Source organism: Rhipicephalus sanguineus, chromosome 10, assembly GCF_013339695.2.
Source record: "Rhipicephalus sanguineus isolate Rsan-2018 chromosome 10, BIME_Rsan_1.4, whole genome shotgun sequence".
Lineage (NCBI taxonomy): Eukaryota > Metazoa > Arthropoda > Arachnida > Ixodida > Ixodidae > Rhipicephalus > Rhipicephalus sanguineus.
This window is the reverse complement of record NC_051185.1, coordinates 48,350,656-48,409,515: the sequence shown is the minus strand read 5'-3', so window position 1 is coordinate 48,409,515 and position 58,860 is coordinate 48,350,656. Positions and strand designations below refer to the sequence as shown.

The following is a 58,860-nucleotide window of genomic DNA, read 5'->3' as shown; positions in this document are numbered from 1 at the left end:
CGTTTCTCCTCCAGTTTCTCTCTGTCCGCACAGCTGTGCGCTCGTGTATAATGCAGCGTGCGCTCGCTCTCGTTTCATTCTCCTTCGCAATGGCGCTATTGACGCTCGCTAAGCTGTACGTATACGGGAACACCGGAAAACGAATCTCGAAGCTGCGAGGCTGCGAAACAGCGCGTTCGCTGCGCTTCTGTCATTCTCTCTCTGTGCAACGGTGTGCGAAACGGCAGAACAACGTCGGCGCTAGTTGCAGCGGCAGAGAGGAAGGCTCGGGGCAGAGGAAGGCTCGGGAAACCGAACGGAAGCCTACGGAGCAGAGCAGAGGAAGGCTCGGGAAAGCCGAACGTAAGCATCAGCGTCGGCAAGTGGTAATTCAGACGCCTCGACAACCACCGCCTAATAAATCACGCAAGAGAAACGGAAACTCGATGCGCACCCCCCGCGATACTTCGCATTCCACCATGGTTGCCGTGATAGAGATGATGTGCGATTTTTTCCGAATCAGTTTCAAGACCTGGCGTGGCTCTGAGGTAGAATACCTGACTGCCACGCAGAATGCTGAGGTATCATTCCGCTGGAATCCTAATTCTTTGCATTCGTCGGGTCACGCTGCCATGTCTGCGGCGCATACGAATACTGCGGCCCGTGATTCATGTCATGATCAGACATCAATTTTAGATAGATATGATAGATCGATAGATAGATAGATAGATAGATAGATAGATGATAGATAGATAGATAGATAGATAGATAGATAGATAGATAGTGATAGATAGATAGTAGATAGATAGATAGATCAGAAGATCTAGATAATAGGATTAGATACGATAGATAGATAGATAGATAGATAGATAGATAGATAGATAGATAGATAGAAGATAGATAGAGAGATATAGATGATAGATAGATAGATATAGATAGATATAGATAGAGATAGATAGATATAGATAGAGAGATAGATAGCTAGATAGATAGATAGATAGATAGATAGATAGAAACTCTCAAAGTGCCTTGGGATCGCTAAACAATGCTTCGCATTTCAAACGCACATCTTACGGTATAAAATCGTTCGTAAGCCTAAATAGTTCATTCAGTCCCAGTGCTGCATATATTAGCGAAGGCAACCGACCAATGAAAAGGGGACTTGCCAAAAAATTGTTTTCTGAATTCTACCCCAGATCAATACAGCGATCCGCGTGCGTAAAGAATAAAGGAACCTCAAACCCAACGAAATAGCCTCGAAGATGACGATGACGAGAGACTTGTCATTATTATCTCGAAAATATATGCCAGAAGGAAGCCGGGAGATATGCAGAAAATACCATAACTCTAGCTGCATCCTCTCTAGAGACGTGCCAGCGGATCCATTCGCGCATGCTGTCTCTACGCGGAAAGCACTCATTCCTTACGATATCGCGCACAGAATTCGTGCAGCCTTTCATCGATTTTTCCGCGGGCACAGGCGAGAAATATTTTACGGCTACGCATCCACGAAGGCGCGAGCGTTATAAGGTGTGAGACGGGGAATGTGTAAAGATTGCCGTGTGCAGCGTCTCCTAAGCGCGCAGAGTTTCGTTTTTCGAGAGCTGGTGAGCCTGACAGATGACATCGCTTCGTCAAGGAAAAGCTGCCTCAACTTTGCTGGCACCAGACACCCAATCATAACACTCCTCTCAGGACGGCTGTTTTCTTTTATAAGCATCTTTCTTTTTAGTTCTCTCTGGCTATCTTAATGTTTCGATCACTGCCTACAGCTTCAATAAGCTTTAGAAAGACAAAACGGCAGAAAGAAGGAATGTCGGGATAAACTTGGTTGCCAGGTTTCTTTATTTTTTTAATTTAGCGAAAAGAAGGACAATAGCCTTGTTCGAAGGTGAAGAATTTATTGAAGTCGCATATGTACATTCACGAGCAAAAGTTTGGGGACCAGTTGGTATGGTATGTATGCTGAACTTTATTGAGGTCCTGAAGATCAACCCTTAGATTGACTCAGGCAGCTCCCACTCCGAGACAGTACGGTTTAAACTTACCGCCGTATCGTAGGCAGGCACGTAGACAGGATTTTTTTCGGGTGGAGGGCGGGGGGGAGGGGGGGGGGGGGGCAAAGGCCTAATTGTTCTAAAGGAAGCCTTTCCTTGGCAAAAAGAAAAAGATTTGCCATGGAATATAGAAAGCTGGACGAATTTCGGAGGGGAGGGGGGGGCTGCCCCCCCCCCCCTTGCCTACGTGCCTGATTGTGGGCCTTCTCGACGGCCTGTGCCATAATATTTTTATAACTGTGCATCCCTTAGCGCGAAAGTATTTCTGAGTATTTTCTGGGTATTCGCTTCTCTGCATTCCCGGATTCCGAATCGTGCCCGGCGTGTATGCTCTCGGGCTGCGGCATGCGCCGCTCAGTTTCCCGCTAAAGATTCATGTCACGGTGGCCAGAGATTATCTGCGTCTTCGAAGTCGCACTTGCAGAGAATTTGAAGTGCTCAAAGAGAAGGCGCCCGGTTTACTTCTCTCTCCATTCAAATTATGATGGGTGATGGGCGGTGCTGAAGTGCTTAAGTGCTTAATGCAGTGCATTAAAGCAATCCTACGCTGTGGAGCTCTGCTAGGAGATATTTTTGCCTTGCTGGTGCCGTGGTCCCAAAACGTTTGCTCTCGAATGTACACTCGCAGCTATAATTCACCTATTTCCTGCACTAGACGTCACGAGTGGGATAGTAGAAGAGGAAAAACGCGTGATTTTGCGCGTCATAACCATGATATGATAATGAGCACGCTTATCGGGAGGACTCTGAATTAATTGAGCGGCTAGAATTTTTTAACGTGCACATAAATACAACTACAGGAGCGCGTTTTCACTTCGCCCCATCAAAATTCGACTGAAACCACGAGTCCAAGCTCACAAGCACAACACATAGCTATTGCTCTAAAACGCCGCTAGTCTGTAGCAGAGTCGCCTGTCTATATATGTCCAGGTTAATCTGAGAGATAATCGCTTCCCTGCTGTCCTTATGTTTATGAAAGACTTAGATATCCTTCATTACTTTTCTTTGTTGTTTTATTTCGTTAACATGATGCTGTATGATGTGTTGGTGCCTTTAAGTCACGCCTGGACATATATGCTCGGAAAAGTATTCCGGAATGCAGATATCGAAAGACACGTGCTGGAACCCTAAAATACAGATACTGAGAAACATTTGTCTTGGACGTAACGGGATATTCCGGAGATACTTTCGCAAAAAGACGAAACAGTATCCCGGAATACAGATACAGCAATACAGATATTGCAATACAGATACTGAAATAAGGATACTAGAATACAGATACTGGAATACTTTTTTTTAATTTCGGGGACGCTGACGCTTCCACGCGACATTTATTGAGTGCAGCATGATATTGTGACTAATGTTGCAGCGCATCAGAACTTCCATGCCAAGCTTATAACTCAAATTACTAAAGACAACCAGGGAAATAAGTGAATTACACGCAAGATGTGTTTTGAGGAGAAGGTTGCTGCGTTAATTGCACTGGGATCTCCTCAGATAGGCTTTCCTCTAGACAGTGTTGGTTCGGACTCAACACAAGACCCGCGAAAGAGAAAAGTCTCTCGACCGCTGAAGAGGCGCAAAATGTCAGCTAATGGACAAGAAACAAAATGCCAACAAACGTCGTCATTTCAAAAAAGCCGGCAGATCCCACGCATTGTGGGAATCGATGTATTGCGAAGCAGCCAGCAAAGAGCTGCATACATCGTCTTGTATGTCATTGAGGAAAATGCGTGTCACGGTTTCCTGTTAACTCCTATTATTTATGTTCGTCACGCAGTAACGTCGCGCACTACCAACTTCGGGGTCGATCAAGCTAGAGAAACGGCAGCCAGCGCACCATGAGCGTGGCACGTAAGTCATGCTGTACATGTCATGTGTGTCATGATTTTCATTTTAACTGGTGTTATTTATGTTCGTCACACGGTCACGTCGCAAGACACCAATTTTGGTGTATATCAAGCTAGCGAAACGGCCGCCAGCGCCCCATGAGCGCGGCACGTAAGTCATGCTGTACATGACATGCGTGTCATGATTTTCATGTTAACTGGTGTTATTTATGTTCGTCACACAGTCACGTCGCAAGGTACCAATTTTGGTGTATATCAAGCTAGCGAAACGGCCGCGAGCGCACCATGAGCGTGGCACGGGAGTCATGCTGTACGTGACATGCGTGTCATGATTTTCATGTTAACTCCTGGTATTTATATTCGTCACACATTCACGTCGGAAGAGACCAATTTTAGTGTATATCAAGCTAGCGAAACGGCCGCTAGCGCACCATGAGCGTGGCACGTAAGTCATGCTGTACATGACATGCGTGTCATGATTTTCATGTTAACTCGTGTTTTTATGTTCGTCACACAGTCACGTCGCGCAAAACCAATTTCGGGGTAGATCAAGCTAGCGAAACGGCCGCCAGCGCCCCATGAGCGCGGTACAGAAGTCATGGTGTACATGACATGCGTGTCATGATTTTCATGTTAACTCGTGTTTTTATGTTCGTTACACAGTCACGTCACAAGATACCAATTTTGGTGTATATAAATCTAGCGAAACGGCCGCCAGTGCCCCATGAGCGTGGCACGTAAGTCATGCTGTACATGACATGCGTGTCATGATTTTCATGTTAACTCGTGTTATTTATGTTCCACACGGTCACCTCGCAAGATACCAATTTTGGTGTATATCAAATTAGCGAAACGGCCGCCAGCGCTCCATGAGCTTGGCATGTAAATCATGCTGTACGTGACATGCGTGTCATGATTTTCATGTTGTGACTTGTCGTTATGTTCGTCATACAGTCATGTTACGCCATACCAATTTTGGTGCACATTCGATTAACCAAGTGACCAGGAGAGCACAAAGTCGTAGGCGGCTAGATAGATAGATAGATAGATAGATAGATAGAAGATAGAAGATAGATAGATAGATAGATGATAGATAGAATAGATAGATAGATAGATATGATAGATAGATAGATAGATAGATGATAGATATAGATAGATAGATAGATAGATAGATAGATAGATAGATAGTAGATAGATAGATTAGATATAGATAGATAGATATGATAGATAGATAGATAGATAGATAGATAGATAGATAGATCAGATAGATAGAATAGATAGATAGATAGATAGATAGCTAGATAGATAGATATAGATAGATAGATAGATAGATAGATAGATAGATACGCTCAAAGTCGCAGAAGTTTCGCTAAGAAATGCTTCGCATTAAAAGGCTTCCCATTTTTATATATCGGTCATTTAAAGGTCATGACGTCAGGATTCGAGAAACCTGTCGATACTGATCTCCAAGATGACGGAAAAGTGAACGCCGATTGTTAAATATAAAGTTTTCAGTTCACGGTTCTTTCATCATCGCATGGTGACCGCATTGGTGCCTCACAAATGCTTCATATTAGTCACGTCTGTGTAGCCCACAAGGACACTAATAAAAGTATGTATGTATATATATATATATATATATATATATATATATATATATATATATATATAATGTGTCTGTGTGCGTGGGCGTAGACAGCCATAATGGTCCACAAGCGAAAGGTCGGCTGGCCACGAGCTTGAGACCCCTGTTGCAAATAAAGTTATGGTTGCCTCTTTTTCATAAAGCAGGCTGTCTAGAAAGCTTCGAGGTCTCTCAAAGAGCAAAGGCCGAGAATCTGGAAATAATCTTTGACGAGCTCGCCCGCTTTCCTACTGAATAATGAGTTGATGCGCCCGCCCATGGGGTCGCCGAGGGTTACTCTCTTCACGGGAAGTGCTCGAACTAATTGCTTTCTGATAATGAGTTTTTCCAGAGAGCGTGCAGCTTCCGATGCCAGCTGGCCTAACGAGCTCTGGAAGCCTATTAACAAAGCACTTCGGTTGCACAAACATATGGTGCCATTAGGAAATGAGGGCACGCTGGATAGTGTCGAATTGCCAGCCAGGATTGCTATCGATGGTGTAACGAACAGGAACGCTAAATGGCAAAAATTTAACAGAGCAATAGGTTAAAGAGGGATATAGTTGATTTATATCTAAATCCGTGGTTCAAACAACGTGACTATGACAAGGAGAAAGAGAAACAAATACCAGAGAACAAACACTGAAAAATTTTAAAAATGTGGCGCGATCCCTTGTGCATTTCCCTAGGACGACTCGAAGGCGAAAGCCGACCGCTTTTACTTCTTAGCAGATTCTACAGCTTTCTGCACCTAACGGGGTTTTCCAGTGACTACGTCATTTGCCGACATTTAAGCAAGCGCCGATGCCGTGTGATGATGTCAAATGATGACGTCCCGGTGTGACGTCATAGCTCGGACAAGGTCACGTGGGTTTTTGGCGAGACCTAGCGAGACCGTAACGTCTCGCAAGGTTTCGCGCAAGTCGCGAGGACACGAGAACGCCAACATAGCCGCTTAAAGCTTTCACCTTTAGCGCTGGCGTTTTCGGGTACAAGACCACGATATCACTATGACGCACGCCGAAGTGGGACGGGCAAAGGATTAAATACCACCAACTGGGGTTCTCTAGTGTACGCTTATTACTAGGCACACGGGTGAACACACGTTACACACGGGCAGAGAAAATGACATTAACTTCTAAATGCCTTAAGGTATAATTGCATTTGCGCTTTTCCCCACGGGCAAATCAGAATGGAAATTGGAATAATTGAGCCAATTTGAACTTATGAAAGTTTTTTTTTTGTTTTTTTTTTGCGGGTGTATTGGTACAAAAAGGATAGCGGATGGTAGGGCGAACGGAAGTTCAAAGTGACTCTCTTTCCTGCCCTGGATACTACGCCTTGAGTTCGCGTCGTAACAAATTTTGCTCAAATGGCATCAGTCTTATTGCCATTCGTAACCTATTACATTCGCCAGAACTCATTAGAAAGAGAAATGCGGACTCGCGACGCCAATGTTTGCTCACTGCAGTATAGATAAATTCAGAATTCAAACGGCTTACACGTGACCGGCGCCATGTTGCTTGGATCCAACACGTGATGGCCGATGTTTGTGTACACTCTTAATCAGGTCCTGGTTAAATTCTGGCCATATCCAGGAAACCAGACGAAAAATGTCCGGTTTCCTGGCTATTTCTAGCATTTTAAGCAGAACCTGTTTAAGAGTGTAGTCGCTAACGGAGCCATACGATGCTTTGTTTTACATTTTACAGCCTTAAAAGCACATTGAACTTGTAAATTTGGGCTTTTATTTTATTCATACTCTAAAATTGCTCACTTCCGATGTCACAGTTGTGACACCACCAGGCCAGATTTTATCGAACTTATAATTTCGGCATATTGTGTACACATCAGTAAGTAATAACATAGCGCGAACTTTACGCGGGTAACAGAGAAAAACGGCCAGCACTCCCCTTTTGTCTGCCTTTTTAGCACGTGACGAGTTTGCGTTTGAAAAAGTACTATACCATCGCTATAGCGAAGAAATACGTGCTAATTGATCATTCAAGCATTCACGCATCATGTCGGTTCGAAAGACTAAATAAGGGACACACAGACGGTACAAGCGCTTGCCCCGCAAGTACGTCTCCCTTGCTTAAGTTTTCGCGCTTTTACGGAGCAGGATTGTACCAACTGTCTCAATAACGCATTTTCTTACCCGTATAGAATACGCATGTGTGGTTTTAGCGAATTTCGAAACAAGGGACTCGTAAGCAAAGAAAAAGAAAAATCACCGATGATTACATATGCCTAATGCGAATTCTAAGCGCAGCTTCGTGTTGGGGCAACTCCAACTTTGTTTGAAGTTTTGATTATGCGCAGTGGTAGCAATGTAACATTCGTTACATATTGCCACAGAAACTGCCAGCGCTCGAGTGCTGCGCACATCACTCTGTGCGTTGCAGGCGTCGCGAACCAAGCGAAACGCCGACAGCTTCGTTACGACAAACGAAGCCAGCCGCAGTGAACGTGCGCGCCCTGCATGCGCGCGAGCTCCGATCTAGGGGCCAGCGCGTGTGACGGAGGAAGAAAGCGAGGTTAGAGGCCAGTGGCTCGTGATATCGGCAGACACCGCGTCCGCTTTCTTTCGTCCGCGTTCGCTCTGTTTTGGTCATCGTTAGCTCTATCGGTTACACCGCTCAACACAGGAACGAGCGCCTAAGATCTGCGCTCTAAAAGGGGCACAACATAAGCCATGCAAGATGCGACAGAGAGCAGCCGCGCTGCAAGACAGAACGTGTCGCAAGCAAATAGCTTACGTGCCGACTACCTGACCGATAAGCACGCCTTGTCGATGTGGTTCACCGCACGCTCTCGACGAACACCGTTGAGAAAGGGTCAGTGCTCGGTAACGGGACCACGGCATCTCTTTATCGATCCGTTGAATAAAACTTGACAGGCTGTTCTTCTTCGCGAGCACCCAGGCAATAATCAGTATGGATCTATTTTCCTCTAGCGAGAGCCGCGACCTGAGGCAACACTCGCAGCATCTGTCAGCCGCGCACTCAGGGGCGCATTTAGAGGTAAAGACGGGCTGCTTTTAGACGACCGTGTATTGTAAGGTCGACGTGCACGCGTTGTTTGCTGGATTGTCGATCATGCTTACGAAAGCATTCGTTTGGTCGAGTGAAGCAAGTTGCTCAGTCACTCAGCGTTGGAGAGGCGTAGAACGCTTATTGAGTCCGGCATCTTACAGATTCCTGCGTATGGAACATATTTTATGAAACATGTCTATAAATCATGTTTATGAAATGTGTTCATGAAACATGCTTATGAAACATTTTGTTTTTCCCATTTACGAAACGTGGTCCCGCAGCTAAGAAGGGCGAAACACGCATGAAATGCACAGGATGGATGCTTTCGGTGCTAGTGCACTCAGGTAGAGACATTCCATGCGCATTTGTGTAATACGGACCTACGGTGTTATAACTGTGGCTGCAAAAGTATTATTACTTTTGTCAGGGTGACGCTTTCGACACCAGATGGCTCGCCACTAGACGGCGCGAACGGAAATTTCGCTACGCGCTAGCGTGGTGCGTATTATTTTGCGGCCGACTGTCCCTATCTCGTTCGTTATCGCACCCTGACAATCATGTCATCAGCGGAATTCATAGGCACCACGAAGCGTTATAGCAACCACGCAATCGTTGCTTGTCCCAAGTCTAAGGGCTCGTCTAACAGCATTAAGTAGGTGCCCTCGTTCCACGACTGTCTGAACCCAGGAAGTGTGCAGTGTGTGAGCATTCGTAGTGAACTCAGTGCAACGCTTTTTCTCACGTTGCGAGCATCCAAATTCGAGTGCGTGGGAAGAAAAAAGAACAGCGGTACAGGCTGTAAATGGTGTTGCGACAGTGTTTCCGTGAAGGTTCGCAAGTGAACCAAGTCTAGAGACAGCGCGCGAGATCTGCGTTCGCTATACGTCATAGTTATAGAACTAGTTTAGTGGCGAGGCCTGTGTTGAGGCGATAAGCGAGTGTTTCTCTACTGACTTCGATGTCACCGTCGCGGAGCGCACTGACATACACAGTCTGAATCACACTTGTCTAGAGCGGCCACTTGGCCGCTTCAGCCCCCGTTTTTTTTGTAAATTAATGCACAGACCGACGCCGTACTGATACCAAACGCAGTCACAGAGCATGCCCGTACCTTGTGCTATAACTGAAGCATGCACGGAAGCTTGTAGCTTACGTGAGGTAGCAGTTGCCAACGGCGCCAGCATCCAGAGCCACGCGTTCTAACGCTCTGGACAAGTGTGATTCAGACTTTACTAGCAGCACCCGTCACGAAGCTAATACGTCGCGCCTTCAAATCAATGTTAAGAAAGAAGAAACGCGAGGTACGCCCGTTGCCATTGACGGAGCACGCCCAAGTAGGCTGCCAAGAATAGCTCGACAGCTGAGACATGAATTTCTCACTTCGATCGAACCTCTTCAGGAAATATACTTTCAGGTTAAAAATCAACGATACAAGGATGACAAAGCTAACGAACTACGAACAAATAAGAATCGCTCTCGTTAATAAGATTTTTAAACCGCACTTACCGTCTGCAGCTAGGGAGGCGGCATCATTTACCACCGGGAATAGAACAAAAATGTCGATGGCAGCTTTATCGACCTTCCGGGACTTCGCACCAGTGTTTCTGGAACATTGGGGCATGTATACTACAGGCACTCAAAGAATAATTCGGAAAGCCGTGAAGGCGGCCGCTTGCCATGGCTCGCCGGCGAAGTGTACGGGCGGAAAAATGAAGGCAGTGTCTGCGCGTGCGCGTCAAACTTGTAGCAAGCAAGCCTCGCTCTCTAGTGCATTTAAAATGGAGTTACGTTGCGCCAAAAGGCTAGCGTTAGGTGTCGTCTTGCGCTGTTCTTTCCTGCTATCTGTATATTCGTGTATCATTGTCAATCAGGTCCTTCGATGTGCTCACGGCTGCATGAGACAAAAACGCCGAGCTTCGTCAGCGCCAGTCACAACTGCGCACTGTTAAAAAAAATAAAATAAAGATAAAAAGGGGGCAGCTATGTACTAGCGATGCGAGCATTCAGGGAACAGCGGAGCTTGTGGCCTTCTTATCTTCCTCAACCTCACTTCCTTTTCCTAACTATTGCTATACTACACAAGAATGTGTTACGCTTTAACCTCTACCTTCCTGCTTTCCCTTCTCCTCCTCAATTCTCTTTTCCAGCCCTTGCTATAATATACTATACAAGCTGTGCTATCCTTCGCCCTCTCTCCTCCTTCTTTCCCTCACCTTCCTTTCCGACCTCCTTGCTATGCTATACATGGCTATGCTATGCTTTACTCTCCCCCCTCCTCCTTTCGCTCCTCCTCAACCTCACATCACGCCTCCTTACCCTCACTTTCCCTCCCCTTTCCCTTCCGAGCAACGCCGGCCGAACCTCAAGCTTAGACAGCTCCGCTGTTAGTATATTGACCAATCAACGTAAATATACTGATCAAACACACGAACGCACGGCCAATCTCTTATGCTGCAACGAGCGCTGTTGCAACGTCCAAACGCTTATGTCGCAACGCTTATGTTTCAACGCTGAGGCTCCTAACTCCCAACTTTTGGAGCAAGGCGGCGTCAATCTAGATGACCTATGGAACGAGGATTGCTTGCCAGGAAGACCGCGCACGCGCAGACAATGACACTATTCTTGTACCACGATCCTGTACAACTTCATTCGCCTGCCGTGTTTCGTTCAAGGGCCCGCCGAACAAAACACTCAATATGAAGAGCATTTTGGTGCGTCCCACGTACATAGCTGTATCATTAAAGCATGAAACCATCGCTTTCTTTATTGTGCGCCTTAACTCCGAAAGGCGAAAAAATATTTTGCTTCAAACAATGGCAGCAACGTAGGCGTCAAACATGTCGGTTGAAACAGCACACGATATAGTTCGTTGTAGCCATGTGCACGATTCTCGGTGTCCGGCCCACAATGTTCACGTCACCTGTGCAATAGTCAGTTTTTACCGTGCAAGGACCGTCCGTGAAGCTGGAAAGAGTCGAAGCCCGTTGTGCAGGAGGACGTGCCAATGATGTGCTTCGTGTGTCCGTGAGTCCGGAAAAAATATAGAGATTTTGTCCGCAGACCTCGAAGCGCTAGCGGAATACCGGTTTACCGTAGATGTAACCATGAGATGACTACGATGATAATTATGATGATGACGGTCGTTAGCATCCTCTTTAAATAGATGTGCAAGGAGTTGTCGCCTAGTCTGTTCAATAAAATAATATATTGCTCCAGCTAGTAGTCTCACGTCCTCGCTGCATCATCTGCTTTAATGCATTTAAGCATCCCCTGTTATCATGTGATGCCTGCTCTTCTAACAATTCTTGATCGGTAAATCTCATCCCCGCGATTTAATCACCAATATTCTAAACTTCCCATGCTTACGTCGACCGCTGTCCAGATAAAAATTCAGTCTACTGCGAAACTAGGGACGTCTGAAAAATGCACCCCTTCGATATACCTGAATACGTCTTGGGTGAATATAACTGCATGCCGTTACAATGTGTTCTAATGATGATTATGATAGTGACGATTCGTGGATCTACCCTTTGAAATGGGTCGGCAGCTACCCAGTGCCCTGGCCGATGTAGTGTGCGTGCATAAACGCAACAATGGAGTCAGGCAACACCACTACTGTCGGCTAATTAGTGCATTAAATTGGACTGCGGCCATTCGCAAACTACTCTCGGTGACTGCGAAGCCAGGGCAGTTACGCCACCTGAGTGTACAGCACGACGGAGATGGCTGGTGCGTTTCCTCTCCGCTGGAGCCACGATCGCCGGCTTCCCTCGTGCGCTTTCACTCGCACTTAGAAAATACGACGCGCTGGGACGATGTTATCGCCCTTGGACTATACACAGAACAGCACGGCGACGGCAAAATTGCACCTTGAGTGTCTATATAATTTCTCTCGCAATAAAAAGACGAATCCGAAACTTGTGGTTAGATGAAGCGTTACAAGGTGTCACAACCATCGTACGGCAACCAGGTATTCCGCTAACGCCATTGCGCAGTATACACCCGGATAACGGACACGTTAAATCTCTCTAATAGGTGTGCGAGAGCATTGCGTGTCAGGCTATGTCGTTGTCCTTCCGGTCATACACAGCTGTCACGCGCAAACCACATAGAAGAACCAGTAGAATACGTTCAGAAATACGAAGCTGGCGGGAAAGACGACGCGTGACACCTTGTCGATGAGCAGCGCCCGAAGTCGACCCTGTTCTCTTCGGCTTGGCTCGGACGGATTATCCAGATCCTGTAACAAATTCAAATTGCATTAAAGTGCACTTCATCGAGGAATAAAAATAAAAGCGTCACAGTTTCGCCGCAAGGGCGAAGCAATGAATGCGATAGCGACAAATCCGAATGTCATAGGAAGTAAGGCTAGCAGTTGACTCCTTTAGGGTCTGATCTCACGTCACTGAGTGCAGAACACTAGCGTAAGGTAATACGGCGGCTACAGGGAGAAAAGTGGTTTCCGTGCTGTCTGCCGCCTCAACGCGAAGTAGGCGGTGAGCGCACACCACGTACAAGGGTACGAGCCATCTACTGATCTGAGTTGAGATATCACGCACTGAACGCACCCTTTTGAGCAAACATCGCGGTTGCTACAGGAGCGACGCAGCCTCCTCCCCGGCACCCCTTCATTCTCCATCGAGTTTCATCTCTGATTAAAGCCACGCCTTCATGGAGCCTCCTGAAGCTTTCGCTCGCACGTAGAATATAGTACGCGCTGGGCGATGTTATCAATTCGGACTTTATACGTAAATAGCGGTGACGGTAGAAATCGGCCACGAGAGTCCATATAATTCGTGCCGTAATAAAATATATTAGAGTTTCGCACGTTTTATAAACACGTAGTATTTTGAAGAAAAGTCTGAGGCTTTATGTACACAGACCACGAGAATATCAGATCATTTTAGTTTGTCCGTCGACATCTCACCGTTTGCAGGTTTCTGGTAACCGGAAAAGTATACGTGCTCGCGGTAACGCTGGTAGCGACGCCTGATGATGCAGAGCCTAAGCACAGACACACAAAGCTAATACTTCAGTGACTTACACTCTTTACTTAACTACTGATATAAAGTATCGATAGTGAGGTAATCACTGACTCCGAATAATATCATTATTTCCTTTCGATGAGGCAAATAAAGAATAAGACAACAAAAACAACATACAACATAGTAAATGCTGCAAAAACGAGGCCTAAGTGCTCCTGAGGTCTGACATACGTTTCCTTCGTGGCATAAAAACAAATTTAGTGGTTATACTAAATTGAATACTAGTGAGGTGTTTTCCCTATGTGTGGTAGACCATGTACAGTCATAGACAAAAATATGAGTAAGGTAGGGCTAACTCAAACATATTCTTCTGTCATTTTTTTTTTTCGCCGAGACGCATTGCATCGGTATTATTACGCTTCACGAAAGGAATATTTTATAATCGCACAATTAGGTACTGACCCGAGATTGCGCTCTCGACTAATGGCTTGCGAAAGCTTGCTTTAAAGCGCGCCCTTTGGGCAATCTTGCGGGTGATACTACACACACTGAAACACCTCCGAGCTCTGCGTGTCGTTAGCGTTAAATGGTGTATATAAATATACTTTCTGATGAATTTCTCATTTCTTGTTAGCGTTTAATTTGTCAGTGGCTGTACGCCACTTGCCCGCACTCACCACGCGACTTCGAACTACGTCGAAGTGCTTGTAGCCGTCTTCGAGGATGACGTTGACGACGGCGTACTCCATGAGCGAGGCGAACACGAACACCGTGCAGGAGGACATGAAGATGTCGATGGCCTTGATGTACGAGACGGGAGGCAGGTCAGCCTGGCTCTTGGCGTGCTGAGTGCACAGGGTGAGCAGGCTGGTCACGCCCAACGTCACCCTGGCCGGAACAGCTTCCGGCTTGATCCAGAACGAGATCCAGGACATGATGACAATCAGGCAGGTCGGGATGTACGTGTGGAACATGTAGTAGCCCAGTCGACGCTTCAGCTTGAACGTGAGCTGGAGACAGGTGAAGTTGCCTGAAAACACAAACGAACGTGTTTTCGTAAATGTTCGTCCGTATGTTCACTTGTCTACTGGAAAAAAAATCACACCATCTCCCGCTAAAGGGGACCATGAGGCGATGCGAAGCCGCGCTTCGGCATGTTGAGCCCGCGTTTCATAGGGGGAGTGGAGAGGGGTAGTTGAGAGGGGGAGGTAAGAGGGGGGAGAGGGAGTGCAGAGGGGGAAGGGGAGATGAAGAAAGGAGTGGGGAAGTGGAGAGGGGGAGCGGGGGAGTGGAGAGAGGGAGAGGAGGAGAGGGTTGGCGCATGCGCAGTAAGGGTGGTCACGCCGCAGACCACCGGTTTGAACTCCGCCATAAGATGCTTCGCATCTAAAACAGAAGCGACAAGAAAAGGAAACAATCAGCTGGGAAAACTGATGGAGGCGACCCTAATGGGGCAGTGCTACTCGCACTTCGGCATTCACGTGCCCTGGTGTGTTCCCTGCGTTAACGTAGAGTTTCATGCGCTGCCGAAGCGGATCTCAGAGACCATGTAGTAACAAGCGCGGGGCTGAGATCTGCTCCGCCAGGTGCCGCAACCATCCCAGCTGCTTCCAATTTTTCAATGCACTCAATCAGTTAATTGTCATTAATTATCCTGACAGTTAATTCGTTCTTATCTTAAAACAAGTTATGCACTGATATCGCTTCTAGCCAACATAACTCCTAACTTGAATACGAGCCATAGATTTCTATTTTTTGGCAAGACCTTCTATGAATATTAAGAAAACCGGAAGTAAGTTACAGACCGGAAGTGCTTGGAAATGAAACAAGAGTGCCACGTGGTGCTCGTGCAACTGAACGGTAAATGAAGATGGAGCGACTTTGAGGAAGAACGCCTTGTGAAGCTCACGTGTGCCCTCTCCAAATTCTTATCTTTTTCGCTTGACTGCTAGTAGCCCCTTCCTAATCTTACTACGCTTTTCTGCATAACGCCAAAGTACAGAGGCGAAAGTGACTTTAGAAGCGTTTTGCACGCGATGATGAAGGCCAGAAAATTTTAGAATCGCTGTTCTTTGTTGCTGTTATTTTATCTTCGCGGTGGTGTTGGGGCTCTTTCGGAAGATTTACGGGCGTGCCCGCAAATTGGGAGGTTTGCTCAAAATTCGGGAGTCTCCTGTGCAAATTGGAGAGCTAGTGTGCGCGTACGTTGCGATACCAGCCCTTCGCCACGACCTTCCGCTTCGTCTCTTGGGGCCGTCGTCCACCTTTCATGGTACTTCGTGATGGACCCGCCGCACAAGTTTCGGTTTTGTTTCATAGAACCTGAGCACAGGCACGACGTACAGGCACGTGTCGACAAATTAAGACGCTGCTGCCGCGGGCAATGGGCGCGCACGCGTTGGAAGAAAAAAAAAAAGGAAAGAAACCGTCACGCAGTAATCCGCGAAGGCGCATAAAGCCTCCAAGTTTCGCGCGCCCAATCTCGGGGGCAACGAGCACCGTTGATAGTCGCGAAGCTGGCGCCCACGCGTGACTGCCGCGACAGTGCGGGCGCCTGTTCGTACCTGTGCGCTAGGCACGTGTATCAAATGTCGCGGAGTGAATCGGTTCGCAACAACCGTACTCCAATACATTGTGTAATGGGCCACGGGTGGATCTCGATCGTTCCATTCGAATACCAGGTCATCTGTCGTATGCGTCCTGCGGGTCACACTGAGGTGGAGGAAAGAAAAAAACCATGAACCATTCCACTTTTGAAGGTGCTTGACCAGCGAAGCTGTGCAGCACACTTATTTATTTCTTTCATATTTTATATATATTTATACATTTATTTATACTTTCTGAATTTCGAGCACGCTCCTTTAAAGAAATTCCACCTCGATTTGCGTGGGCCTGAAGTGAAGCACACATGCAGGTTGTTTATGTATATTCATTTATTTGTTTATTTACGTAATATTAGGTACTCTTTGCCTCAATCTCATCACAGTAACCCATGTATAAGAGGAGAGACAGGAGGAAGGAAAGGCAGGAAGTTAGCCAGACCCACGTCCGGTTTGCTACCCTACACTAGGGGAAGGGGTGAAAAGAGAGACAGACGAAAGGAGATAGAGAAGAACAGAATCCCTCACATCACGCACATCAAGTCTACAGACGGTCGCACAGACCTGTGGATTTTAAGCATTTCAGTAACGCTTTAGTTGTCTTCTGCGCCTTCCAGACACATGTTCATGATGGGAAAAATGAAATAAACTTACGGCTTTCCATCTGCAGGGAACAGGTCTGCGTGTCGTGCGGGTAGGAGGCAAAGTTCATTGCGCAGGACAGCGTCAAGGTTAGTCTGCGGTGCACGAGAATCGTTTCAAGATTACAAACACAAACTTTGCGTCCCACGATATGGATCATGGCGGACGCTCAACAGCTGGAACAGACGAAAGGCAAGACACAGAAGGCGGAACACACTGGCTCTCACATCTGTCACGAGTCGCCTCCTGATGTTGTCTTTCGTCTGAGGTGTGAAATACGAGCTAGTTGCTCGCATTTCACAACACATTTAAAGAGAACACAAGACAACACCTTTTTAAAGGCAACACCTTTAAATAGAACACAGAGAATTTATTGGGTACTGATAACAACAGTTCACGTGACTATAAACGTATGAAGTAACAAGCATTGTACAAAGGACACGTTTACATACACGAAGACACTGCTGCCATCTGTCAGATTGCCCTGTATGTCACAATAGCAGGCTACCAGTAACTCGTGGAAAAAAAAAAGTCACGGTTTTGCCGCAACGGCGAAGCAATGAATGCGATAGCAACAAATCGGAATGTAACGCGAAGAACGGAAAGCAGCTCAAAATTTCCAGCGCGTCGCTCAAGCGCAAAGGACTCACAAAAATTGGGGGACACTTAAGCTTCGCCTTTAAGAGTTAAACGCGGTAGCGATATCCTGCCCCTAGTGCGCACTTCGAACACTACGAGTGTTTAAGAGAATGCGCGCACTAAAGTGTGTGCCTTATGTAATGGGTAGCATGCTTTAAACCAGGAGCAATTATGCGCGAGAAACTTTTTCAAAGTTGCGATGCACCCACTACGTGGTCTGAAGGGAATACGCGCAGTAATGTAACGCCTTTTGTAACGGGTGGCTGTCTTTAAACCACCAAGTCGTTATGATATTGACATGGTGTGACGCCCGATGACAATGTACGCTTGTACCACGCAATATTACTGCGATATTACATCTCGTACTGTGACACCTGTATACAGCACGCGTATTTTTGGGAAGCATGAAAGTTGCTTTCAGTGCAACTCCAGCAGGTCGTGTGGCAGTCCCAGTATGAACGGACAAGCCGCAACAACCTTTTCTTAAGACTGAAAAGAGGAGGATTGGCTTTACCGCACCTATTCTTGAGGCAAGTTGTTTCAAGGTTTCTTTTTCTACGTGACCAGTGCGACCCCTTTTTACGGACATTCCTTCAAATCAGGCTTTCATCAGCTTTGCCAAACTTTATTGTTACTTCACATGATGAGCTCCGTCATGGTGTCAGTAGCTTTCTGCGTGAAGTTGTTTTGGCTTTTCGATTTCTGAGTGCCAGATTTAGTTTGGATTATCTGTCTAATGTCACTCGAAAGCGTTTAACGAGAGATTTGATTGAAAGTGTTTTTCCTCTTCCTTTGTATCGATCTATGTATAGTGGAGGCCAAGGAGAAGACGTTTTGAAGAGAGTTAAAAAAATGATCGTACCAGCCGGAGTTAAAACGTTCTTTTTTAAGTTACACACTGATACGCTCCCGGTTAAAACGTGGCTAGAGCAAAGAGGTGACGTTTTACCTTTGGGGATCCAATTGCTTACTTTGTCAAAAACCAGAGTGGATAGAGCACGTCTTTATCGATTGCTGGGACGCCTTTTTATTTTGGGATGTTCTCCAAAGAACACTTAAGAAAGAATTCCCACTTACACCACGCGGGATTCGGTTCTTAGCAATAGAACCGGAACTTTTAAAATACGATATGTTCTTTCTCCTTGGCTTGTATGGCGAAGCCGCATGGCAGTTAGGCATTGTGATTTAGATGCCCGGCCAGTTCGTATTTATTTTATTGAACAAATGTGCAAGTTGCGAGAAGTATTTGCAAAACTCTGCTACGATGATGAACTACTGAATGTTATGGACGACCTGTGTCATCTGAAACCATTTTAAGAGTGTGTGGCACGTGGCATACTATGCTTAAACTATAACACTAAGCTTGAAGCTTAGTGCGGATGTATTTGTTTTTGTTTGAATGTTACATTCTGCAATACAGACAAAAAAAAAAGAGGCGTGGCTGTGTGGTAGAATACTTGCTTGCCACGCAGACGGCCTGGGTTCGATTCTCACTCGGACCCAACATTTTTATTATTTTATTTGCTGCTTTTTCGATTTTTCGGTCACGGACAAGATGATGATTTTTCGCTCACAACCAACGGCGCCGACGCCGACGGCGGAATTTCTGCGATACGAGCTCTTTAACGCTATCGCGTTAAAAAGAACACACACAGGACGAGCGCGAACTATCAAGTGTCACAGCTCGACGCTTAAAGCGCGCTCCTCAAAAAAAAAAAAAAAAAAGACGCACGAAACCAACGCAGAAGCATACATAGGAAGAGCGTAAACTAATAACTGTCAAAGTTGTTACTTCTTTATGTTTGAGCAGCGCGCTTCTTTCGCAAACGCGGCCGCTGCAGCGAGCGATGTGACCTTCGTGTGCTCTGTATCATCAACGCAAACTTTGCGGTGAAAGCACAAGATATATAAACCAACACCCTCACGACATAAGCGCGCGCCCAGGCGACCACGCCGTGTAGGGCAAAGTGTCCTGGCGACTCAGGAGGCTCGAGGGCATCGCAACGAGCGGGACGGCGACCTTTCAAGCGCGCCCCTCGCGTTTTTCGCGCTATCTAGCTGGTGAGCAAAAAAGCACGCGGAAGTAAATGGTGCATATATATAGCTCATCATTAGCATGCTGAAAGACATACGCCTCGTGGCCTATCCGTCTAACGCCGCGCGCTGCGGAGCGAGAGGTCGCCCGTTCGATTCCGCGCTTCGGAAAAGCTTTTCTGAATAATTTTTCTTTGTGGCTTTCTTATATATATGTACATACAAATACGGGTCCTGACGGCGACGGCAATGGTGACAGCAACGGCGACGGCAAAAACCAGCCGAGAGTGTCCTTATAATTGCTATCGCAATAAAAGAAACGTACACAGTTACGCTCACGTCGCCTGGCGGCTGCGGTTAATAGATAGTTTGAGATTTGGGGCCCCAAGGACCTTGGGGACCCAAGACGCTTGCGAGCCGCCAGGGCGCATGCGCAACACTCGAGCCACTCTTGAGCTCTTGCGCTCGCGTTGACCCAAGACGCAAAAATTGAAAACTAGCGTGGGTCCCCAAGGTGTCTTGAGTCACTAGCGAGAAGACACAGACGCAGCGCAGGCCACGGCACAGTTATGGCCGCGTCTCGCATGATTTTAATTTCGGCACGTGTGGCGCTCCGTGCGTGTGACCGAACACACAGCCTGCGTTGGCCCAATTCTCAAATTCTGCTGATCATCCGAACTAACGCAGCTTGGGGACCCAGCGTATTGAGTCCCCATTTCTCAAACTCTCTAATATATACTCGAACATGCGGCGGGCACCTGTGGCGCTGCCTCAAGTTGACTTATATGCAGCTTGAAAAAAAACTCTCTTTTCTTACATGAGCCAGCAAGGTGCCTTTAAAAAGGTATAAACACAAAGAAACACAGCTGGAGTAGTGGGTGGCGCAAACAAGAAAAAACACAGCTCTACGCGTATCAGAACAAACCAGCGCACAAACAAGCCATACCCGTACGATCTTTTCTTTTCATTTTGATTTTTATTCTTTTTGTACTCCACCTCAAAGGTGCTGCCTGATTCACATTCCAGTATTGTCGAACAAAAGCTTTTATATAGTTATAAATTTTGAAAAGGTAGATTGAACAAATAAAGAAAGAATTGCTGGGGTTTTACTTGGCAAAACCGCAACATGATTATGATGCACGCCACAGTGGGGCCCCGAATTAATTTAGACCACATGATGTTGTTTATTGTGCGCCTAAATCTAAGCACACAGCTATTCTTTGTATTTCCCCCCTATCGAAATGCTGACTCCGTGGCTGGGAATCAAACCCGTGCCGTCGAGCATAGCAGCACGACAGCCTACCTGCTAAGCCAAAACGGCGAGTCGAACAAATGGAGGCTGTCTACTGTAGGTTAGCCAATGTTTTCACCGGGAAAGGTACCGTTGTACGAAGCCTTATGAAAGATGCATCTATACACGCAGACAACTTTTCTTGGCGATGAAGGGAAAGCTACGGGGGCGGAGCGTCTGCACATGTACTGCTACGTGAAGTAGTCCGGTTTGGCGCGCGTCTCGTAACGCCGTGGAAAGTGATGGCTAGCGTTGCATTTCGACGCAAACGCTGCTTAGCGTCTAAGGTGCGGGTAAAAGGTGCGACTTTTTCAAGCACGCAAAAACGCAAAGCGACAACGTATAAAGTAAAAGAAATACAAATATCTCGCTTGTGTGAGCTGCGTTCCGTCTCAAAAAGGTACATGTAGGAAATGAAGGAGTGTTTTGTATATCTCACGCAGAAAATAAGGACGCAATTGTGGGACTCCATTCATTTGCGGTAGGAATACGTGCATTCTGGCTCTGTAGCCTTCGCTTCATTGCGAAGAAAAGTTGTCCGCGAGTATAGTTGTCTAAACTTGCCGATTTTCTTTTAGCCACCGCTATATTGTACATCAGCGCTCTGTCTCGACTGCTATCCTTGTCTTTCGTGCAATGCTAATCACGTGAGCCCACGAGCTGCAAGTAGTACACTTCCTTTTGGCGGCATTCGCAGGAGCAAAGAAAAATAAAAACAAACCGCAGATATCCCGTGGCTAGGCCCTGTAGTCGAGGGTAGGGGAGACCGCGAGAGAATCTGCAACGTGGCACATAGTGTCTCCTTCGGTAACAACGCAGTTTCTTTTCCGCGTCGCATTGGCCTATGAAACCTCCTTCAAAACTACGCCACAGTGGAAAACGCCAGAGCAGCTTGGAACTTTGCTTGTCGGAAGCACCGTCAGGAGAAAGCGGATATGGATGAAGCTGCCGCAGAGGCACGACGAGAGAAGTATGCGGCCATAATGCGGCGCAGACGTTCTGCGAATGCAGTATAGGTGGATAGAGAAGCCGCGGCGCTGACATTATACCACCAGAATGTTCAAGCGGAAGTTCATGTGTAGGTCAACCAAATGTCCAACAAGGCTTTAACCTTCAGATTCTTAGAAAGTTCCGAGCATTACCTCTATTTTTAAACACGAAATGCTTTGATCTCCCGTTTGCGGCGGCCTTCAAGGAACCTTGAGCCAAATTCAAGCGCCGCTATGTGGGCCCTCACACCTGACCATACGGACACTTAAAAACGAGACATACCGGAAGTCGATCGAGAACATATGGGCACTCAGAGACGATCATCCGGGCATCGTTGCGAGAACGAAACGAGACATCGGGGCAATCAGCCCAAAAATGAAAAAAAGCGCGGTCTTTGGCAGTCAACTCTTCGTACAGGACTACATTACATACGCTAGCTCCGGCAAAAAAAACAACAACAAAATATATTGCTTCAGACTTCTTAGTGTTTCTTCACACTATCGCTGAAGCTGTACTTATTGTGCACTGAAATTTTTAATAATGAGGTTGTTCATCAGTCTGGAGGTTTTGCAGTTCTCAATCCGAAGTCTCTGAACTTAGCTCTTTCTTGATAAGTCTTACCAGTGTACCATCAGTATTATTAATACGTAAGACCTGGGAAGCTCCGTGGATCAACTGAGAAGCCGACGCCGGGTACGACGTAGACGGGGTCCAGAAACATGCGCAGCGACACTGCGAGAAAAAATATTTTTGACTCACTTGACCATGTAGAGGATGGTCTTGTCCCTATAGAGCCATATGTAATGGTTAGGCACGGTCATTGTCTGGAAGGTGACCTGCTTGGCGTTCTTGAAGAAGCAGTCGGGCCGCCACACCCGCTCCAGCCAATCGGTCTCCAGCACCCGGTACTCGGCCGTCATGTTGTCTGGCAACCGTAGCCGATGGTCCTTCCACGACTGCGAGAAGAAAATGTCCGCCGCGTACGTCTGCGACAGGAACGCGGGTTAGATACAGCCATGGCCATAAATATAATAATGAAGAATGTACGCAGTTGCGCTCAACGTGATAGCTGTGGGATGTACGGAGCAGTGATTCGTCTGCCTTTCGGCAACGCCGGCGTTCACAGGCAAGCAAGCGCTGGCGTTCCGAACGTGCAGCCTCCTCGGCGTTCATGCTGAGAAACGAAACCTTCATTTGCGAGACAGTGACACCCTCTTCCCTCCTCGCTTCCTTCTCCTCTTCTCCCTCACTACCTTTTCCCACGCATTGCTTTACTATACTACACATCGCTCGACTATGCTTTACCCTTCCCCCTCGTCATTTCCCTCCCCCCAGCTATACTATACTTTACCCGGCTATACGATTATTCACCCTCCCCCTTCCACCTTTACCTCCTCCTCACCCTCACATCCACCTCTACTCCGCACCATCACTTCCCTTTCCACCCCTTGCTATACTGTACTAATATACAAAGCTTTGTCATGATTTACCTCCCCTCTCCTCTTTTTCTTCTCCTCACCCTCATTTTGCTTTTACGGCCCCTTGCTATACATACATGGCTATGCTATACACGGTTTTGCATGCGTGACGCCAATCGATGATATGACATCGGAGATGACTGTATGTTACATGAGAAGACAGCCCGGGCCCTCAAAGTGCTTTGAAGATCACAGCCATAGCATACTGTAGAGGAATGCTATGTTGGTGATCGTTAACAGGCGAAGCTGAAACGTGCGGCCCCGTTGTTTGTCATGAGCTGGAGTCTATAGAAGTGCCTCCTCTTATAGCTTTTAATCTTTCTATATCCACGTTTCAGATATGCCTGCTTCAAACTTTGCCTTTGGTGACGTTTGCTTAACGGATACTACGAACACGTAGATGATTTAATGGGTGACGAATCATGCTGCGGCGGGTGTCATCCTCAGCTGTATACATGTTGAAAATACGTGAAGATAATGTGCTGGAAGAAAGAAAACAAGAAAGATGGCAGGGAGGTTAACCAGAAGCGTGCCCTATGCTGGGGGAATGGGAAAGGGGAGTGCAAAGATGAGAGAGAAAGAGAGAGAGAGAGAGAGAGAGAGAGAGGGGAGGAAAGGAAAAAAGAAAACGATCAGCATAAATGCGCTGACTCGTGCAAGCGCGGAGACCATTCAAGGTTGCGAATGCTAGCATTGCTTCTTCATTATATTTTCTGCGCACTCACGGACCACCACAATTTCCCACCTTGTAGCTATTCACAACCTCGTTGTAAAATAGCTGAATTATCTGGGAGTGCACGTCTTCCGTCATCTTGGAGTGTTACAGAGCGCCTGAAGATTAACAAGGCCTTACCTTGAGGCAAATCTGCATAGATCACTCTAAATAATATCCAACCCACCTTCTCTTCGCGAGATTTAATTTGATACCTTCAAATTTCTTAATTTCGTCTCACCAACTTGTCCATTGCTGTCCTCGGCTGCTCTTCCCGTCTCCTGGTACTGCCAACTTAAATATCCTAAATGCAGAACATATAAAGCATGTACACTGCGCATTTCTGCATTTTTAAAAATGAACTTTCCATAAATGTGGTGGTGGCGGTGCTTGAGCAGTCTTGCGTCGGCTAAAACAGTGCGGCATACTATAAAACGAAGCTGTCTGAATGAAGAATATAGTTATGGGAAGGGAGTCCCGAAACGATGCATGAATTCAAGTCACATATGCGATGACGCAGTCGGCGCACGCGCAGACATCTTAGAGTGTCCCCGCAGCATGAAAATACGCATTACGTATCGTATAGACGAGTAATCGATACTTCGCGCTGTCTCGAGGTACGCAGCAGGACATTCCAAAGGAGCGCTGAATGCCCATATTCCGCTCAAGCCTGGAAGGAGCTCACTGTTACGACCGGCAAAATGTTGACGTCAACGAGATCCGGCCACGGTTATCAAAGAAAGCTTCAATACGAAAGGAACTCCTACAAGAGCCGTGAGCGCTAATTTTGTCAATTTGTAATCTTCAGTCTCTGAACTTCTTAGGTCTCTACTTTTTCGTTGCCTTTTAATCACTATTGGTTTCGCTTTCAGTTCTCGTTTCGCAACAGTCGGCTGTTTGCTCACCGATCTTCCTGAATAAGCTCCCAATCCTACCTTTCTTCTACAGTCAGATACAACTTAAGAAGCTCACAGAGGCTCTGCACACACGACCTAAGCACGACAGCCGATCGCCTCCGCGACTAAAGAAATAGTCGCGCTCATGCACTCTTCAATGTTCTCTGAAGGTGGAGTCACCGGCCATCCGGCTCATGACGTCAGCCTGGAGTGCGCGCTCATTGGTGCAGGCTTGTGTGCATCCGCCTTTGAGGAGGAATTGCCGCTGACTTCTAACGTTGTAGCCGACTTACACTACAGCATAAATTTCTGCGATGAAAACAGTGCGAAAACGGGACGGAGGGTAAGAAGCAGACAACACAGGCGCTGACGAAGTGTGTGTAAATTTACTGCAACATAAAATATATGCTATAAATAAGAACTAAAAAAGAAACGTAAGACTGTCACATCACACGGTGAGGAAGCAGCAACCATAATGTCCGCCACGTGTCTTCGTAACAGCATTAACCTGACAAGCGCGCAATCTCCTTTTCAAGAAGTGGCATTGACTGCTCGATGGCCCATGTGTTCTCTTTCTTCTTCATCATGAAGGCTTCATAAATTTCATGCTCGATGCCATTTGGATATCGTGTGAGGACCTCACAGCCATTGAAGAGCGGAGCGGAGCCACACGACGAACAATATGCTGCGAAGGTGCGGCTAGTCGATGACGTGATATTGCTGGCATGCTCTCTAAGTCCTCACGCAATATCCAAATCGGATCGAGCGTGAAGCATACGAAGCCTTCATAATGAAGAAAAAAAGGAACGCGTGCGTCAGCGAGACGTCAATGGCGCTTCTTGAAAAGGAGATTGCGTGTTTTTCGGGTTATTGGGGCTATCAAGATACGTGGTGGACATTATGGTTGTTGCTTCGTCACCGTATCATGTGACAGTCTTACGTTTCGCTTTAGTTCTTATTTATACTATATATTTTCCGTCGCACTAAGTTTGCACGCGGTTGTTCGTCAGTGCTTGCGTTGTCTGCTTCTTACCAGCTCCGTCCAGTTTTCGCGCTGTTTTCAACGCAGTAACATGTACCAACTGGCCCTTGAACATACCCTTCAGCATAAATTTCTCCGGCTGTCTCGCGTTTGAAAGCTAGAGTTGCCGTGACTTTCGCCATCACCAATTAGATTGTACAGCTTTTATCATACTACAGTATGAGAAAAGCCATGTAATCTCCAGTTATTATTACTATAGTAATAATACCTGAAGCTTTACGTGCCGAAACCGCGATTATGAGGTAAGCGCTAGTGGAGGGCTGCGAAGAAAATTTCGACCATCTGGTGTTCTTTAACGTGCACTGCACGTTAATCCCGGCCGCGGCGCTCGCATCAGAATGCGAGCGCCGCGGCCGCGATCAAACCCGCGACCTTCTGGTCAGCAGCTGAGCAGCGTAACCACTGTACTACCGAGACCGACAACTATTCCCCTCGTACTACGCGACTGTCAGCAGCGAGACAAAATGAAGATCGAACTGATTGGGCAAGCACTACCGAGGCCGCGACTGTTGAAGAGCATTACCACCGCGGGAGGCATCTATGTTTAACGATCGCGTCGGTGCTTGTGTCGTCTATTTCGTTAGGGGCCCATGAGAATCCCGGCCCTCGAAAACCATCGTAAGCTATACAGAAAAGCAGGCCTATTGACAGGCCTAACAAGGAGGAGACGAGGCCTTTGCACTGAATGGCGTCCCTTTCGAGAAAGGCTGACCTAACGAGATCGTTAAGGTTGCTTGCGAAATTGCGGTGACATACCACTCGGAGTTGCCTGCGTAGCCAAGGAAAAACAAACGCAGGATCGGGGGGATTGACCTTTTGATTGAATGGGAGGGAAGCGGGCATGACTAATTGCATGCTGGACTGCGTACGTGTCAGCGATGTCACTGCCCATTAGCACAACCAGCTTGCGCATGAATGCGTCCATTTCTACAGCCCCAATCTGACAGCTTATCGTGACCGCAAAGTTGCCCTAATTAGAGAATGAAGTCTAATAATACGGACATTATGGATATGGATGCGTGCGTCTTTAAAATTGCTGCATTTGTGCCGATAACGAAGCTATCGGAACTCGCAGAATAGAGCTCCATAGCGTCGTATTTACGACGCACTTGTGTCTTCTGATAACAGGTCTCTCTTTATAATATTCAGAGATGGATGACCAGAAATTATCCGGCCTCTCAGCGCAGAGAATGTGAGTGCAATTTCCGATTCATAAAAATGAAATTTATTTCACGTTAACATCGATTTACTCTTTCGGCTGCGTTTAGTCGCATAAAGTGCTTTGGAAACCACTCATTTCCGCACGTGACGCCGTATAAACGATCAGCAAAGTGTCCGCTCGACGTACAAGTATTACAACGGACATACCCAGAGAGAGAGAGAGAGAGAGAACTCTTGATTGAAAAGCCGAGAATTTAGCCGGCCTATGCATATCGCTGACTTGCTACTCTGCGTGGGGAAGGAGATCGGGGACTGAAATGCAAGAAAAAAGAGAGAGAAAAAGAAATGACAAATGTTAAGACAGAATAAAAAATAAAAAATAACAGACTGAGTTTTTTCTCTTGGGAGGGGACGTGCGCTGATAGTCTCTCATTGCGTGGTTTCAAGGTGCAACTAAAGTTTGTCGAGCTTACCAATGCTGTCTCAATACCTGAATAGAAGCTTCATCGCACGCCTCTGTTGTGTGAGAAAGGCTAAAGGGCCCAAGACACAGTCAAGCGATAAGGTTTTTTGGGTTATTAAATGCATGCAATGTTCATAGAGCGCACGCTCATCATCATACGCTCGACATTCAAATAGAACGTTCCACGGTTTCGAGAAGCCACAGTTGTTTCAGTATGGACTTGCTGCGCGAGCGAAGCGATGCCGTAAGCTGTTTCCATAGGCAGTGTTTAGACGAAGACGATGGCACAGAGTTTTCAGATGTCGAGGAATTCTGGATGGGTGTCTTGTTTTGAGATGTGTCTCGATTGAGTGGAGGAAATACCCAAACGAAAGAAATTCATATTGACACGAATTGTACTTAAATAATTTGTAGTAAGTGCTTGAGGGTAAAATAAATAATCAGTGAAATCCATCTAATTCCGTTCGTGATCGCAATGTTATGGTCGCCGAACGATCTACGACCATCCACTGTCGGAGGAAGGAATACTACGATATAGTCCAGACTTAACGTCGCAGAAGATGGCCGTACGAGAGCTACCAGGCTTCCTCCGATTAACTGGCCTGTCCGAACGACTCGAAGTGGAACACTCTCGTGTTTGTGTGTGTGTGTGTGGTTGTATTCATTTTTTTATTTATTAAGGTGAAAGCCTCAGATGGCTCATCAAACGCGAAAAGTGACCGCCCGTGGCGTTAACACGAGTGAAGCAAAAAAAAAAAAACACCATTATGCGTTGACGTCACCGTTCGCTTCACTCATACACGTCGTCATTATTCGCGAGGTCATCATGATGTCCTTATGATGTCACATAACGTACGTTACACGATGACGTGCGCACATAACATTGTCGCGTGGTCAAAGGTAGGCCGATCCCGGAGGTCCTGCATAACCACGTTGAGCTCAGAAAGCTTTCGGGGGGAGGGGGGAAGGAAGAAGATGGTTTTCGCCTTCGAGTCGTCATAGTAATAATATCTGGGGTTTAACGTCCCAAAACCACGATATGATTATGAGAGACGCCGTAGTGGAGGGCTCCGGAAATTTCGACCACCTGGGGTTCTTTAACGTGCCCCTAAATCTAAGTACACGGGCCTCAAACATTTTCGCCTCTATCGAAAATGCAGCCGCCGCGGCCGGGATTCGATCCCGCGACCTTCGGGTCAGCAGTCGAACGCCATAACCACTAGACCACCGTGGCGGGGCTTCGAGTCGTCATAGGCAAATGCATAAGAGATCATGTGACTTCAGTTTTATATATATCTCTCTGCTTTCTTTGCAATCCCCTATGTCCCCACACCAGTGCAGGGTAGCACCAGGGTGGGGACATAGGGGTTTGGAGCATCTGGTTAACCTCCCTGCTTTCCTCTTCCCTTCTCTCTCTCTCTGCGGCGGCGAAAACTTCATGATGAACCGCATCAAAGCATAACGCATGATCCGAATCAAAAGAAAGGTGGAAATTGATTGTCACTCCACAACTCGAATACCGCCAGACGCCCCACTGTCAGCGGGATAGTTACCGAGCCCGCAATGCGTCCGCTAATAAATTCGGGTCAATCTGAAATTGGGCCAGCCAAACGGTCACGTGTTACTACTTAACGCCCAGTGAAGTATTTCGTGTGACCGGTGCAGTGTAAGGGTGTCACGGCAAGGAAGCCGACGAGGCGTGCGAATGGGGATGCTCAGCTGAGAACAACGGAGAAAGCAAATGAGCCAAATCCGAGATGCCTTCTCTCTCCTCTAGCCCTCACGCCGTCTTCGCGCCAGCGATGGATCGATAATAAGCGCCAGTTGGCAAAGCGGCATGGCAACCCAATGCAAGGCCATCTCGCCGCCTCCTTGTGAACGAACCGCAGAGATGGGTAGCAGCGGCCTCGAAGGCTACTCGCTCCAGTAGGTGCTGTACACGTTATAGCATTAGTCGGCGAGTTAACGATGCGCCTCGTTCCACTGAATGCTCAGTAAGTAAGCCTAACATTTGTTCGCTCAAATGTAACACTTAGGTTGCTCGAAAAACGGATGGTTTGATGGAGGGCTCGTTTCTTTTGTTACACACATCCGAATGAAACCAACAGGCAATGAAGCTAAGGAGAGTATACATAGAGGCATCTCTTGTATGTTTTCCCTGTAGTATAGTAACTATGATATACATGGAAAAGAACTAAGTTAGATTAAAAACCAACCGCCCGCAGGTAGGAACCGAACCTACCAATTTCTATTAACGCGTCCGATGCACCACCATTTGAGTTACAGTGGCATAAGTCCTAATAAAAGGAATGGGAAACCGTGCGCCGCCGTAGCACAGTTTGTAGCGCAATAATATTAGCGGAATAGATAGATAGATAGATAGATAGATAGATAGATAGATAGATAGATAGATAGATAGATAGATAGATAGATAGATAGATAGATAGATAGATAGATAGATAGATAGATAGATAGATAGATAGATAGATAGATAGATAGATAGATAGATAGATAGATAGATAGATAGATAGATAGATAGATAGATAGATAGATAGATAGATAGATAGATAGATAGATAGATAGATAGATAGATAGATAGATAGATAGATAGATAGATAGATAGATAGATAGATAGATAGATAGATAATGCATGCGGGTAATGAGTTGGCGGAAAGCTTACCATGGATTCTTCGTCGATAGAATCCAAGCTCATGACCGTCACGTGGAAAAGCACAACAGTTGGACGACCTGCGTGAGTCAGAGAAAATATATAGTGATGCTTTTCTTGTTTCGACATACCATGCAAAAGTCGTGCATAGTTATATACACCCGCGCACAAAGACAGCTTCGGCGCAAGGTTCGCAGAAACATTCACGGACGTGGCCGATAATGAACCCTTTCGAGCTAAACACACTTTAATTATCCGTAATGGAGAGTTACAGTTATGCAATCCACTAACAGAGTGGGGCTTGAACTAATGATGAATATTTTTTGCACAGTAATGAGGTTGCGAATAAACTCGGCCAGCAAACTTCTGTATCTGTGAGTACAGGCATATAACAGATTAATCTTCTTAATGAGAAAAAGCTACAGTGCAGAAGATCGTCACTGTAATATTCTGCAAACCATAGTCTTGACCAATAAATACGTGTACCTCCCCGCCCCCCCGCCCCCCCCCCCTACCCAAGAGTTTGGGGAACGCGCAATTTCAGAGAAATCTATATTCCCGCTTTTCTGAGAACATTGCCTCCAAATAGATGCTCCAGCCTTTAGTGGTTCTTGCTACCTACGCAGCTACATTCTAGGTTAGAAGCGCCGTGCACTAACACAGCATAAATTCACATTTGCAGTGGAGCCCACGTTCTGTGAACTTTTGTGGGCGGGTTTACATCTAAATTTCGACATTTACACATTTTCTGCACTTACGGAGCGTCAGCCTTTCAAAGAGTGACCTCTGTTTTATTGCAATTAACAGCTACAAGTGCTTAGGAGCCGCCATGACTTTCCATATACCATCCCGAAGGTGTTTTTACTGTTGACGCCTTGCTATAAACTGTAGAAATTCTATATTAGAAAAGTTTGCAACTTGGCCCCAACGGTTTTCTTTTTCCTTGCAGTATCTGAAATACTTCGGAAGTATGCGACAACCTTCTAAGGCTCTGTTAGGCAGCGATACACCCTGCTAGTATGTATTTCTTTTACCTCTCCTTGCTAAGGCAATTTGGTTTACCTACGATTAATTCGTAATATAACGGACAATTATTAAAAAGGTATGCTTAATGAGCCATTGTGTCTTCTTTATTGTCGCATATAGATCAGGGTCAGAAATCTAGACGTGTAATTTCGTTTGTTCGAGCAACGTGCCTTTGACTCGTCGTTTTTGTCGACAGCAATTGATTGTTTTCACCTTCATCTTCGTATTCAGAGCCGTTAATATTTCTATATATAAAAGTGCCGTCGACGACCACGTTACATTGCAGTACTTCTTCGAGTAGGCTTTTACTTTCCCCCTTCAATGTGACCCCTTTTCGTACGGTCTTCAGACAGTTAAGGCACTTGATTGATAAATAGACGGCAGATTATATTAAACATTCTGTCCGTGTTTTGTTCAAGAGTCATAAATACTAATGCAAAGAGTTTATAAGTGTACATCGTAGATGTCTTAATTACTTAACACTCGCAGTACTTGAAATGACGTGCAACTCTCCCAAGGTTGTCTGCTGATATTTTTAGGTTACGCTAAAAATGCGAGACCATTTCTCATAGCCGAGAATAGCGCAGATACACTAGACAAGAGAGATTGACAGGACTTGGCGCTGGCTAACAACATGAGCGTTTATTTCGTATGTGCACAAATATACACTCTTCTTGGGAAACGGAAACTAACGAAAGAGAGAGGGAGGGAAAGTCAACGCATGCGTCCCAACTAGTCCATGACGGTGCTATGAGCCAAGCCAACAAGCTCAAGTTTACACCCTTTTAAAGACCATTTCTCACTCACCTTCTTTCTTAGGTGGCGACGTCTTGTCATACTGCCGAGGGTCGTCGGGCAAAATGTCCTGCAGCGTCAGGTTACACCGACAGCTCCTGTCGTGGTTTAGAGAATATAAAACGTAGGCAACTGTGCTACTCCCATTACAAAGCTCAAACAGCGCGAACTTGCCGTTTACCCGTTCAATAAAGTGACGAACGGGGTCAACTGGTGGATGTTCATGATTGTTTACGCCTACCATAACACTGACGGAAAAACGAGCAATTAAACGTATGCGGCCAAAGTGCCAACTTTTTAGCGCTGTTACTGAACACGATTACACAGGGTGTTTTGTGAAATGTGTCCTAAAATCCTCAGAAGTAAGGAAATGCAATATTCGCTCCCTGCCTTCATACTTACTTTCCCGTAGTGGCAGGCATCTTCAAATGGCTAGTGACATCAAACACAGCGGTAAATAAAGAAATTAATTAGCAAACTTTTTGATTAGTGAAGACCCGCGGTTGTTTCAAATGGTAGAACTGGAGGCAGAACTGGAGGTCAAATGGTAGAACTGGGCAAACTGACGCTTTGGGATTTACAGAAAGTTGACGCAGGTAATTGTAGGAAAGTAATGAGATTTCACCAGCTTCGTCTAAACTGAAACCGAATCGCGGAAGAGCATGTTTCGCTTTTCCGGGATGATCAGGGCCCAAAGAGAGAGTATGAAGTCAGAGTGTGTATCTCCCGTCTGGAACGCGCCTGAAGTAGGTCTCACCGACTCCAGAATCCATTCACAATAGGGGTGCTAGATTTATTCATGCCTCGTGTTCAAATGACCTCAGTGTTTCATCCCTCAAGTCTGAGTGCAAGTTATCGCGTTTGTCTTGTCACCAACGCGTTCCAACCCTCCCAATATTTCACAGGCGTTTTCAGTCACCACCTAACTGCCATCTTTATGTTACGCCTGTGCCTCACAGATCTCACACACTGCTCATGAACTGCAAGTTTTTCCCTCACGTGCCTGCAATAAAACATTTTCTGCTTCTTTTTTTTTTCCAAGACCAGCAAAAGACTGGAGCGACCTTCCCCACGATGCCCCCACAATTACCTGCCCATTAGGCTTCGTTCATAGTGTGTAAAATATAACTTGAGATTCATCATTATGGCAACCTTATTGATTGTATATTAACCCATCCCTTATGTAATACCGCCTCGGGTCTCTTTGAGAAAATAACAAATTGGGGCAGGTACGCACTAGTGCTGCGAAGACTGAGAAAACTGCGGAGCTGGTGGCCTTCCCTAGCATGTCTGCAACCTCCAACTCGCCTCTCTCCTCCGCTCGCCTCCACTAAACTATGCTATACCCTCCCTCTTCATTTCCCTCCTCCTCATCCTCCCATCGTCTTTCCACACCCTCACATCCCTTTCCACTTGTTGCTATAATATACTACACATGGCTACGTTATGCTTTGCCATATTGCCTCCTCTTCACCCTCACATCACTCCTTCTCACCCTCACTTCTGCTTCCAACCCGTTGGTATACTATTATACGTATGGATATTCTATATTGTAGATGGCTCTGCTAAGCTTTACCCTCGCCCCTTCTTTTTTTCCTCCTCCTAACCGTCACATCCCTCCTCCTCACTCAGACTTCGCTTTCCCACCACCTTGCTATACTGTACTATGATTTACTATGCATTTACTCTCCTCCATCTCTCCTACATTTGCATTGCATAACTATACCCGGCTTTCCTCCTCTCTTAGCTTTGCTCTCCCCCGCTTCGCCAGTTTTGTGCGGTCGACAAATGGCTCTACTCCAAGCTTAAACAACTGCGCTGTTAAAAATGAATGAATGAATGAATGAATGAATGAATTAACAGAGTGTAAAGCAAGCGCAAGAGGGCCACGTATCTTACCGTATACAGAGCGACATTCCCAGGAGAAGCGCGCCAGCAACATTTCGCCACCTGACGGAGGAGTCCACGACTGCGGTGCTTCCTGAAGCCCCTCTCGCTCCACGCTCACTGGATCAAGGAAGCTCGCCTGTATCCGTCGCAGATGGAGTCAGCATCTACGCAGAAAACGGCAAGAGCGACATCTGTGTCATTCCTACTACGTATGCGCCTGAGGGTACAGGAAGAGCAGCACCAGTCGAATATCTATGAGGAGACCACCGATGATTTAAGAAAAAAACACGCAAGGTTCACACAGAGGCTGCTTCCCGAAAACTATTCGTCGATGAAAGTGGTATCGTTATTATTCCCGTTTCCCAGGGTCTCTGTTGTTTCTCACACTGATGACGTTGAGATCGGCCACCCTACTTGTGCCCGATCTTCGCCATATTCGTATTTCTGAACTGGATGAAAAGAGAAAAAAGCTAAAAAAAGCCAGTTCCTTTTTTCTTCTGCACTGATGTGAAGCAAGTAAATATACTCTCTTGCGTAAAATGTCGTTTTTTTACTCACTCCTCGAAATACATAATACTGTGATAGTCAACCGTACTTGAAAGCTTCCTTTCATTCATATTTGATAAAGAAAACAAAGTAAAAAAAGCTATTTTCGTACGAAAGTACAAAAAGAAAGTGAGCCCCCTTGTTTGTTTTTTTCTTTCATATGTATCATTTTGGGGTATACCCGTACTTGTGCCAAATTTCCATTTTTTTTTCTAAATTTGAGAGAAAAGACGAAAGACGTCCAAAAATATGTTTGCCTATCACATCGAACAAAGTAAACAACCTCCCTTGCGTATTTTTTTTCCTTATCTATGCCTTCGTATGGGAAACCCTACGAGTTTACCCAAATCATTTCGTCGAAAATATTTGTGCAGAATGGGAAAAAAGTACAGTTTCCCTAAAATTGTTTTTCCTTATATGAAGCCTAAAAAGACTATCCAACGTGGGCTTTTTTTGTTATTCGCAACGCTCTGCTTATTTTGGCGCAAGACGGGGAACAGGAAGTTCAAATATATACAGCCCTTCAATTTGCTGTTTACGTACACGTTTCAAAGAGATCCTAACTTCGCTACAGCAACAGGACCACTGATGCATTTCCCAGGAGAGGATCTGGAGATTCAGTTTTCGGTGCATGTGATGTCGGGCTGTAGCAGTTTACAGAATAACATTATTTTTTATTTATGAATTTCTTTAGTCTTGCTACTGTTGTAAAGAAGAAAAATGAGTTCTGGCTGAAAGGATCTCGCAGAGAAAACTACGGAAATGAAACTCTATTTTATGTTTACGTTTGCTCGTTTCTAAGATTCCTTCTGAAAGTGTGCTGGCCTTTCAGTCTTACTGCTGGCGCCCTCATGTAAAGAGTACTTCACCCACACCATTGTGCTTGGTATGCCACCGAGATCATTCGATTGTGGATTCCTTAGTGTCATCGTTGGAGAGATAAGTACCGACTAAGAGAAAACGTGCGTGCAATTAAACTGACTCAAACACACACGCAAGTGGATGCATACGCGTAAGAGAAGAATAATAAACTGACGAAAGAGTGGGCGAGTTGGTTAAGGTCCGCATCTAAAGCAGCGCAAAAGACGGGAGCACGAGATAGCGGGCTGTGGTCATTGTGTCGGGTTCACGCCTTTCGCGGGGTCCTTTAAATGTGGAAGAATGAAAATGTATTTGCGCTGCTGCCATTTGGAGTTCATGTGGAAACACTGGTACCTTCACGTGTTAATATTATGTAGTACATATACGTGAGTAATCTCTCCGGCCTGTAATAGAAATGAAATGCGATACTTCGGTATAGAAGCATGCGCTGTAAAGGTGCATAGAACAGGCGCACAACCAAGGCAAGAAATTTTTTTCGGGAGGGGGGGTGGGGGGATCAGTTACTTTTTATGTGTGTTCGTGGTGCGTTTTGTATGTGTGCATGTATATATACACAGGCAAAATTCAACATTTCGAACAAGTGTTTCAACATTCAAGCGTCCCCCCCCCCCCCATGGCTACGCTAGTACAAACGGGATGGAACAGCATTGATGCCGCTGAAAGCAAACTATCGTAAAACGTTCCTGAAGCACTTTTCCAAGTAATAATTGATTGCGGCGAATCGATCGCCGCAGAAATTTCTCGGATACTTCAAGAACGAGCGGCGTTAAGAGGATTTGTCGCACGCTTCAGGCGCTTTACCTCTTCTCTCATCCCGACGAGCGCACTCTAAACTACGCACGGAAAGATGACAGGCGAAAGAAGCTACGTCAGCGCACGTCATGGCCTTGAGCATGCGTCAAAATACGCTATCGCTCTCTCCAAGTTTAATTCCGGTGCACGTCACTGCTGCTACAGTATTGTGCAGTTTCAGCGCATTAGAGAGCATGGCGCCGGCACGTGGCGACACCACGAGGCAAGAAGCGCAAAGGATCCAAACGCCACTCCTGATGTATGTCAGCTATCAGCCAATAGCAGCAATCTGCTGTGTGACGACATAAAGCTGACGCCCTGGCCACCAGAGGGGGAAGAGGACATGACCTCTGTATGAAGAAAAGGCACTTGAGAAAGTGGCAAATTCGCGTTCCGCTTGTAAAATCTGCGCGCCGCGTACGACCATCAAACTTGACTGAACTGTTCAAAGGAGTTCTTGCTGTTCGTAAAATGTGTAGTTTTTCACCAAGCCCGAGGGGTGGTTCCGGACCCCTTTTAACTAGTAGTCCTCGTAGCGTAAATGCATCACATAAATACACAAACACACGCCAGGGTAGTTTAGTGGCTATGACATTGTGGATCTAAGCTCGAGTCGGGGGTTCGATGCCTTCTGCATCGCCGGAGTTCTTAATAAAGGAGTTCTTTGCCCGAGTTCTTAATAAAGTTGTTACCATCACCACCACCACCCCCCGTGTACTCAGAATGACGTACACATCAAAGAAACACAGGTAGCCGGAATTATTCCGGAGTGCTAAAAAGTTCAGAACGAGCACGAAGGCCACAGTCTTTACGAATATGCAATGAAGCTTCGGTCTATACAGTATACAACAGGAGGGCGCTTTGGATCCACAGTCATTTTAGAACGGCAGTTCTACTCCTCCAGCTGCAAACCGATAAAACGCCTGGTTCCGCCAGTCTCACCCTCAAGCTCAGCCAAGGTCAACGCAGGCAATAGAGCTTCAGCGAATTGCTAGTGCGGCGCCTCCTCGGAAACGAGTTGCGCCTCTTGGTCAGTGTTTTGTGCCGCCACCACCATAGGCACTGGCAGCCTGCAATGTTGAATCCCAATGGCAGATTGCGAGCGCTCGGCCGAATCGCGAACGGAGCGCGTATCTCTGAGTAAGAACGCTTTGGCCAAATCTGCCATTGGAACACATTGACTTCAAGGGGAGCAGTTGGTACACGGAAATCTAGCGAGGGGGCGCCAGGCTACAGGGTATTCCCGTTCTTCCACAATTCCGTGCATGTTGTTTCTGCAGACTTCGCGGCCACTCAGCCGTGGCTGCTTGACGGGCGCGTCGGTGAAGAAGGAAATCACGCAATGAGTTGCTCCGCTATACGTCGGCACAGACGAAAGTCCCTGCCTACCTAGAGGAAAAGAGCATGTTAGAAAAGAAGTTCTCTCCGCGCTACCACTACCACAGTTGTGCGGTACCCCATCGTCCGACTATCGCCGAATGACTTTCTCGATGAAGCCAATCACTTTGGCAGGCCGGCGGAAGATCACGTCAAATGCCCGTTGGTACAAAGCGGCTTCACACTCGCTATCTGAGTGCGAAGAATCCTCACTGGACTCGGAGCTTGCTGTGTCCGAGTCCGAAGTGCTATTCTCTGAGAGCAACTACACAAGCTTATGATGCGAAGTGTTTTTCTTGTCGCCCATGGCGTCCCGCGCCTGTAAAAATCCGGTCGCGACGAGAAGAAAGGCGGGCGCAAAAAATACGTCACGCGGACATCCGGTCCAATCCGCCGATTTTGACGGAGCAAGAATTCTTGCTCCACAGAGCGATCCGTAATCCGTGGCTTCTCCCAATCTGCCGTTGGAATGTGATTTGTCCACACAGAGCAGAAAAACTTGATCTGGATCTGCCATTGGAATTCCACACAAGTTCATTGCGTGCCCTCGCCTTTAGTGCCGACGGCGCCCAGTGGCCTCAGTGTGCTGTCTTGTGGTGCTGCACGTTGGCTTCCTTGTCGCGGCGCGTAGTCGAAGCGTGTAGACTTCTCGTTGGCCTTGTCGAAATCATGACATGCAGTAAAGTTAAATCTCTCCAAACCAATGGTCTCGTGCTTTCCCGAAGCAAGTAAAACCGAGCTATCGCTCTACAAACTTGGTTTAACCGAGAACAGTGTCAGCCAATTATTTTTTTCGCAGTGCACCTAGACACTGTGCATATTTTTGCACTTGTATTTCTTCACAACCATTAAAAATGTAGCAACTACTTATTCGAGTGCAAATGTCAATTTCGTATTGTAACAAATTCCTACGAAGAACCAAAAATCCCTCATAGGAATCTACAGGATTCCTATAAAAAACATGTAGAAATTACGTCTATGAATGCACGCGTCAATTTCATATTGTGACGAATCTTTACGAAAAAACAAAAATTCTTCATAGGAATCCTATGGATTCCTATGAAGGATTCCTCTGGCAAGCTACTTTTTTCTCGTACTTCGTTTCCCCCGCTTCGTCTGCTAAATCTCGTCACCGTTTCTTGCGACTACGTTCCTGCACACATTTAGTGGCAGAAAGAATGCTTATGACAGGTTAAAGGCGCATATCACTTTTATACTTCTGGGTACTGTAGGAAACGGTGTCTCAAGCGAATCCTTCGAAAGATTGGGTACTGTAGGAAACAGTGTCTCAAGCGAATCCTTGGAAAGGAGATATTTTTTTGGTAGCAAAACTCCGCAACTCCGTACCACATTCCTCGACGTATATGGCAAATTCGTACTAGTGCGCTCCGCTTAAGCGCCGAGTCAAAGGCATACACTCTCTTCAAATCATGCTGCTGTGTTACTATGCCTGACAGCATATCAGAAGCATTCAACAGTCCAAGCTTATGTTTTTTTCATGAGCGTGTCATGAAAAAGAACGAAAAGTATGGCCATAGTTTAAAACTGCAGGGCCTAGTTAACCGCCCACCTTTCTTTCATGCTCTCTTTAGCTTCCCATTTTTTTTTTCTCGGCCAAAGAAGTTGAATCCGCTTTCGTAACTTGGTTTTGATGTTCCTATATTACTTTGTTAGTTCGTTTTGGAACTATAGCTATCTTTCTGAAAAGAAAAAGAAGTTAGAGCTGATCGACGCTGCCAGCAGCATTTCTCTTAATTAATTCCGCACGACTTTGTGTAATGTGTATTGATGCCGCAGGGCAAACTAACGCGAATAAAGAAAAAATTCCGCAACGTCAAAGTTCCTCACAAACTGTTCCCGGCGCCTTAGCAACAAGGCACTTCAAAGCGACAGTGCTTGAACGTGTCTTTCTTACTTCTTGAACATAACTGACATATAATAATACGCAGTTAACGAAAAATAGGGGTGTTCGCTGTACCAATCATCTTATTTCTTTTTATTTCTTGTGAGATGGACTGTTAAAGGCACGGAATGGGCATTAGTTGGACCTATGCCAAAAGAAAAAAAAAAGTCATTTCCCGAAAAGACTCCTAACGTATACGAAACCTGAGCAAGGACGGAGAAGCAGGGATGTTCGGCATACTAATTCCCACGCTGTGTCGTTTTATTTATTTATTTGATTCTTGTGAAATAGACTCTCAAGAGTACGACACGTAGTTCAAGTGGACTTATGTAGAAGAAACTGCGCGCTAAGCTTTCAAGAGTAATTCAAGGAAAAAGCAACTTCTAAAGAAGAGCTTACAACCTTAACTAAGCTCTAAGCTTTCGAGCAACTCCTACAGCAGGTTTCGTTAAGTGGCAGTTTGGTGTTTTTTCTTCCCAATAGGTGGAAACTTCGACGAAACGTCGAGCCTTTCCACCTAATTACCGCCATGAGCAAAAGTGATGCCGTGACATTTCAACTTACTTTCTTCGATACCCACTTCTACGGCTATACTGAGATGCTTTAGAGCTCTTCATTAAAACTTTTGCAAAAGCGGGACATAAGTACTAGACGTGATGAGAATGTTACTGATGCGGTTTTAAATTATTTTTTTTTCTGCGTGTGAAGTCTGAAAGTGTTGTTTCTTCTTTAATTCTTTTCACCATGCTGTATATAGCTGAAAAACTAGCGCCGACCCCGCAATATCCTAAAGAGAGAATCTAAAATGGAAAAAAGAAAGTTCTTGAAACTGTAATGATGAATTACTTCTGTATAGAATACCTGAAACTACATGCTAACAACAAGGACATAATGAGAAACATGCGGACTAGTGGTTTGGGAATATCAATTGTTCAAATTCGAAGCTAATCCACATAATGAAAACAAAGTGCCAGTCGAATAGAAGCTCTCTCGAATACTTCCGAATACGAATGGTACAAGTACTGACTAGTGCAAAGAGATCTTTCTTTCAGAAATCAGACATGAAAAGTTAAGTTTTGTTGTCCCGCATATATTGTATGGATTTCATTTTCACAGCAATAATGCACAGGAAATTTATGCATATTGCAAAACACGTTTCATTTGATTACCGCATATGCAGTGAATGTTGTCACGAGGGATGGAAAGCTGCTTGTAATGTTTAGGAAGCAGCGACAACATTGTGCACATCAACATTCCTATTGACAGCTGAAACAGCCGCTCAGTAGACACACTAGTGCTGATGCATTAGTCTTCTGGTCATTGTTTAATTCTCTAAGCACTCGTCCTCAAGTGGGAGGAGAAACACAACTGATTGGCACGGCGTTCATTGCAGGTGCTTCATGTCAGGATATCCCAGAATAATGCTGGGTTTTCTTATTTTTAGGCGTGTCTTCCTACTTTTGCGATGGCTCCCCATGTGTTTCGGTGTTTTTTTTTTAGTATAGTTAAGGCACTATTTCGCAACAACGTTCTCGGCCTCATGCACCATGGCAAGCTCTGGGCGCTAGGCTTCAATACTGGCACACTTGCCAAAAAAAGAAAAATCAACAGAGGCAGGGGAATAAATGCGGCAACTGAAACTGATTTGTCGTTTTGTGCATAATATCTAGCAGAATTTAGCATAAGTACGTAATTCTTTGCGCTGATTTCAATATATGTTGTGAAGTTTCGTGTTGTTGGACTATTTCTAACAGCAAAAGCGTCATGCAAGTAGAATCGAACACTGAAGTATTCGAATCAAATAATCGAAGTTTCGAATATTTGTACAACCATAGTGTACGCCCAATCTCGAAGCAAAATATTAATTAGTCTCTTCATAAATGAACCTATAATTATACTTATGACTGAGGATATGGTCCACCTGGATACAGTCGTCATCGTTTGCTCCTTTAATGGGGTTATATTCCACCACCAGGGCTTGGTAAAAAACACACCCTGTGGAAAGCAGGCACTGCTACGAAAAGCTCCGCCAAAGTTTGCAGTCGTGCGCGGGAAGGAGAGCTCACAAGTAGAGCGACAAGTTGCAATTTTCTCAGGCGCCCTCTCTTTATACCGAGGCCTGCGCTCACCCTCTTCGGAGCTGCCGGCGCCTGCTGTTTGACGTCAGACAGCAGATATGAATCAAGTGCGGCGTTTGGAAAGGATGCGCTTCTTATCTCGGGATGCTGCCACATGCCGGCCCCGCACTCTAAAGTTGCACTGTTGCTACACTAGCACACTTTGCAATCACAACTGGGAAGAGCTATCGCAGTTCATCACGCACGCTCAAGGTCATTACTTCCCACTGACGTAATTTCTTTGCCCTGTGGCATTGCTCCCTGCGTAGCTTCCAGCGCAGTCATCGGTACGAAAGAATAGCGAAAGCACTCAAAGCGTGCTACAAATACTCGCAACTGTACTCGTTCTTGACGGGTTTGAGAGAGGTTTGCAGCAACTGAGGACAAAGTGACTAAGGTCCACTTTAAATGGTTGGCGTGGTAGGACACGGTTAAAACAATTTAGTCGGGTGATAGCTACGCTTTGCTTGCTTTAGGAAAAGAGGAGATCATTGGTTTGCAGTGAGTGCACTTTATTGCATGTCTTAGTATAGGCAAGGACGACGAGGGGTCTAGTGCGCGCTCCGACTAGCCGCCGCGACAAGGGAGTTAACGTGTTCGATTACAAGACAGATCTCAGACGCTGCTCGGCGCCATCGGTGCTCTAGACGCGAAAGCACAGTGAACGTGAATGCAGCCAGCGCCTCTGCCGATGGCGGCATGAAAGGCTCACCTTGAGTCGCTGTTCTGTTTCGCGAACGTGCTGCACTAGTGCTTTGCTAAAGCTCTTTCACCGGCATTGACCTTGGCTGAGCTTGAAGGTCAGATTCACATAACGAAGCGTTTTTCTCGCTTTGTAGCCGGAGGAGTAAAGCTGTCGCTCTAATAAAGCTTACTCTCTCATTACGATGTTATCGCGCCAGCAGTATTTCAATTCTAAAAGAAAGAAATAAATATAAGAGAAAAATCTATTGAGACGCGAGCCACAGTTACATGTTAAAGGTCATTTATTTACCGCGAACACCCTCTTTGAGCTTGCTCTATCGGGGCCACTGCGGCGCCATTTAAATTTTAAATGAGAAGAGCCACCGAGGAGCCCGACGATAAACGCGAAGACGAGGCGAGACCGTCTCTGTCCAGTGAGTCTTCCTGATATAAGTTTCGCTTTTTTTATCATTGCTTTTTTTTGTGGGCAACACTCTAAGCTATTTTCGGCTAAGCGAACGGGCCAAGACAAAATAGCTGTCAAGGTATGTGTCAGTTATGATTAATACTATTGCCTCTTTTCTTCGTTTGTTGGTTAGTGCGTGCCCCGCCACGGTGGTCTAGTGATTATGGCGCTCGACTGCTGACCCTAAGGTCGCGGGATCGAATCCCGGCCGCGGCGGCTGCATTTTCGATGGAGGCGAAAATGTTTGAGGCCCGTATACTTAGATTTAGGTGCACGTTAAAGAACCCCAGGTGGTCGAAATTTCCGGAGCCCTCCTCTACGGCTTCTCTCATAATCATATCGTGGTTTTCGGACGTTAAACCCCAGATATTATTATATGGTTAGTGCGCGTAGACGCGACGTTGTAACTAAGAGAAACATGCCAGCCGTTGCAAGGAGATGAGTTCATTTTGCTATTTCTCAAGTCGTGCGGAGACGATAAATGAAACAAAGAACCAAAACGGGGCGAGGGTGTAAGAAGCGTAAATGTGAATTATTGTTCTCTATATATCAAACTCTCCCATCTTGCAAATAGGATCATGTTACGCACCATCACGTTCGTGGTGACAGCAATTTCGTTTAGACCCCCTATTCTCTCTGCAGTTTGCTTCCTTCTTTCTACTTTCTACAATTCACAGCTGCTTCACACGCAGTCTCGATACGTTCCGTGTTCATTTTTTTTCACTCTAGAGTCGCTTTGAGTCGCCTTCGTTTTTCTCTTTTTTTTACCCGTAACGAACGTCCTTAACTACGAGATCCTTCTTATTTTGTTTACAACAGTAATTAATCAATATATCAATTATTCAGTCAATAAATAAATAAATAAATAAATAAATAAATAAATAAATAAATAAATAAATAAATAAATTACTGTACTGTTAACATGCCCAGCAACAACGATAATGTTTCATTGCTTTCGCGCGCATCAAATGAAATAAAAAAAGACCGAATACTTAAAAGAGGAAATATCTGTTGTAAGAGAAAGGTAAATTTCAAAACAAAAGCCAGCCCAACAGAGCATAAATAAGTACAAAAAGAAAATTACAATGAAGGCAGTTCACATAAAACAATTTGTAAGGTACGCTTAGTAGTTATATTACTAGTAATATTAGTATTATGATAACTATGATTAGGTAGCAGTAAAGGTGTCACGATGGGGCCTCGCACTCTGCAAGCTGTTTTGCTACAGCATATCAGTAGACAATTTAGAGCTCACTCTCACAAAACCTACTGAAATGGAAAAACTGACACATGCGTCCACCGTCACTCCTGCCTTCTGCATCAACCTCCGTGCGAGAGCAAAACAATTAAAGTACCTGTAGACCTGCCTACAGACACTTTATATATACAGGCACATTATAAACCTGCAACAGGCTGGCAGCTGCTTTACATATCTCTGAACCACTGGTCAGGAAGCAAGAAACTGGCAGGGCTCCTTATGCACTCCTCGAAGGCAAAATCAATCCGGTGTGGCTATTTTATCACAATCACCATCATCATAGAAGCTTGAGAGGTCGCGTGAGCAACAGACATTTTGTTGATGCTGTGGCTCAGGATGACGACGATGAATGATAGCTCAGCCCTTTGTACTCGTTTGGCAGCTTTCAACCACCCACTCATTATGCAATTCACATGGAGTGACACGCGGTGCGGTTTACGTTACTGCTAGACAGTATTGCATCTATTAACATGACTCCTTGCCCAACATGGCGACTGGACAAGGTCGCTTTTCAAGGCGGTTTCAAGCACTGTCATGTATCTGCGGTATAACACTCAACTGCCACGCAGGCTATGTGGGTTGTATTCCGGCTCGAAGCCTGATTTTTAACGCGATAACATTAAAGAGCTCGTTTCGAAGAAATACTGGTGTCGGCGTAGATGTCGGCGTCGTTGCTTGTGAGTGAAAAATCAGCGTTGTCCGTCAACGAAAATTCGAGACAGAATAATAAAAAAATTGGTTCGAGCGGAAATCGAGCCCAGGCCTTCTGCGTGGGCTCGATTCTGAAAAAAATCCTATTCGGATTTCATGTATTGCGGCGAGTCTCCTTTAACGCATGTATTGTTGCGTGGCAAAAGCGTAGAACTGCGCTAGGCGTCAGAACTTGTGAACTGCACAATGATCGAGGGATTCAGAGGCCCACCCATTTCAACGCACTCAGACATATTTAACTATCATTATCAGCAAAAAGCATCAGCAAAGTGACCAGCTGCGTAGGTTCGCGTGCTGCCTTACGGACGTGTATTGGGTACTTTGCTGATCCGCAAAAGGAAGAATTATGGCGTAGTGAGCACTTCGCGACTGTATACTTGCAGTAGGCATTCTAGTATAGTTTTAAACGGCCAATGTTGCTAGCACAGACGCTCCTTTGCTTGCGACATGGTTGAGATGTCCAGCGAGAAGCGAAGCGAGGCTGCACCTTCAGAAGGCGATGCGAACGTGGCCCGAGTACGCCGTTGCAGTCTTCTCTCGAGGCGAAGCGCAAGCGTCCTCGAATTTTTAGGGGCGTAGCTCCTCTTAGTCTAACCTTGTCCCATGTCAGGCGTAACCGCGGCAGTATCTCCCGAACAGTATAATAGATGGCGCTGTCCCATAGAGATAGAAAAAAAAAGAAATAATAAAAAATAAATATAAAAATAAAAACTAAAAAATAAAAACATAAAAATGAATAAAACAAAAACATATAAAAAGAAGGAAAACGGAAAAAGGAAAAAGAATCAAAGCGGCGTATCGCTTTGATTACGGCTGGGTGAAACCACTGAACATTTCACGGTGTACACCTGATTGCTTCAGGAGCTTCGCCCAAGCTCTTCATCATTCACCCGTGGATATGCTGTAATTTTTTTATCTTGCTTTGATGAGAAAACGTTGGTTTTGTACCGCATGCTGCTCTTGTCAATGCAAACCTCTGATGTAATTAAATCTTTCAGACGCCACATATGAAGAACTGTCAGTAAATGCGTGAAATCGATACAATGTTATTTCAAGGCACTCGATACTATATTGCAACAAAAATAATGTCGTAATACGTTAGTTTATGTGTCTTATAGTAACTACATCGTACTTATTTACTTTGTAGTTATTACTTTGTACTTAAATATCTATTCGTACTGCAGCCCTTCATGCTCTGTTCTTGCATAAATAAAATGAAATCTCAGGATAGAAATATAGTGGAAATTCGTTTTTGGTTATGTCCATGTTGAACAAAGGAAAATTATAGTTTTGACGTTGGTCGCGGGAACCGTCACGTCGAAAGACTCGTTGAATATGGTAGTGCCTTCAGCAAAGTCATCATATATAACAGTACCCTGCAAAATGAAGTTAAATGATGACAAATTTTTTATGCAGGAGTTACAATTCACACAAATCTCAATGTATCTCACTCTTTATAAGCCCCTAGTCGATACAAACAGCAAAAACAAGTGGTGCACACCATTATGTACATACCTTCTCAAAGGGTTAAGGCTTTTGCTTTATAGTGCGCTAAATTGGACAGCTTTGCGCGCAAGCAACAGCGCTTTTGAACGGGACAAAGGGCAACAGGAGCAAACGCGAGAGCTCGCCGTTGTTTCTTCCGTTGAAAAGTACCATTTGTTTCCAAAAGAAGCAATGGAATTACATGCACTAAAGTAATTGAAAGGCGAGGGTTTGCCGAGTGAAGGCTTGGTGCCTTTGCATATTATCGACTGCGCAGTGAAAGTCGAGCAAACAGATAAATCTAGAACAATTGCAAGCGGTTTAAGCGGCGTCACTAGCGAACAGCGACGGCTGCACAATGAAGCGGAACGCCGCTCATCTTATCACGTGTGTATTTTACAGCGAAAGCTGTTATGAGATCACAAGGGCCGTTTTTGGCGCGGCAGTTCAGTAAATGTGTCCCCGTATTGCCTCGTTGTCCCCGTATTTACTTTGACACATTCTCAAAAATGTTGTGTTCAGAACAGCGCCGCAGCACCCGTCGAGTACTGTTACATATTGGCACCAATGTGCGATGGCTTTCAGTAGTGTACTGTTACAACATAGAATACTAATAAGCTATTCCGAATTTCTCGCATACTAGCACGGTTCAAAAGCCTTTCGTAAAGCATGGAAAGAATAAATTGTCAAAAAAGGCGAAACAAAGCACTCAACATACGCACCGCAGTATTAGTCGGCAATTAGCGCACGTCATACTCATAAACAACGACGCGAGTGGTGGAGCAGTCCCAGTACTAAATGACACCGACGGCAAATCATTAGTGTTGTGAAAAACTTTCACCGACGATTACGATACTCCCTGATTAAAATTCTTAGCGCAGCTTCGTGTTGGGGCAACACCAGTTGTGTATGAAGTTTTGACTATCGAAAGTTGTAGCCATGTAATATTCCCTACATATTGCCACAGAAGGTGCCAGCGCTCGCGTGCTACGCACACCACTCTGTGCATTGCAGGCGTCGCGAACAAAGCGAGACGCTGACAGCCCCGTTACAACAAGCGAAGCCAATTAGTGATTGGCTTCGCTTGTCGTAACGGGGATGTCGTAACGGGGATGTCAGGAGCATTCCTCGCCCCAAGGAATGCTCCTCCTTGGGGCGAGTACGCTACAAGTTTGTACCTGAGTGGTTGTCAGGGTAGAACCCTTGACAGCGCTCAAGGAATTTTAAACTTCTGTCTGTCCAGTAGGACGGACACAACTTTTGTCTTTTCTTTCATGTCCTTATTGTTTGATGTACGTGTCTAATAACAGCCAATAAAGCAAAAAAAAAGACAAGCGAAGCCAGCCGCAGTGCGCGTGCCAGCCCTGCATGCGCCCGAGCTCCGACCGAGGGGCTGGTGCGCGTGATGGAGGAAGAAACCGAGGTTAGAGGCCAGTGCCTCGTGATATCAACAGACTCCGCGTTCGCTCTCTTTCGTCCTCGTTCGCACGTGCTCAGCTATTTTTATTTCTCTAATTTCCGGTACCCAAACCAATATTCCATGATTTTTTTCTGCTATTTCTTTTTCTCAACTTCCAGCTCCCCGTTCTAATACACCATGATTTATCGACGCATCGTTTTTTGTCCCCTTGACCTTATTATCGATCGTAAAATACGACATAACCTTCAACAAACTACAACAGTGCACGCCCACACGGAAGTAGAACTGGCGTTATACTCGACAAGTACTCTTTGAACTCAAACATCGATTACGGTGATAAAACTGAAAAAAAAACTATGGTACCAGAACGTGTTCACGAGCACCGCGATGAAGCTGTACAACCGGCACTGTTGCGATGAACTGCTTGGTTCGACGCGCTGCCCGTTGAACGTCATTCAACAGGAGAGATCATTTATAACGGCTCGTGACAGGAAGCAAATGCCCATAAGAAAAGCGTGGTATAAGACAAGCGCAGTTATCGAGAAAAACATCAAATGAAAAGGAAATATCCCAAATCAGTATGATATAGAGTTGTCTTGGAATATAGCATTCCATGACAAACAGCATGCCTTAGCCTTCAGTGGACTTCCGGACGTTATTAATTGAGAGCCCACATAATTGTGGTTCCCTTGCGTACCGCTGATGTTCACTTCATCTGTATGACAAGACTGAGGTGCTTACGAGAGCACTATTACTCGATGAAAATACTCGATATGCACTAAATTCTATTTAACGTTCTGGAATGTGAAGTCAGCAGATAAAAACGCCAGGCCTGCGCTGAAACCGCAGCACAGTCACAGCGAAAGCTGGAAGAGCGGCGTTTCTAGAGCCCGTTGTAAGCTCTCTTGAAGCGACAATACAAGTACACTAGCAAGGTACCCACTACGCCATAAATCACAATTTTTATGGACTTGGAAAGCACCTACTAATCCATTATTCGTCATTCTGCGGAGAAGTGAAGCATCAGCTACACGTCTGTAAGGCATTATGTGCACTTTGTTGACGCGACGACTGATGACGATGAAGAATTATGTCTCAGCCCTTTGTAATGGGTTGGAAGCTTTAAACGGCCCACCAGTTATGTAATTTGCATTGGGTGACGCCCGGGCGCTATTTCCCTCTCCCGTCATTCTGTATAACATACGTTGACGTGGGAGAGAGACGGGGGGGGGCGAATAAATTTACTGAGACCCCGAGGAAATTGATCATGCGCTTATGGGCTTCCTTGGCAACCAATACAATTGCACTTGCGAGGAACCCACTACGCTCTAAATCATTGTAATTTTACTGAGACCCCGAGGAAGTGGATCATGCGCTTATGGGCTTCCTTGGCAACCAATACAAGTGCACTTGCGAGGAACCCACTACGCTATAAATCATTGTAATTTTTGAGAAGTAGGGCAGCAGGCACTGTGCCATTTTTCGTCATTCTACGGAGAGCGTTGGTACCTGCTAAACCCATGTAAGGCATTATTCGCACTTTGTTGTTTCCGTGCCTGATGACGACGAAGAATTATGGCAGAGTCCTTTGTAATGGGTTGGAAGCATTCAACAACCTACTCGTTGCGCAATTCGCATTGTGTGACGCCTGGTTACAGAATTCGCGTTGTGCGACACTTGGTGCTTATTGTACTCTTCTACCACGCTATATTGCATATGCTAATGTGGTTCCTTCCCGACATGAAGCCTGTACAGGACCTTTTGCAAAGCAGTTTCAAGCACCGGCAAGAGGAAGGGTAACGATGTTCTCAAACGTGTTAAGAAAATGCAAATTCAGGCGAGCGCAAAAACCTTTTTCTTTAGGTTACATTCGGGCACCCTGCCGGTTCGGACCTTCTTAGAAGAGCGAGGTGTTTATATGCCGTGGGGTTCCGATTGTTTTATCTGCAGAAAGCCAGAAACAATAGATCATGTATTTTTGCATTGTTGGGAAGGGGTTTATTTCTGGGACGTTTTACAGAGAACGCTCAAAAAAGAACTTCCCTTGCATTCACTTGGAATAAGATTTTTACCAATAGAAAATGAGGATGGACTGCCTTTCGATCTAATAATGCTTCTTGGCCTCCATTGTCTATGGCGGGCTAGGATCGCCGGTTTCCACTGCGACCCTGACAGGAGACCTGCACGCGTGCTTTTTCTCGAAAGCATTTGTCAATATTGTCACGTGGTCGTGACGTCGACGAAGACAGCAGTCGGCGTTTGCAGGATGAAACTGTTTATTTGGCCGAACTTGTGGCCGGGAAATGAGAACTGGAGCTACAGCAATACACGCTGTACAATGATAGCGGCGAACAGGGCGTCGTCCGTCGATCAACTGACAAGCGGTCAAGCGCGTCGGCTTTTATACAGGCGCTATGGAACTTTCCAGCAATATCGCTGGCGGCGGCGTTATCTCTCGACAAAGCTGGAACATTCGCGTGCGGCACGCAATCTTAACAAAGCGATCTACTAAAATCGTGAAGCTTCTCGAAAACTGCTTCACGGCCAGCGTCGAGCGTTGATAACCGTCCTTGCTGGTCAAACTCGAACACATCAAAATAAAAGAAGAAGCGAGCGTGGCAATATGTTGATGTACTCAAACAACAAGACTTTGTCCCTGACTGGCTATCCAGGGTTGAGCCCCTGGCTTACCTAAAGGAATTTTAGGCATGTAACTTATCATAGGTGTGCACTGCTTTGACATTGCTGCAGTTGTGTGTACTGTTGTACTTTCTGCTGTTATTCCTGTGCCGTGTTATGAAACCGGTAATAAAGAAAAAAAAATGGCTCAGAGGTTGAATGCTGGGCTCCCACGCAGAGGGCCCAGGTTCGAACCTACCGGCGGCGGCGGCGGCGGCGGACAACTACGGCGCCAAAAACGGCCAGTGAAATGATCTCATAACAGCTTTCGCTGTAATAACGCGCTCATTTTTTAAAGACGATAGTCTTTCTTGGGGAACTTAAACGCAGAAATTTTGGTCTGTCTTTCTGTTTGTCGGCACGTCCCTCGATTCAGCCATTCGGCCAAAGTTGAACCACTTGCCCAAGGGCCAGCCATCGTGAACGGCTGACTAGGTTCATACTTGTGTACATTGTTGATCAAAAAGCAAACATTACGCATATAAGAAACGCAACATCACTAGGTAAGTATTAGGTGGTGTGTTGCTTTAATAGAAAATACATAGATACGTAATTCTAGAGACTCTAGTTTCTTAAGCTGCGCTCAAAATGCGACTGCGCCGAAACTTGGCTTCCTCCGTGCCCTCTGCACGAGCTGATTGTTGTGTTTCGGTTTCGGTTCAGTATTGCACTGTACGAATGCCATGGGGCGCCGCTCTGGCATTCCTGCTTTTCCCAGGCGACGTGAATATAAAAGAGGGTGTGGAGAGTACTCGTTGAGTGCGGACGTTTCTTCTTCTACGGCGCTTCGCGCCAAACCGTGTGTTCGGGCTGGCTGGCGTCCCCGCCGGTCGCGTTGGTCGCCGCCGATCTTCGCCTGCTGCTGCGCCGGGACTACCAGCCCGCAACACAGCATTCACGTTTCCCGACGTATTGCCAGATGACATGCATATCTCACGCAGCGCCTCTTCTATCGTCTTTAGACGACATTTGCAGCGAAGCACGCAGATACGCGGCCATTTTTTTTATTTTTATTTTTTGTATTGTAAGATGCTGGTGAGGGGCCCTTTAAAGAAAATATGTCGCTGGTACACATTTTTTTCTGGATTTCTTAATAGCGCGTCACGGACGTAAACCCTACGGCAAGCGCAATAGCATTAGATCTTTCGCGCAAAAGTGAAGATGCTTTTCGCGAGCGTCAATATCCTTTTCATGTGGGTCACCTTCCTTGACGACGATAACTCATCATGACAATTGATTCCTTACTTTTTGCAGCGGGCAATAAAACAGGAAATCCAGGTATACAGTTATTATAAACGTTGTTTCCATAAAGGCACAGCTAAGCACAAGATGCGCACGGAGAACGCCGCAAAAGACGAAGGCACATTAAGGGCCACTGCCTGCATAAAGATGGCGGCATGACGCTATAACAATCCCATTTCGATTCTTATATGTGTAAATATAAATTAATATTTATAACGCGTTTTTGCGATGCTCGGGATGTCACCGCGATACCTACGCACAGTAAAGAAAAAAAAGTCAGTTTCTCCGCCAGGGCGACGCAGTGAATGAGCTAGCAACAAATCAAAATGTTATACGAAGTAAGGCTGGCAGCCCACTCCGGTAGTATCTAAGCTGGCGTAATTCAACAAAACGCCGGCGGAAGGAAACACGACCACTGCAGCGAGCGAATCGACATTTGTTGTGTCTATCACTTCATCCGAAACCAAGCGGTGAGACCGTCACGTACAAAGGTATAAGCCGTCTGCTGATGCTTGTAAAGATAGGCGCGCGCCATTGCGCCCCGCTGAGCAAAGTGCAGAGCCGATGCACGCACCCCTCCGGCCCACGGGCCTTTTGCGCGACGAAAGAAGGCCGGCGCGCTTACTCTCCACTAGATAAGCGTTCGTTGCCTGCACTTGCACGCTTTCATTCGCACATGGAACATACCACACGCGGAGCAACGTTACCGGTTTTGTACTTTATTTGAAACATCACGGCGGCGCCGACGTCGACGGCAAAAACACACCCATGGTGTTGTTTGTATTTTGTATCGCACTGAAAAGACGACCCTTGCTTTCAGCTCTTTCGCGCATTTTATATTCAGCCTCTCATTTAGCGAACCCATAGTCAAACTGCTTCAGCTAAAAGTATTTATTTTGATCTTTCTTCAGAAGCATCAGCCCGAAACTCCAGAGCTAACTTTCGCGCAGAGCTTCTGCGATGAAAGCCTCTATACTGCAAGCAAAGTGCCATAGAAAGTCGTTTACACTCCGGAAATTAATCGTTGGCTCGCAGAGCTGTGCTTTACAAAGTTGTAACTACACACTCACGCTATGCGGGAAGCAAGCTTGCGCGAATAAAACTAAACTGCTGGCACACGCGAAACGTTTCTGGCCACGGAGAGCCGGCGCCTCTGTAGTTTCCTTATGCGTACCGAGCACGCGATTTTAGCCACGCTAACGGTTGGCGCTCTTTTGTCTTGCAATCGGGCCGCGTTGCAAGTACACGGAGAGAAAGCGAGCGCCTCATTCGAGGAACAGCAGTGCAGCCTCTCACGCTCGCGCGAAATATAATGACAATGCATGCGGTCATTTAAAACGCGCGCATTCTTTTTCTTCTTGTTCTATATGTATGCCCAGTTTACTTTTCCTTTAAAATTGCCGTCCCAACGTTATTTGCAAGCTGTGTACAGGAAGCGTGGACACGGTTTCTAATCAGACCTCGTTTATTCAATAACTAGCTGAGAAATTTTATTTCACTTCTGTTTTATTACTAACGTGGAAGTAAAGTTTGAATTCGCTAAGCTTGCCGTGCATAGTGTTTATAATTTAAGGTTGCAAGATGGCATACCGCAATGCTTATCCCCAAGCTTGCGCTCCGAAGTTAATGCATGTGTGAATAGATTTCGGGTAATAATTTGTGCGCAATAATTACAAAGTTCGCAAGACATTTGTGTTAGGATGCTACTGTTGTTCAAGTTCGTTCTTCTTCATTTGTATAGTAATTTTTGCAATTGCACACATTCTCGTTTTACCGTGGAGCACCTATTTTGTGTAATGAGTATTCAGGCGGGGATTTAATTTTGTGTAATGAGGAGTTAGGCTTGATATAAACCAGTCCCGGGAAATTTTCCTCTTTGACAAGTATGTAGAATGCTTGTAGTATTCGTGCCTTCGTAGTATTATACGACTTAGTCAGGCGTATAAAACAAGTTTTGCTTCTGTCCCCTTCATCTTGTGTATCATTGCAAGAAATAAAATTATACGGCTGTTACCACTATTACTGCAACAACCACTACTACTACTACTATCTACAACATAGCCCCGAGTCTCTTGCGGAAATAAGGGCAACTGGAATTTCTTGCACACATGAAGGCAAAAAAAAATATTTCATGAGGACGCATTAGGTAAAATTACCAATAGCTCCTTCGCCCAATTTTCCACATTTCCGCAAAAACGACATGACAAAGAACAAATTTTTTATTATCCCGAAATGTCATTCACTCATTATTTTTGTCTCCAAGGGTTTCAGCTATCTTTCATAATTTTAAATGTTCGAATTTATATATATATATATATATATATATATATATATATATATATATATATATATATATATATATATATATATATCGTGATAGCATGGCGTACAATCTGGTATTTCCAATGTTTTCCTTTTTGAGCGCCGAGATATGTCCTCTTCTCGCAAAGCCTGTAGGTGCTTGAGTTAATACAAGAATAAATAATAAATATTCATCACAAAAAATAGTTTCAGTGAGGATAGCGGGCTTGCATCATCAACGCGACGTACTCAATTTCTTTCTGCGAGAACAAGCATCTAAATGGCAGCATTCTGCCTCGGATGACTATTAGCGTCCCCTGAGAGTGAATCGACATTTCAGTTGTGTATTGAACGGGAGCTCTTTGACAGATAGAGAAAGTGCAGTCAAGTGACAACACCAAAGGTGAGTATGGTTGTGGGTCGTTGAGCTTCGGCTGACTGGTGAAGTCGGTGCGCTGTTTATATCGTACATTATGACTTCAAATACGTATAGAATAAAAAACAGAGGCGAAAGAGACATAGATCGGAAAAGCGCTAATCTTCAGACGATGTTTTTTGCGAACATGGGTGAATGTATACTACCACAAATCACAATGATACGGCTACTCCTTTGCATCGCTACTTGTGCGCTACCCATTTGAAGTCATGCATCCAACCTGCCCAACTTGCCGCTATTGTCAGTACCCATGTGTTGAATTATTGCACATATAAGAGGTAGGCAGGCAGGCAAAGAATGTTATTTTGAGCCGGAGACAACGCTCACCCTTTCCCTTCCCCCAAATGTGGGTTAGAAAATCAGATGTTTCGGTTAAAGTTAACCTCCTTGCCTTTCTCTCTATCTCTCTGACTCGTTCTTCGACAAATGTGCATCAGCGAGCCAGTGTCCTTTCACAACAGCGGTGAAAGTCTCCGTACCACCAAGAAAACAGGCAAACTGTGCAAAGCAAGCTGTACGCTGAGAAGAGTCAAGGACAACAAGCAAGACACTCTAGCTGCGACATGTGGCTCGTAGAACGCAATTTTTTTTTTTTTTGGGGGGGGGGGGGGGGGGGGCGGGGGCTTCGGTCCAAGCACCGGCCTCCCCTAGGAGCCGCGTCGTCAGTCATCATTAGGGAGCCGCAGCGCAGTTTTCAAAGGCGAAAGCATTGTTTCGCAAGAAGCCCTCGCTTGGAGCGCTTTATCTATATCACGGGCGTGTGCCCATGCAAATGACCCGTGCCGAGCTTTCCGAACTTGCGAAATCGCTCGAGCTGGGAGACACGCTACCAGATGTTTTCTTTCTTTCTTTCTTTCTTTCTTTCTTTCTTTCTTTCTTTCTTTACTTTCTTTCTTTCTTCTTCTCTGTTTCTTTCCTTCCTTCCTTCCTTCTTTCTTTCTTTCTTTCTTTCTTTCTTTCTTCTTCTTTCTCTCTTTCCTTCTTTCTTCCTTTCTTTCTCTCTTTCTTTCTTTCTTTCTTCTTTCTTTCTTTCTTTCTTTCCTTCTTTCTTCCTTTCTTTCTTTCTTGACAGCATTGGAAGGCAAGGTCGCATAATTTAGCCCATCCGCTCCTCGCCTGTTTCATTTGTGGTGACGGTGGTGATGTTGTTGCAGCAGGCGGGGTTAGCCTGGCATACTTAGCAGGCAATTGTTCTGCCCGACCATCTCCTGATTATTCCAGGGGTTACCAATTCAACGATTGCCCATTGGGTTGTCCACTCGCAACTACTGCGGTTGTGATGAACACACTTTTTGTGGCGTTATAGCTCATCCTGCATAGATACGACACCCAGTGATGACCTCTGGATGCTAGACGCAAGCACTTGCTTTTAAAAAATTCAGGAGTCACTGGCTATCGGGAAAATGGGGGCAAAGGAAGCTTAGCGTGTGCGTGCCTGACGTAGTACCTTTCTTTCTTTCTTTCTTCTTTCTTTCTTTCTTTCTTTCTTTCTTTCTTTCTTTCTTTCTTTCTTTCTTTCTTTCTTTCTTTCTTCCTTCCTTCCCTCTTTCTTTTTTTCTTTCTTGTTTCTCTCTTTCTTTATTTCTATCACATTGCGCAACGCTCCTATCTAACTTTCCTTCCTTCATGCTGGGAATTTGACCTTCATTCACGTGCTTAGTAACGCAACACATGAGTTGCTATTCGCCGCGAGATCGGGCTACAGATGGCAGCACCGTCCCGCGCTAGTGTGGATAGGCGGTTGTCGGCGCGTATTCAAACGCACACAAGAGCGCTTCGTTGGGAGCGATTTGACCCGATTTCCGGCAGAGCAAATGCGTTCACTGCAGCTTTCTGGTAATATGTGCACGGTTCTTTCCCGAATTAACGCACGAAGCGCGCCGAACGTTACTATTATTTGTGAGAGAAGCGCATCCTGCTAACGAACGGGTTACTCGCCTTCGGCAACAGTCGGCGTTTTCGCAATGGATGACGTTTTCTTGTTGTTTTACTTGTACTTGTTTAGTTTGTGTTCAGCCTACTATGCACTGCTGTAGCGCGACTGAATTAAGTATTTACATCTTGTTCATCTGGATAACCCCCACCAAAACGAAAGCCCGTATTCCTGCACGATGAGTTCAAATAGCACTATGTGCACTGCGTGCTCAAATGTTCATCCGAACTTCTTATTTAGTTCTCCATGAAATGTAGGACGGTTGATAGGTTTACTGAGGAAAGCTACGTGGTTGACAGCGTTTTAGCGCTACTGAGACGTTTAACACGCACATGCTTGTTTTTATTCCAGTAACAGTACAAAAAGTAACTGTACAGCACGGAACTTTCTTCGATTGATTACTTGCACAACAGTAATGAAACAAAGGCCCGGTTATTTCACGGGACCAAAGTACGTTTTTTCATGCGAATAATGTCCGCTGCCTTCCGTCAATCTGCTATAACAACGCAACACAAACGCTTAGATAATGCAAAGAAAGAAAGATGTAGCTTCGCCTGATATAACTACGACATAATTGTAAAGCATGCCGTTTGGGTTAATTTTGACCATCAGGGCTCTTTAACGCGCACCTTAATCTAAGTACACGGGTGTCTTTGTACACATTTCTACACAAGATATAACTGCGCAAGGAAACTCAGTTTTGCGATTTCCGTGTCATTCCATTTTCTGTTTAGGGGACAATTCAGGTACCGAACTGTCAGACGTGACTTCACAAAAATATTTCTCTGTAGTAGGAACAGGACCGTACACAACTAAAGCTCGTCGCGTAACCCATAAACGACAGTCCATAAGTTACACACCTAACCAAAACGCGCAAGCATATGAGTTTTTGTTTTGCCACCGAGCCTCTAAAAGGCTATATTCACATGAGATTTAATACTTAACATCTTTAGGACAACACCAAGTCCACTTTGCAATGCGCTTGAGCCACAGAGCGGCACCTACACTGATATGACTTTCATGAACGGAGGGTACGACGACCACACACAGCACTCTCGACAAGTGCACTCACTGATCTTATAACGGTACATATACAGCCAATCAAGGCCAAATGCTTCTTTACGTCGTGGTAGGCATACGTACGCGCGGTTAAAGCTTCACTAACGCATCGGAACAAACCACCTTTTAAGGACCTGCATGACGTACGCGCACATGCAAACACAACGTGGCTAGCAGACGACGCATGGAGCAAACCACACTAGGCGCGTTTCAGCCAGAAGCCACCAGGCGGCGACTCCGCTCGATCTCGCGGCCAATAGGCAAGAACGACGGTTATGCCTTCATATATCTAGGCAGCAATAAAATGTGGCGACGGGAAATGCAAGTCACCTTAATAACATTATCACCTTAATAACCTCGATAAAAGATCAGATTGCCGTATCAGGAATGGCTGATCGCCGACGTGCACCATCGAGAAAGCATCATTTATTCGAAAATGGCACCTACAAATAAGCATGGGACCAGCGCACCTTAGAGGGCCGCACTTATTTGCTCTCGCGGGTGCCGTTTTTATTGTTTTTCTACGATCGCACCTACAACACCAATGACACCATACTCCATCTCAGAAGCTGGTTGCAGCACTGTGAAAGCTACGGGGCTGCTCAGCCAATAGGAAGAGCGAGCACACCTCACGATTTATTCATCCCCGCCGCGCAGTCTGCTCGGCGTCCCCGTAGCCGTCACGCGTTGTGCGAATAGAGAGAGAGATAAACATTTTAATGAAGCTGGAGATGTTTGCCTGGCTGTTCGCCTGACATGCTACTCCAGGTGCTGGGTGACGATTATGATATATACAGTGATAACCACATAACACATACAGTCACACAAGTTTACAAAGTTTCGTTCAGGCTCGTGGCCCGCAAGAAATTCAACAGCGCTTTCGTGGCACGTAGCGCACAGGTGCTGCTTTGCCATGGGCCCAGAACATGTTGAAACTCTAAGCACGATCCCCGTTGAAGATGCAAGGCTGCCTTCAGAGACTGTCTCTCTGATGCGTATCGCTTGCATTCACAAAGAACATGATGTAAATCTTCTTGGACGTTGCATTGGACGCACATTGGTGAGTCCGACAGCTTAATCTTGCTCCTGAAGTAGTTGGTGTATGCGACGTTCAGTCTGATGCGGTGCAAGCATGTTTCATCTTGCCGGTTTAGGTCTCGCGGCATATCAAATTTACACGATGGGTCAATCTTGTAAAGTGGTCCATACTGGTGATTAGCATCTGTCCAGAGGGATCGCTGGAGCCGCCAAGCGTGTGCGATACGATTGCCGCGGCATCTTTTTCTCGAGAAAGGTATCTTGATGATTTCTCTCGAGGCGTCATGTCCAGCTTTGGCAGCGTCATCAGCATGGACGTTGCCTTGTATTCCACAGTGGGCAGGTATCCACTGCAGAGCAACGCAGGTGATGGAGGTCACAGGCTTTGTTGCATAGATATTTGATGTCCATGACGAGTTGGTCTTGCGTGCGTGGAGACTTCAGAGACTGCAGCGCCGCTCTTGAGCGGTGAAGATGACCCAAGACTCAGCTGTCTGATCTACAATGTAATTAAAAGCAGCCCGTAGTGCAGCCAGTTCAGTCGCTGTAGATGAAGTGCGGTGACTAAGGATGGCAGAGATGGTGACATTGGCAGATGGAATCCGACACCAATTGCAGACGATGTAGATGTAACAGAGCCATCAGTGAAATATGACGGTGAGCCCTGTAATTAT

General features: G+C 45.8%; 1 pseudogene; it reads right to left on the bottom strand.

Annotated features, from left to right (window-relative positions):
- Positions 1–11,294: 11,294 nt before the first annotated feature.
- On the bottom strand, positions 11,295–34,017 carry LOC119371828 (glycine receptor subunit alpha-4-like; annotated as a pseudogene).
- Positions 34,018–58,860: the final 24,843 nt, after the last annotated feature.